Source organism: Salvelinus fontinalis, chromosome 32, assembly GCF_029448725.1.
Source record: "Salvelinus fontinalis isolate EN_2023a chromosome 32, ASM2944872v1, whole genome shotgun sequence".
NCBI lineage: Eukaryota > Metazoa > Chordata > Actinopteri > Salmoniformes > Salmonidae > Salvelinus > Salvelinus fontinalis.
The window spans coordinates 37,704,198-37,776,286 of NC_074696.1; the positions used below are offsets into that span (position 1 = coordinate 37,704,198).

At 44.0% G+C, this 72,089-nt stretch overlaps 1 protein-coding gene across 2 annotated transcripts; it reads left to right on the forward strand.

Annotated features, from left to right (window-relative positions):
* Positions 1 to 5,268: 5,268 nt before the first annotated feature.
* On the forward strand, positions 5,269 to 56,402 carry LOC129831254 (POU domain, class 2, transcription factor 2-like). Of its 2 annotated transcripts, none has more exons than XM_055894459.1 (15): positions 5,269 to 6,467; positions 38,919 to 38,984; positions 40,298 to 40,332; positions 41,392 to 41,448; positions 44,080 to 44,193; positions 44,800 to 45,024; positions 45,334 to 45,460; positions 45,660 to 45,757; positions 45,985 to 46,179; positions 46,467 to 46,757; positions 47,029 to 47,220; positions 47,639 to 47,687; positions 48,045 to 48,174; positions 49,563 to 49,636; positions 50,213 to 56,402. In XM_055894459.1, exons 1-15 carry the CDS (start codon positions 6,368 to 6,370, stop codon positions 50,509 to 50,511), a joined length of 2,052 nt encoding a protein of 683 aa, XP_055750434.1. In that variant the 5' UTR covers positions 5,269 to 6,367; the 3' UTR covers positions 50,512 to 56,402. The 2 variants fall into 2 exon arrangements, with proteins under 2 accessions (XP_055750434.1, XP_055750435.1); XM_055894460.1 differs by having other exon boundaries at positions 45,334 to 45,442.
* Positions 56,403 to 72,089: the final 15,687 nt, after the last annotated feature.

Sequence of the window (72,089 nt, forward strand, 5' to 3'; positions counted from 1 at the left end):
GTATAGAGTTTCTTTGTTTTCGTATTCGTTTGAAAGCCGAACAACTGCCATATATTGTGAAATATTTAGAGTAAATTCCATAAAAGACGTCTCTTTTATTGACAGTTTCCTCGTTTCTCTCACATGGATCCTTCTCTTGTTCTCTGCATCACTCTATTCCCCCCTCCTTCATTCCTCGCTCAACACGTCCTTCCTCTCTCCTTTCACTCTCACCGATTCCCCACAGTACTCTCCTCTTATCTCTCCCCCTCCGTCTCTCTCTCTTTGTCTTTCCCCCTCTCTCTCTCTCCCTCCGTCGTGTAAGCAAGAGAGGTTGTTAAACATTTTTCTTCTCTCTTAATTGTTTTGACTTGTGCCATTGGCATCCTGATTAGGGCGCATTGATTTCCCCGTGCTAAGTGCATTGATTCCTACATTTCTTATTGATCCCGGTTCTAAATCTACCCACACACACAGTCTCAGTGCACGTGGCCACAGCCCAGAGTGAATGAGAGATGGAGGGGGAACGAGAGGGGGAAAGAGGGCAGAACAGAGGGAGTACAAGGGATAGAGGAGAAAGGTTAGAGAGTAGTTGATCCTATTAGTACAGTGGAATAAAAAATAACGTGTCCGTGTTTAAAGTAAATGAATGTTACCAAATATAGAATCTGAACGAGGCAAGAGTGGATATTAGAGAACGATTTCAGGGGGAAATAACTTGACACGGCTTGGTTTGAGTCGGTCATGCTATGGGGGTTTCTGGTCATGTTAAGTTGGATGTTTTTTTGTTATGATATGGTCAGTGGTATCGAGAATGTGTGTAGTAGAGAGCCACTGTGCTGCTGGTGAACTAGTGCAAACACACACACACACACACACACACACACACACACACACACACACACACACACACACACACACACACACACACACACACACACACACACACTTTCACCCATAGCCACGGTCTCCCACCAGATTGGGCAGTAGTGGCTCTTATCCCCTGAGCGTAGCTAAGGCTCACATACCCCCGCCCACCAAGGCTGTGATGGAGGGAGGGGGGATCTACTCCCTGTGCAGGCCAGCCTGCATGGGTCGGATAGCCGGATAGCCTCCTCCATGTCATTGCATTAAATGGAGCCTTGATGCTGCGTTAGCACTAAGCTAAGCTATTTGGAAACCCAGCTCACAGGGCTAGACATAGGCTCAGCATAAAGACTCCACCCGATGTGGCAATGGAAAGTCCCTTTTACATGTCTTCAATCCATTACACCCCAGTACAAGGATGAAATAGGATGCAGAATATGTGTGAAATGTAGACAGTGGAAAGAAAACAGGCTCAATTGGAATAAGGATGTGTGCGTGTGACTGTGAAATACGGATGTGTTCAGATAATGTATGAAATGTACAGTACCTGGAGGATAAGAAGAGTAGGAGGCTATGTGTGAAATGAATTCCCGAGTCAAAGCCCACATTTGGCACATGTTCTTACTATGACTTTGCCATGTTTTCCATGGGATCAGCTGAGCTTGTAAACTGTAATTATTGATGCTGATGTGCTCATGGCGTTGCTGCGGCAATGATCATCTTATTTGTGCCGTATTGACTGCTAATGTTTTGCGACCATCTTTATCTGTCTTCCGCGGATGTAAGTATAATAATGGACATGTAGGGTGACTATTGGCAGGGGCTGGATGGGCTATTGACAATGTGTCAGCATTGATCATTTAGTCAAGCTGCAAGGAGAGAGAGAGAGAGAGAGAGAAAGAGGGAGAGAGAGAGAGAGAAAGAGAGAGACAACGAGAGAGAGAGATAGAGAGAGAGAGAGAGACAGAAAGAGAGAGACATTATGGTAGATCAAATGTCAAAAGGACAGATAATAAGGAAATTACAAGAGCTTGAGAGAGTGATAATTGAATTGTATTAAATAGAAAGTGTGTGTGTGTGTGTGTGTGTGTGTGTGTGTGTGTGTGTGTGTGTGTGTGTGTGTGTGTGTGTGTGTGTGTGTGTGCGTGCGTGTGCGTGTGCGTGTGTGTGTGTGTCAGGGACACTAGAGCTCTGTTTCTCTGTATTAGGGGCTTGTTAGAGCGGCGAACGAGGTGGTGATATAATTGTAAGCTGGTATTGATTGGGGGCGCCTTGTTATTGACGAGAGAGAATTTAATTCAACCAACTCGTTTGTCAACATGACATTGCCATTTAACAATGAACTTTATCTCGCTCGCACACAAGCACACACACACACACACGCACACACACACATTGTCATTACATTCTCACAAGACTAACAAAGCTATACAAATGCAAAATGTATATAAAATCGCTGCAAAAAGACCAGCATGTTTTGCTATGCCAAAATATGAATTCACTGATTTTTAGGATAAACATAGGTTCATCATAATTTCAATAATAATGCTTATCATTGCATATTGGGATTCAGTGTCATAATGTCATCTTGATTTGATTTCAAAGAAATACATTATGGAGAAGAAGAGTCAAATGATGATGGGCTACACATGCCTAGATGTTCACTTTACAATAACTTTTTACAATAACATGGAATGTCTGTATTTACCAAGCTCTTTCTTTAGTGGTGTGAAAATGATCCACCGCAAAATCAGCCGATTTCCCTGCATGCCGTGCAGCAACCAGCGTTAGTGAACGTGCGCCAGCTAGCCAGCTCTGGGATTGTGTGAAAGAGCGCTGAAGACTGAAGGCAGGCAATGTAGTCTTCTACACTAAAGTAGCCTGTGTATGTCTGCCCGTCACTGGTTCAACCTACTTTTGTTCGTATGATGTTGACTCTGTTGACGTGATATGCACGTATGCCAGTATTACCGGAACTCAATGGAACCACTTTCAGGCCAACGTGGTCTCAGAGCATATCGTATTATCCTGTAAGTACATCTGAGGCACTTAATTTGGTATGATATGTTATGTTTCGTATGGTAAGTATTAACCCATCATATGATATGTTACAAATGACTTTGGATTTTGTCTAAAGTAACCTAAAGTAGGCCATATCAAACATAACATATCATACTACACTGAACAAAAATCTAAATGCAACATGCAACAATTTCAAAGATTTGATAAATTCATTACGCCCTAATCTATGGATTTCACATGACTGAGAATACAGATTTGCATCTGTTGGTCACAGATACCTTTAAAAAAGGTAGGGGCGTATATCAGAAAACCAGTCAGTATCTGGTGTGACCACCATTTGCGTCATGCAGCGAGACATATTTCCTTTGCATAGAGTTGATCAGGCTGTTGATTGTGGCCTGTGGAATGTTGTCCCACTCCTCTTCAATGGCTGTGCGAAGTTGCTGGATATTTGCGGGAACTGGAACCTGTTGTCGTACACGTCGATCCAGAGCATACCAAACATGCTCAACGGGTGACATGTCAGGTGAGTATGGAGGCCATGGAAGAACTGGGCCATTTTCAGCTTCCAGGAATTGTGTACAGATCCTTGTGACATGGGGCCGTGCATTATCATGCTGAAACATGAGGTGATGGAGACGGATGAATGGCACGACATTGGGCCTCACGATCTCGTCACTGTATCTCTGTGCATTCAAATTGCCATCGATAGAATGCAATAGTGTTCGTTGTCCGTAGTTTATGCCTGCCCATACCATAACCTCACCAGCCACCATGGGGCACTCTGTTCACAACGCTTAATTTGAGTGTCTCGGATTTATGTTTACTATGTTAAGTGTAGTCTATGAGACCAGTCTGTTCAGGCCTGTGTGTGTGGGATGTTCTCTATTATGTGCGCCAATGTTTGTTTGCCTTGCTCTTTGTGTGAGTGTGTGTACGCGCGTGCGTGCGTGCGTAATTGTGTGCGGGTAATGTTTGTGTAGCCTATGTTTGCCCATTTTTTCATTGTGTGCTCATGTGTGATCATGGTCAGGAGATCAACATGGTGGCAAACCGCATGCTTGTTATAAAATGGTTATAAAATGAAAGGAAGCCCGTGATGATGGGTCTACCACTATCGTCCTCTCCTTCTAATCCACACACCTTCCTTCCTCAGTCGCGCAAAACACACTATATTCTACAATAAATAATTGCTTTTGTCTGGAAGGAGTTTGGGGGGGGGGGGGGGGGGGGGGGGGGGTCTCAGCGCGTGCCCTCTCCTGCGAGGGGGGTTCCTGAAGGACAACTAGTCGCTTCTCTTTTTTTCTGTCCCTCTCTCTCGTTCGTTGGACATGCGGATGTCATCTGTCAAATGGAGTGGGGCGTAAGCGGGGGGAGAGGGAGAGAACGGGGACAATAAACCTCATCGCACCATTGTGGTGTCTATGCGAAGCTGAAATCAAATTCACGTCCAGAACAGATCCCCGTCTCCATTGTTAGAATAGGCTTGGTAACCGATATGTTGAACAATATTAATGATGTTTATCCACAACTGAGGTTATATTTATTTTGTGACTTTTTTCACCCTCCAGTTTGGTTATTGGCATTGTCAATGCCTCTGGCTTTTTATGACATAGGCCCATAATTTATCGATAACTCATTAACAACACCACAGAAGCAGTGAGAGGAAGAGGTATAGAGAGAGAGAGATCAGGCTCAGCGCTTTCGATTTTCCCATATTGACTGCGATGTTTAGCGTATAGATTTTTCTATTTAAAAAATCTATGTCGGCAATAATCTTGAGTGTAAGTGCGCGGCACAGATTGTGGCTTTATAACTGACAGCACAAAACGTATCGGCGGAGGGATGGGAGGGGGCGTGGGTGTAGGTGTAGGAATGGATGACTATCCTAAAATGTGCACATGCTAGGCTACAGCTGTAGAAGCTCACAAACTGACCAAAACACCTGCAGTTAAGGGATCTTTACGCACACAACACAATGATGTCCAAATGCCCCCAATTCACCAATTTAGTATCTCTATAACTAGCTCAATTACTCATACCATAAGACTACTGTATTACTATGCTGGCAATGCTTCCTATGACCTTGCAATGCGTAGATTTAGCCAAGGTAAATGTAGGGGGAGCGATGCGAAAAATCACCTGAACAAAAATACACCAAACACAAACTCTGAATACGTGTCTATTGTGTAAACCAATCGATTAGGAGACCATCACGATTATTGGCATCATTGTGAATTAAGTTGAATCAAGAGATCAATGCAGAGTACAGGTCATTTTATATGGGATTAGTAAGAAAAAGGGAGAGAGCAGGGGTAGAAGGAAGCGGGGGGAGGAAAAGGAAAGAGGGGGAGAAAGGGGGTGGGGGACTGTAGGCTGTACGGCGGGTGCTCTCTCGCCTCAATGTTGCGAGCAGCGTTGTCAGAGCGCTTTCAGACTGGAGGGAGTCGGACCGAACGAACTGGGGTTCCCAAATAACGGGAACATAGAGACAGACACACAGACGGATGGCGGGACAGAGCCAAAGAAAAGATACCGCATAACGGGTACCGTGTTTATGTTTTTCGTTTAGCTTTTCGTAAAAAAAAAAATCTGGTTTATTTATTTATCTTTTATTTATCGATTGATTGCGTTTTAATTACCGGCCTGTGACAGAGAGGGGGAGGAGCGAAAACCGGAGGCGTCCCTGTGTAGCCTTACTTATTATTGGATTATTTAAATGTTTCAAATAATGTAATTGTATATTTTATCATAATGCTTCTTGTGTGCATGTATTCGTGAGCTGACCATAGCCATTTCTGCTTAGAACCAAATATAGAGAACCACAAATAACAACACCACACAAACAGCTGTTAACCTTGTCTGTTCCGACCATACACCTGCTACAACGGACAGCGAGAAAGAACAGTTTTTCATCAAAGTAAAACTGGAGAGATATTTATTTACAAGTGTAAACCAAAGCAAAACCGATCGAGGTAAAAGAGGCCACTGTGACGGGAAAAGTCGCACACCTGTCGTGATAAGCAAAACATATGGAAATACCTTCAAGAATATAAAAAAGAATACTCCACACAATTCATATCTAGGCTATTTTGTAGCTACATACAGGCCTAACTTTTACCAATGAGAGAATACCAGCGTTAGAGAGTTACTCAATGTCTATTAATTCTGTTAATGACTAATATCAACAGAAGCCTATTTTACATAGCTGGCGCTGTGTATCCGGTATCCCGACTATTCGTCTGTGTGTTAGTCTCAAGTGAGCACCGTTCACTGAACTGCTAAGGGACCATATATCCACATCGATATGACATAGATAGAGGCACAAAACCAAAAATGTGAACGTAGCATAGGCTAGACACAAACACAACCAAATATTCTTACTACCAAACATATTTTGAAACGTCTACCTGGAAAGCATACGAAGAAAAGCAACAAAGAAGAGAAGAAGCGCAATTCGAAGAAAACTGCAAATAAAAACCAAGAACGACAGCGGATCATGTTTGTTCCCTTGCCGGTGCCGTTCGTCTTTCAGAGAACTGCTTCCGACTTCAGCGCCTGGCGTCTCAAGTCCCCGCTGGCTCTACGCTCCAGCTCCGGTAAGACTGTTACTTATCCCACTATAGCTGTTTCATTGGCCATGCTCCTCTACATTTCACATACATGAAAAACAACTTTGTCGGTCAGCTAATAACTGTCCACTGCACTGGCAAGTCCTTAGACCACCTCTTGATTCTTCAAAAAGGATGAGAACATTTAGCTTGAATTGTTTATAGACATAGGTTACATTTCTGTCCGAGTCGAATTTTCCCCCAAAAGACATTAGAATATTTGTATAAAAATCCAAAGTGTAAAAAAACATCTTATCCCCAAAATGTTGTCAAGAAAATGTGGTTCATTATTTACATCCTTTAAACATTTGCCTATGTGCTGTATCCCATGCTGTTCCCAGACCGTTTTCTCTCCTCACTTCCATCCCCATCTGTCTTCTCCGCTCCGTCTGCCTCTGTCTATGCACCCGTCTCTCCCGCTTTCGTCTCACGGACGGTTAAGGGAATATTCATGGTAATTTATCGACCCAGCGGAGATCGATCCCGGGGCCGCGGAAAAAAAGAGGGATAGAGAGTGAGAAACCTTGCGACAAGGCTGGGAGTGGGGAGTGGAAAAGATTGAACGAATTACAGGCCATTCTACTTTAATTATCATATTCTCAGTCAAAGTGTTGATGCGTAAAGTTGATAGGCCTAGTCAGGTTAGGTAATTATCAATGAATGAAATGAGAAATGATGAGTGACTGTAGTGTTGCAACAACCTGTGGAGTATATGAACTATCTTGTCTTTTACGATCTTTGTCACTTTTTGGTGGAGGTGGTTTTATCTAACAACGAGGAGATAGGGAAGGGGGCGGGAAGATGATGCTGTCCCTGTCTCCATCCAAGTGGAAAATTCAAATGACAGATGGGGCCGATAATATGCTTCTCTCCAGGGCTGTGATGATAATGCAGGCTATCTACTTAACTACATGTCACCAGGAGAAGAACGGTTGGAGTTTTTAATGAGCACTGGTTGTGGTAGCCATGCAGGAGGACGGCTTGACAGGGCACGTATGTCCTTTGCTTTTGTTGTGACAGAGAGGGGTGGGAAGAGGGGACAACCGTTATAGGTAGGTCACTGAATGAAATGAAGGTAAAGTATAGGTTACGAGTGAATAATAATTAACACATTTTGGAGAATGTTTAAAATGGGATTAACAAAGTATAACATTTGTGATGTAGTTGAGGGTTAACTAAAGTAAACTCAGTTTACACCTTTTTTATTTTGTGAAAAGGGGTTATCCACTTATAATGCTAGATAATAATTTATTTGCATATGGGTTTACCCACCTATTTACCCCTAATGTTCAAGGTTGACCCAGCTACATCCCTGGGTAACACACCTACATCCCTGGGTAACACACCTACATCCCTTGGTAACACACCTACATCGCTGGGTAACACACCTACTAGCTTATGCCAGTATAGAGGTGTGAGTGAGTAGCCTATAAAGTGAACATACTCCCGAATGCAGGCTTGAATAGAAGGGTATACGTCAATACTGGTAGAAAACATCAGTGGTAGAAAAGTGAATATACCCCCTTCTTTTCTTCTCTCTACTTTCATTCCTCCATGTCCCATGAGGAATTGGGTAACAACATAAAGACACAGATGGTCGCTCAGCCAATAAAGAGCATCTAACATAGAAGTATCTCTCGCTCACTCTCTCTCTCTCTCTCTCTCTCTCTCTCTCTCTCTCTCTCTCTCTCTCTCTCTCTCTCTCTCTCTCTCTCTCTCTCTCTCTCTCTCTCTCGCTCTGTCTTTCTCTCGCTCGCTCTCTCGTTCGGTCTGTCTTTCCTGTGTTCCCTTTGGGCCCGGGTGGGCTTTCAATTGGATTTTCCTGGTGTTTTGGTCTTGCCCATAAGCCTGTTTAGCTAAGTCTGTTACCCACACTTCCCCTTCTGATCTAAGGTCCAGATGATGGGCAGAGAGAGAGGGGGCTGCTGGGGGTTCAATCCCAGCATGCTTAGAGGGAGAGAGAGATAGAGGCTAAAGTGGGGGTGTTAAGGAGGGAAAGAACGAGAGAAGGAGGGAGAGAAAGAGAGAGGGTACAAACAGCATACGTTAGCAAAGATGGGCTATTGGGCTACCGAGTGGATCTAAGCTAAGAGCTTATGTGTTAGGTTGACCATGGTGGTGTGGCAAACCCACTAACCCCATGAAGGGGTTTTTCCGGCCACCATTTTGATGGCGGTTTGTCAAATTATCTTGGAGTTTTTGTCTGGATGTGCATGGCCAGTCAGCAAGCACAGCATTAGGCTAAATGGGATTGGCTCAAGGGTTCAGACATGGTTTGAGATGCATTTGGAAATGGTTTCAGGGTCCGTTTCCAAGTTTAGAAAGAAGGTGAAGTATAGTATTAGAGGTATATCTGCAGTATTAAAAGTAGAAGCAAGTAGTACCATATTAATAGTAATAACATATGTTGTTATCGCCATAGAAAGGTGAGGGAAAGGTTACTGAAGTCCCGTTGAAATGGATGGTTTTGTCAGAAATAAGTGTGCAAAACGTTTCTTTTCTCAGGTACTTGAGTGTATTGGGACCTGCCATTACCCCATTAGCGCCTTAGGCTTTGACATTGGTCGCAGCCAGAACAAATCATTTAAAAAAATACGTTTTATTTGGCTTTATAATCTCCAGAGTTCTTTTTGCACATAAAAAGCTATCAAATCCAGTGTCGGCACTCGGTCTGGTGAGGGACTGAGCATGTTTTGTAGCTGTGTTGATACTTGCGGTCATGCTATCAAATATACTGCATGTTTTGACTATCCAGGCAAAACTTCGAGTTTTTAATTCATCAGATTCAGATTCATCATTGTATTTTAACACAACCAAAGGTTGGCATTGACTTTCGTTACAGCACGGTAAGATAACTCTGATAAAGTGCTCAACAATGACATACTGGACAAAAATCTATGGACTACCCACTGGGCACTGACATCATTTCAACGTCTATTCCACGTTAGTTCAACGTTTAGTTGGAGAGTTCACAATTGCAGCGGTATAGTATCTAACAGGCAGTTTTCTGGTCCAGCTCCCTAACCACTCCACCACCACACACTGTTGCCTCCATGCTGCTTGATAACTGCCTCCAGCCCACACCCCAACTCCTCACCTCTCTCTGCCCAGGATGAGGCTGTGTACCTGGGCTTGGCGAGGGGAGTGAGGTGGGGGGTGGATGGGTGAAGGCTTGGAGGCCTGGATTAATTGGCTAGCATTTATGTGTGCGTGTGTGTGTGTGTGTGTGTGTGCGTGCGTGCGTGCGTGACAGCTCAGGTCTGCGAGAGAGGGCGGACAGGTTGTATACTCGATAATTGCATATTGAGGTCAATTATAGATCTGTGTATGTATCTTATCTGAACCAGTATGAATTCACAGGTACACACTGTCAGAGTGGTTTTAACCTCGCTCTGATATTGATCAGGTTTCATTGACTACTCTCCGCCTGTGTGTCTAGTGTGTGTGTATGTGTGTGCAGCATGTACGTAGCGTGTGTTTGTGAGGGAATGTGGGTCGTGTGTGTGTGTGTGTGTGTGTATAGATCGGATTTAAGGGGGAGCGTTAGCGAGTCCCAGTGCTAACATGATTGCGAATGACAATATGTCCACCAAGGTTTGTTAGGGACATAATGAGGAATCAATAGACACAACAGAGGTGTCAATACAACATGCTTTATTGCATTAAGCCACCTCTCCCATCCCTGCCCCTAACACCGACCCACTCTATCTGCCTCTCTCTGCCTCTCTCGCTCCCTTCTCTTGCTCCCTTCTCTCTTGGACACTTAAACACAGCCGCTTCTTTTTTTGGTCCGCCGATAATGAACTCATTGCAGACCACTGATGTAGCCGAGCTGTAGCGATGAGAACTATAAACGGTCCTCTCGATAGAACTAAATATGGAGGGCAGATTTCGGCTCGGCCTCACCGCCCGCCTGCTCCCTAGCTCGCCACCTACTGCCCATGTTACCATGGAGACATCCATAGGCCATTAGACACATATTGTTATAAAGGTAAACACTTTCTCTCTTCTCTCGCTCTGTCCTCTGCTCAGCTTACCTTCGGAGCCTTGATGGTCACAAAGACCATTAGGAGCCAAATTGGCCGTATTCAGGACACAATGCTATATTTGACTGGCCTGAGTGAGTGTGTGTATTGGTGTGTGTGTGTGTGTGTGTGTGTGTGTGTGTGTGTGTGTGTGTGTGTGTGTGTGTGTGTGTGTGTGTGTGTGTGTGTGTGTGTGTGTGTGTGTGTCCTTGTACATCTTTGTGTGTCTCTGTATGTGTCTGTGCGTGTGTCTTTGTACATCTTTGCGCGTGCGCGCGTGTGTGTGTGTGTGGAATCTTTGTGAGTGTGTGAGTGTGCATGTGCCAGTGTCCATCGCACATCACCCAAATGATGACTCCAAGCACAGCGGGGCCTCCTTTTCCAATGCACAAACCTCTCAGTGCTCAATGGGCAGTGTCTGCACGCCCGTGGAATGGAACTCATTCTCAACCCCTAATCGAATGCACTTAGCCACGGGCCCCTTTTCTCAAATGAACAAACAAATAGCGTACAAACAGGCACGTCGTAGGGGGAGCAAGCAATGTCTATACATACAGCTCATACTACATTCCCCTCTCCCTCCCACAATACATTACCTTGGCCCTGCAATAGCACATGGAGATGAATAGCCTAGCGAACTAGCCCCGCCGACTACGCCATAGTGGAAAACCTGCAGGCTTTTCTGCTGATGAGCTGCTGATCTGGGGTCAAGGTTAGCCACCTCTTAATTAAGCAGAATAATTCGATTTCACACTGTACAGCAACATAACACGGTGAGCAAGGGAGGAAAGGAGCGGCGGCGCTTTGGCCCTTTGTGACACACGCTAGGCTGTTATCCCATCCCCTCTTTTGTGTGCTTCTCAATGAGGCCTGGTATGAAACGAGGGAAAAGAAGGGAAAAGCACCCTGGAGAAAAAAGGACCCGCTCTTTTGATTTCGGGGGGGCTTATCATAACGAGGAAGAATGTGTGACTTTTTTCTATTTTAGTAAGATAGTAGCACCGGGCTAAAGCCCCTTGCTGTTGAATGTAACTTTAGTCGGGGTGAGATTAAAGGGAAAGAGAACGATGTGTGTGTGTGTGTGTGTGTGTGTGTGTGTATGTGTGTGTGTGTGTGTGTGTGTGTGTGTGTGTGTGTGTGTGCGTGTGTGTGTGTGTGTGTGTGTGCAATGTAATCCCACTCCCCTACACACATAGAGATGTGTTGGCAACAACAAGCCATGTAGTTGGATTAACTGGACACCAGAAACGTGTCCTTTGTGTGGCCATTTCACATGTTTGTGTGTGCCTTGGCAGGCATAATGTTGTGGCTGTTGATACATTTAAGCAATAAAGGGGAATAATACAACTTGGTTCTGTTTGATTGAATTTTGCCCCCCTCACCCATTCCACTCCACTGGTTGTAGGCTAGTGCAGTTTTGGGAGAGATTTAGGCCCCCCCAATTTAATTTAGAGGATGGGAGTTATGATAATGAAAGGATGAGATGGGAGGTGTGGAGGGGGGGGGGGGGTTCCCTTATATACCTCAGGGACACACTGTCCTTCCTCCCTCCTCCTTCCTCCCTCCCTCCTTCCTCCTCCCTTCCTCCCTCCTTCCTCCTTCCTCCCTCTTGCCTTTGTGAGTGCAAGGGGTGACTGCCAGGGGTTTGAGTGAAAAATGTAATATCATGCACCCACAAATGTGTGCGTGCAGCAGACAGAAGTAACGTGACAACAATGGAGCGGCTCGGGGGCCAGCGGATGCTCGGGGTCCGGCTTTTAATATATCTGAGTGCTCGGGCGCTTCAACCCCCACCTGCCCCCTATCCACCCCCCCCCCATTCTCAAATACATACATGCACTTTACACACACTCACACATTTGCATTCACACATTCAGTATGTATGTATGTACGTACACAGGGATTTATTAACATTGGGTTGAACCAAAGTGGCTGCAGGCTATAGACAAGAGTACAGACACACAGATGGTACAGATTCACCAAACCCAAGTGTATGAATAATCAAATACCAGTACACATCACCATGGACCACTGAGGAGTTTTAGACCTCACTGTGTGTGCTCACAATAGACGCACATTACAAAGGTGCACTCCCTTTGACGCAGACACACATTACAAGGGTACACTCCCTTTAACACAGACACACATTACAAGGGTACACTCCCTTTAACACAGACACACATTACAAGGGTATCCCCCCTTTAACAGAGGCACACATTAGCCTATCAGAGGGGGAAAATATATTTTTATTTACCATGCTCACCTCCTTATCACCGTCTCCCTCTGTTCTTTTTCATCCTCTCGTTTTGCTCCAGGAGAGGAGTGCCCCGTCCTAAAATGAAATTAATCTGTTGTAGTACACCCCCCCCCCCCATCCTCCTCTCCCCCTCTCTCCCCCTACCCCCAGCTCAATCTCATTCTCTCTTTGCACTATGGGGAGAATTGAAGTCGTCACTTTAACCTCTCCATATTGGATGTGAATCTGTTAGCCAGCCTCACTCTCGCAGCAACACTCCCCTGCCCTAATCCACACACACACGTACACATACACGTTCACACAGACACACACACACCCAGGTCGACACACACACTTGACACACCGACAAACCGTCCTCTGTCGCTTTCTCTGGGGGCTTCAATCAAACACATTATTGTGAATCTGTGTGCCTCACCAATGCAGCAGCAACACTTTTTAAAGGCTGCGTCGTGTTGAAGGCCCCTAGTATGGAGATATTTAGAGGCCCTTTTTCCTCCACACTTCTTTTTGTTGTTGCCTATTTGGGCTGTGGCCTTTGTTGAACCTAGCCCTTATTAAGAGGAGTGTATTGAATGACGAGGAGCCTGCATTACATAAAGACGCGGGAGAGAGCTACTTCTCCCTTCTCCCTAATGGCACCCCTCAGGGATTTAGTAGTGCAAGTCTGCACACATAGTGCTGAGGTAGGACAGGTGAAGCCGAATCCTCCCCCACCACTCACCCACGGTATGAATATGGTAAGTCTCCAGTCCGCTCGGTGGCATAATTCTCTATAGAAAATGGGTCCTAGTATACCGGTATTCCTAAGGGGGATTTCTTAAGGAGATTCTGATATTTAGGCTAGCTCTCCCTTCTCCTTTTTTTTCTGGGGGCTTTTAAAAGCCTAGCTAGCTCCCTCCGATCCAGCTATCTATCTATCACGGCGTTGCACACAGAATAGAACACAGCAAAGCTAAGGCTGATGTTGGATGGCCCAGTGTTCACTTACTACCCCGAAGTGCTATCTTCTTCAGTCCATGCATGGCTTTTTGTCAGCCGTCGTTCCCCCTCCCTACCCCTCTGTGTAGATAGCTAGCTGTAGCAAGGTGCGTTTAGCCGCTGGACCTAAGGCAGTAAATTATCTGTGATGAACCATGTGTGGTTGTGTAGCTCCCAGGTTTTTACGACCCATTCCTTGTAAAGGCCAAAGACTGCGGTCAGGCTTGATTTTAAAGAGATCATTTGCATTCGCAACATATCTGCTGGAATTAGATTTGAGTATCAAATTATTGACCACTCACACTTTACATTTTATAGGTGGGTGAATCTGTGATAGATTAAATGGGTCTATTTGAAAATGTCTCCCTATAATATATAATGAGTCTATATATATATATATGATATATCTGAATTCATATTTGATTGTGCTAAACATGCTAAATATTTCATGGAGAAATCAATTGTCCATATAGATGTCCCCTAAATATGCTTCAATACTCACCCACTTCCCCATGTTAAATACGCCCAAATGTTAGCATTTAAATGTAGCCATGCTAAAATATTAATGCTACTATGCTCAAATGTTATGTGCCTAATTTATCTGAGCTGAGGTGTGAGTATGTGTTTGGATGAAATGGGCTAAGTGTGTGTGTGCTTTTACCAGCCCCCCTCTTGGAGCACAGCCCGTGGCCCTTACCCCTCTGCTCTCCTTTGTCTCGCCGTGAGGTGTGCAAGGGGGGTTGACCCCTGACCTTTATCCTTCCTCACTGCCCTCCCTCTGTTGTTCCCCCTTCTGCTAATTCATATGCAGCCGGCCCATCAACCCCATTCTATTCTTCTCTTTCATCTGTCCACGGCCTGGCCTATCTGTTGTGTCACGTCTCAAGTTCAAGGCCCGGAGCTCTGGAGTAGCTGGGCCAGACTGACCATGACATTAAGTTAATTACCTGGCTACTCTGTATATTAAAGACACCAACAAAGATATTTAGACAGTGGGGTTAACAGCTGTGATCTTTGTGTAAGGGGAATTCCATTTCTCTTATTTATATTTTAGTAGACACTCGTATCCAGAGCGACTTGCAGGAGCAATTTGGTGTTAAGTACCTTGCTCGAGGGCACATCGTCAGATTTGTTTCACCTCGTCTCCTCGGGGATTCGAACCAGCGACCTTTCACTTAATGGCCTTTCACTTAATGGCTTAACCTCTAGGCTACCTGCCTCCCCTAAAATTAAATAAAAATGTACTAGATGTTGAAAATGCTTTCTGAACAGATGGAACAGATATGATCCAGATCGGTTGGATACCCACTCAGGCTATTTTGTCTGTCTTGGGATACAATTCTCAGTCAAATAGTTAGTTTGGTCATTTCTTTATTAGATTTGACAATGTTTTACATGCAAGCTCAAACAAGCTCATACAAGCTCATACAAACTCATACAAGCTCATACAAACTCATACAAGCTCATACAAACTCATACAAGCTCATACAAACTCATACAAGCGCTTGTGCACGCACACTCGCACACACACAAACACACACGCATCACACCCACTCCATTGCCAACGCAAGTGCTTCTATGAAAGGTAGCTCTCATTGTCATTGAACATAACGTAAGGCCCAAACATAAAACCAATCTGAGGAAACGCCTCTATTGTGGAACCATACCGTTATACCCACACAGGTAGAATAAGTCCAAGAAAATGGCCATTGGTTAAAAGCTTTACATTGTGTAAAACCACATTGTGCATTCTTTGCAGAAATTGCAGCTGCACAACTCCCAAGGATGCCCCTCTGAATGCATTGCGGGAAGCAATTTGTGGCCCCTCCGAGCGTTAGCGAATGACTGTGTTCATGGCATTCCTGGTCATAATGGAGCGCCGAGCGCCATTTTCTTTTAGAAGCGACATAATTGAATGATTATTAAGGTAACCTCGAGGTTGTGCTTCTGCTGTATGACTGTAGTTGGTCCGTGTTCAAGAGCTTCCATTCGTGGTGGAAGTATTGCACCGTATCCTACAAATCCCACAAAGCCTGGTGTCCGCAACGTCTCGGGCCGACAATACGACTGTATTTTATATATATATATTTTTTTACACATCTTTTGGATGCTTTATTGTGAATTACTAAAAGGGGGTGATAGACTACAGTAGAGAGAGAAGGTGTAAGCGAGGATCAAACTCCCACCACTGGGTTGAATGAAGTGACTAGAAAGACTGTGTGCTGAAATGACTAGTGACAGGGTACCGAATCAAATCAAATCACATTTATTCATCTAGCCCTTCTTACATCAGCTGATATATCAAAGTGCTGTACAGGGTGCTGAAATTACTCGAGAGACAGGGTGCTGATATGACTAGAGAGACAGGGTGCTGAAATGACTAGAGAGACAGGGTGCTGAAATGACTAGAGAGACAGGGTGCTGAAATGACTAGAGAGACAGGGTGCTGATATGACTAGAGAGACAGGGTGCTGAAATGACTAGATAGACAGGGTGCTGAAATGACTAGATAGACAGGGTGCTGAAATGACTAGAGAGACAGGATGCTGAAATGACCAGAGAGACAGGGTGCTGATATGACTAGAGAGACAGGGTGCTGATATGACTAGAGAGACAGGGTGCTGATATGACTAGAGAGACAGGGTGCTGATATGACTAGAGAGACAGGGTGCTGAAATGACTAGAGAGACAGGGTGCTGAAATGACTAGAGAGACAGGGTGCTGATATGACTAGAGAGACAGGGTGCTGATATGACTAGAGAGACAGGGTGCTGAAATGACTAGAGAGACAGGGTGCTGAAATGACCAGAGAGACAGGGTGCTGAAATGACTAGAGAGACATGTTTCTGAAATGACTAGAGAGACAGGGTGCTGAAATGACTAGAGAGACAGGGTGCTGATATGACTAGAGAGACAGGGTGCTGATATGACTAGAGAGACAGGGTGCTGATATGACTAGAGAGACAGGGTGCTGAAATGACTAGAGAGACAGGGTGCTGATATGACTAGAGAGACAGGGTGCTGATATGACTAGAGAGACAGGGTGCTGATATGACTAGATAGACAGGGTGCTGAAATGACTAGATAGACATGTTTCTGATATGACTAGATAGACAGGGTGCTGAAATGACTAGAGAGACAGGGTGCTGAAATGACTAGAGAGACAGGGTGCTGAAATGACTAGAGAGACAGGGTGCTGAAATGACTAGAGAGACAGGGTGCTGAAATGACTAGATAGACAGGGTGCTGAAATGACTAGAGAGACAGGGTGCTGATATGACTAGAGAGACAGGGTGCTGAAATGACTAGAGAGACATGTTTCTGAAATGACTAGAGAGACAGGGTGCTGAAATGACTAGAGAGACAGGGTGCTGAAATGACCAGAGAGACAGGGTGCTGAAATGACTAGAGAGACAGGGTGCTGAAATGACCAGAGAGACAGGGTGCTGAAATGACTAGATAGACAGGGTGCTGAAATGACTAGAGAGACAGGGTGCTGATATGACTAGAGAGACAGGGTGCTGATATGACTAGAGAGACAGGGTGCTGATATGACTAGAGAGACAGGGTGCTGATATGACTAGATAGACAGGGTGCTGAAATGACTAGATAGACATGTTTCTGAAATGACTAGAGAGACAGGGTGCTGAAATGACTAGAGAGACAGGGTGCTGAAATGACTAGAGAGACAGGGTGCTGAAATGACTAGAGAGACAGGATGCTGATATGACTAGAGAGACAGGGTGCTGAAATGACTAGAGAGACAGGGTGCTGAAATGACTAGAGAGACAGGGTGCTGAAATGACTAGAGAGACAGGGTGCTGAAATGACTAGAGAGACATGTTTCTGAAATGACTAGAGAGACAGGGTGCTGATATGACTAGAGAGACAGGGTGCTGATATGACTAGATAGACAGGGTGCTGAAATGACTAGATAGACAGGGTGCTGAAATGACTAGAGAGACATGTTTCTGAAATGACTAGAGAGACAGGGTGCTGAAATGACTAGAGAGACAGGGTGCTGAAATGACTAGATAGACAGGGTGCTGAAATGACTAGAGAGACAGGGTGCTGAAATGACTAGAGAGACAGGGTGCTGAAATGACTAGAGAGACAGGGTGCTGAAATGACTAGAGAGACAGGGTGCTGAAATGACTAGATAGACAGGGTGCTGAAATGACTAGAGAGACAGGGTGCTGAAAGGACTAGATAGACAGGATGCTGAAATGACCAGAGAGACAGGGTGCTGAAAGGACTAGAGAGACAGGGTGCTGAAATGACTAGAGAGACAGGGTGCTGAAATGACTAGATAGACAGGGTGCTGAAATGACTAGAGAGACAGGGTGCTGAAATGACTAGAGAGACAGGGTGCTGAAATGACTAGAGAGACAGGGTGCTGAAATGACTAGAGAGACAGGGTGCTGAAATGACTAGATAGACAGGGTGCTGAAATGACTAGAGAGACAGGGTGCTGAAAGGACTAGATAGACAGGATGCTGAAATGACTAGAGAGACAGGGTGCTGAAAGGACTAGAGAGACAGGATGCTGAAATGACTAGATAGACATGTTTCTGAAATGACCAGAGAGACAGGGTGCTGAAATGACTAGATAGACATGGTGCTGAAATGACTAGATAGACAGGGTGCTGAAATGACTAGAGAGACAGGGTGCTGAAATGACTAGAGAGACAGGGTGCTGAAATGACTAGAGAGACAGGGTGCTGAAATGACTAGATAGACAGGGTGCTGAAATGACTAGAGAGACAGGGTGCTGAAATGACTAGAGAGACATGGTGCTGAAATGACTAGAGAGACAGGGTGCTGAAAGGACTAGATAGACAGGGTGCTGAAATGACTGTAATAGACTAATAGTCTTTCACTAAGACTAATAGTATGCATTTTTCTCTATATGTTTATTGACTACGGTGAATTAGGTTTTTCACATGCATGTACACAATTATTATCATACATTTTCTCTAGACAAATTGTACATACTGTATGTTTTAATTGATTTCTACTGTAAGTCAACAAATGATTGGTCAAATAATGATTGTGGCATCAAATGTCAAAGGGAGTAATACATTCATAAAGTGTTGTGTGATATGTTTATATTTGGATACACCACTTTGCTCCTTACAAGAAAAATTACTAATGAACCCAATTTTTTAAAGTAGATTTATTTAATCGAATTTTGGTTCAGCATCCAATAAACTCAATCAAACGAGAGCGTTTTTATTTGACACGTCCTGTCTCTCATTTCTCTTGCACACACTGTAGTTAACAGGGGGTGTAGGTAGGAGACCAGGCTAGGAAATGAGAAATGACCCAACCTCATACCCCTAACACCCCCCCCCCCCCCAACACCCCCCTCTCCAACACTCCTCTCCTTTATCCTTCCCCCAGGAAAGAAAGAGAGAAAGAGAGGGGAGAGAAGAAAGAGGTGGAGGGATGGGTCGGATGAGGGGGGGCAGACAGAAGGCATTAAAATTCATAGCCTTTTTTATTTTCTGTGCTGAAAATCAATACTGTCTACTATGGATGAGGTGAACAGTGGACAACAGTGGTTGCGGGCCAGGGAGGGAGGGAGAGAGGAGAGGAGAGGGGGGGGGGGGTCATCAATATTACCAGTGACACAGCCACTGCAGGCCAAGGTAAAAATAGGGCTGGACAATGGTGGGGGAGGGAGACTAAGGGTTCATTAAGTCTGACCAACAGTGTTGGATGCACAGCGGGCCCTATTGTCCGAGCATCAGGGGACCCACACACACACCAAAACAGCACCCACACACACTGGAAAAAAATCCAGCCACTCTCCATTGGAACCCCAACCCTGACAGAGGAGCGTATATATGCATGTAAGTCAGGTGGGCTTTGAAGCAACATTCCTTACTGTACTGTAGTGGTGGTAGTGGTGAGCTAGAGGGAAGATCTCCGCTCCGTGTATATATATATATATATATATATATATATATATATATATATAGGATGAGGACCGGTGGTTACTATGGCGATAGGTGTGAGCTAGGGCCGGTGGTTTTGAGGCGTAAACCGTCATAAATAATGGAGGGAGCCGATCCACATTGAAATGCAACGGGTGCACCTCTGGCATGTTGGGTAATATTGGCTTTTTTGAAAATGTATTTTTCATAAGGATCATCTCTGCACACACACGTGTGTTTTGCATTTGCATACGTTTGCATTCGAAATTTCCTCAACAAGTCAACTAGAGTAGATAAGGGTTTATTACGTTCAGTCACTCATGAATTGGGTCCCAAAGCAATATCAAAGTGACTAGTAACTGGAAGGGCATATGCATAATATTTTGAAAATGTAAAATATTTGCCCGCAGTTAGAACATTTCCTACAAAAGCTGGAAAACATATATATTTTTGATATCTTTCTTTTTTTCTTTAATGATTAACTTACAGTAACATTATTTATACATTTTGAATCAATAATTGATCGTTATTTACATCTTTTTGCCCATGTGGTGGTGTGTTCTGGATTGGGTTCATGTATAGCCTCTCTCTCTTCACACTCAGGTGCCAACATCAACTGAAGAAATGAACCGGATATTCAGTCAGAATATGGATGAGCCAGCTAGCTCAATATGACCGTGTGTGTTGTGTGTGTGTGTGTGTGTGTGTGTGTGTGTGTGTGTGAGAGAGAGAGTTGTTGTGCGTACACTTTTTGAACATCGTAAGATGGGAATATTTGAGTGAAGGTTGGACATATGAATTTCTAGGGCTCTTGGGAGTTGGAGCGAGGGTAATGTCATATAGTATGTATGTGGTGTGACTGCAAGTGTGCATGTGGTGCGCAGCTGTGTGTTCACCACATTGGGAGGACGGTTTCCACAGCTAGATGATGTCAACAGCAGTGGCTAATACTCTGTGTAACAGAGTATTGTCCACTTACGTCCCTGAGAATGCAGAGTGCACTGAGCCAGTAAGTAGACGTCCAGTCCACGCAGGTGCAGGATGCATGTCGGTGAATGGGGGGAACCATTTGAAGTGGAAATGTGTCTGGTTGGCAGCGGGCCAAGGCATCAGTAAAGCCAACTGAAGTTTGAGAGCCAGTGAGAGCCATTTAAGGTCCATTTCTCTCAGGCCCTACAGCACTTCCCTGGACCCGCTGTGACACACCGCCCAATTAGAACCATAGAGGTGGTACAGCACGGCCTGTCTTAACACTATACTGCAGGGGATGGTTCTGTGTGTGTGTGTGTGTGTGTGTGTGTGTGGGTGTGAATGCAAGTCATGAATTGCATGGATAGAACTGTCTCGTTATGCAAAATAATATATACGTACTGTGTGTTAATCTGTAGTTTACGGGTACACACAAGCACATCACACACCCCACACACTCATGAAGTTTCTATGTGTCTTTTCATTTCCTCCTCGATAACACCCCCACAAGCCCCCCCACACACACACACACACTCTTACAACTTGTTCTTAGGCACATCTGTTCCCTTAGTGACTGCCAGAGGAGGGGGCTTGTGATTTCAGGCATGCATAACTATACACCTGTAGTTACTACCACTATACACCTGTAGTCACTACCACTATACACCTGTAGTCACTACCACTGTACACCTGTAGTCACTACCACTGTACACCTGTAGTTACTACCACTATACACCTGTAGTCACTACCACTGTACACCTGTAGTTACTACCACTATACACCTGTAGTCACTACCACTATACACCTGTAGTCACTACCACTGTACACCTGTAGTCACTACCACTGTACACCTGTAGTTACTACCACTATACACCTGTAGTCACTACCACTATACACCTGTAGTTACTACCACTATACACCTGTAGTCACTACCACTATACACCTGTAGTTACTACCACTATACACCTGTAGTCACTACCACTGTACACCTGTAGTTACTACCACTATACACCTGTAGTCACTACCACTATACACCTGTAGTTACTACCACTATACACCTGTAGTCACTACCACTATACACCTGTAGTCACTACCACTGTACACCTGTAGTTACTACCACTATACACCTGTAGTTACTACCACTATACACCTGTAGTCACTACCACTATACACCTGTAGTTACTACCACTATACACCTGTAGTCACTACCACTATACACCTGTAGTTACTACCACTATACACCTGTAGTCACTACCACTATACACCTGTAGTTACTACCACTATACACCTGTAGTCACTACCACTATACACCTGTAGTCACTACCACTGTACACCTGTAGTTACTACCACTATACACCTGTAGTTACTACCACTATACACCTGTAGTCACTACCACTATACACCTGTAGTTACTACCACTATACACCTGTAGTTACTACCACTATACACCTGTAGTCACTACCACTATTCACCTGTAGTTACTACCACTTCATCCCTCCCAGGCTGTATCCCTCTGCTTCGGTGCTCAGCCTCCTTTCCGGCTTACAGCAGTCCGTCTCATAACCACATAACCACCGAACATCAACTCAGCTCAAAATAAATATTTTCTGAGTGCTAAATATTTTTAGGTGTAAAGAGGATTCATTTCGGTCACGTACTCCATTATCAATGTGTTTATTCCTATTTGTTTTACTACGATAGTGGAGACTTGTGTTTTGCACTTCATTTCCAGGGTCCTCAGTAGGCATTGACTGCATATTGGTAGAAAGATCCCACTTCTGAGCAGACAGGACTCCATTATGTGAGCTTCATCTTTACTACGATAACACAGGATATGTTGTCAGAGCATTATGGGTACTGTAGTACATCAGCTTGACCCCTCACCATGGGCCGTTGCCATGTTCTTTTTCTCTTACTCTCTTACTACCCGAAAAAATAACTCAATGTGTTAAGTTCACTGCTTTCTGATTCGCTGTGTTGGGATGGGTCTTGTAGTCTGAGATATTTACCATCAACAGGGGTGGAGTCGAGGGGTGGAAATAGGACAACATTATCCGTGTTGGATCAGTTTTTACAAACTCTGACAATTTGTTTCCCCCGTGCCCTCCCCTCTTTTGCTCCCATTTCAACTTTTTCTCCCTCTGCCGCCGCAACTGTTGCGCCTCAAACTCTCAACCTTCCCTGTTTCCGACTCCCCTGCCCTGTCTCTCTCTCTCTCCTCTCCCTCCCTCCCCCTCTCTCTCTCTCTCTCCTCTCTCCCTCCCTCCCCCTCTCTCTCTCCTCTCTCTCTCTCTCCCTCCCTCCCCCTCTCTCTCTCCTCTCTCTCTCCCTCCCTCCCTCCCCCTCTCTCTCTCTCCTCTCTCCCTCCCCACCTCTCTCTCTCCTCTCTCCCTCCCTCCCTCCCTCCCCCTCTCTCTCTCTCTCTCCTCTCTCCCTCCCCACCTCTCTCTCTCCTCTCTCCCTCCCTCCCTCCCCCTCTCTCCCTCTCTCTCCTCTCTCCCTCCCTCCCCCTCTCTCTCTCCTCTCTCCCTCCCTCCCTCCCCCTCTCTCTCTCTCCTCTCTCCCTCCCTCCCCCTCTCTCTCTCCTCTCTCCCTCCCTCCCCCTCTCTCTCTCTCCTCTCTCCCTCCCCACCTCTCTCTCTCCTCTCTCCCTCCCTCCCCCTCTCTCTCTCTCCTCTCTCCCTCCCTCCCCCCCTCTCTCTCCTCTCTCCCTCCCTCCCCCTCTCTCTCTCTCCTCTCTCTCCTCTCTCCCTCCCTCCCCCTCTCTCTCTCTCCTCTCTCCCTCCCTCCCCCCTCTCTCTCCTCTCTCCCTCCCTCCCCCTCTCTCTCTCTCCTCTCTACCTCCCCACCTCTCTCTATTGATCCAGTCAGAGTTTTCCGTCTTCACTGTGCTGGCTGGCTGGCTTTAATCAATACAGATAATTGTCTGCTTTCTCCCGATGCCAAACAGTCTGTGTTTTTTCTCAATGAATCCAGGTCTTTCCCCTCCGCACCCCTCCCTCCCCCTCCCTTCGCCCGGGAATCCCTCCATTAATGACAGGAGATAACCTGCTTTCCTTACCGATTTTCTCTCCCCCCCCCCCCCCCCCCGGCTCCCTCGTTCATTGATCGGCGTGAGATATTGCCCTGTGTGCCCCTTCTACGAATGTAAACACAACGAACACGTGGCGTTTGTGAGTACAAACGCACACGTGGATACACACGCACTCATGACGCGGCCCCGTTACTCTGCACTCATTTCCCTGTCAGTCACACACATATTCACTGAACAAGCTGTATTACAATTCAATAATATCTTCTTTTTTTAAGTCCTAAAAAAAATGATCGAATTGATGTACTCTTTGCTCACATTGACAAACGCAAAACCCGTGTTGTGTTGTAAGTCCAACTAAATGCGCATAATACATCGACTAGCGTGGGCCCAATCATGCACTAGAAGGATTACCTAGCTGGCTTTATACAGTAGGGGCAAGGCCACACTGTAATTTCATTGTTTATACACCAAACGCCTCAAATCATGTCAAAAGAGCTAGACTCCACACTGGGCAGTGATGTGATCCAGCACACCAGTACAAAACCCTGAAACCAATAGCATGCAACGGGCGTATGTACAGAAGGTGAAAGGCTATGGACATTCCAAACATACATTAGGTATGGCATGCAAGGCCAAAATATACAGAGCAAGAGCACATATGAACGCACAAAGTGGAAAATGTTACAAATGGACGTGCCAACCTATTAGCATATTTAGTTTGAATAGGCCTATAGAAATGTCATATGGAACTACAACTAAGCAACTATATCCACAAAATGCATGAATGGAAAAGAACTACCGCAGGGAACATTATAGAGTGGAATCTATTTACGTACTGTAGATATGTCTGTACATGCATTTGTACACGTTGTACTTCCTGTACACAATTTCAAATCTAAAGCTTATCCTGTTCTCTCTCCGCCAGCTGTTATGATCTGTGCTTCTTCTCACTCCGTTCAACAACTTGAGTGCGACAGAGAAACCGAGAGACCCGATGGAGAGCCATTGCGGCCATTTTGTTTCTCTTGTTTTGCCGCCTGCGATGTGAACGAACCCTGATCCAATTTATACTGGTCAGTGGTGTGAAATGGTGGTCAGGAGGGGACGCGAAGGGCTCTCCAGCCACTCGGGCCTCATTGCAGCTGTGTTTAAATGGTCCTAGATGAACATGACACTGTGCTGGTCCAGCATGCCTAGAGCCGCGGCACATGGGCAGGACACACACACAAAACACACACAGATCTTTCAATCCTCTATCCTCCTGTATTGTATATGGTCCCCCTTTCCCTGTTGTTTTATAAAAAGTGCAAACCTCTGTCTTATATACGAAGTCGTTTTTTTTCTTTTTCCCCATCAACGTTATCACCGTTATAGTCTCCCCTGCGGTTTCAACTAGTACAAAAGACGAACACACACACAATTGCTGCAGCATTACACAGACTACCGGTATATAAGGAAACCTTTTTTGAGCAGGACAATCGGTAATTGTACGATTGTATGATTGCTCAAGTGGGCAGTTGGTGCATTCTTCCACAATTATGTTCCACTTTGACAGTTTCTCTTCCTGACAAAATGGATTTCCAGGGATGTGAATTGAAGAGATGAAAATACATGCATCGATATGTTTGAAAAACCATGGTAACACTTTACTTACCTTACTTAGCCTGCAGGTATACTGTTTATATCTCGTAACTGTTGAAGCCTTTATAATAATGCTTCAGAAATATTTGTGTTGTTGTTTCAAGCTATAACTAGAAATTGTTTACATCATCTGAGAATTTAGCTAGATTATTCCTACGTCCTCTCCTATTGCATTAGTCATTACAGATGTAGCATGTTCATTTGAGCCAGTTTGCTACAGCAGACAAATAATCCTGCTGCAACAGGAAATGGGAATTATTATGTGGATTGTAGTCAATGGGCATTTTTGTAGGAGTTGATACAGCCTTTGAAACGGAAAATCAACTCTGAAATTTCTAAGCGGAAATTACAAACTTCAGAAGCCTTTTTAAACCTCAAATACACTGCAAGTTTAACATTTCCTGAATTGCAGGAAGGTTCTCCTGCCACCGAGTGATCCAACTAAGATCCTACATCTGTAACTATATAATCATGCTTATTAGGTGGCTCTGTAAGAGCCTGAATCTACAGAAATAATTTTATCAATTATGTTTGATAATTCAAACAGATTTTTTTGTTGTCTGATACATTTGCATTTGACCTCGTAAGTATTAATATGGTCAAAACTTAAGAAGTACACAAGCCTGCTCTCTAAACAATTTGCCAGTCTGAGGATTTTACCAAATGGAACAAAGCAGTGTATTTTCCATAGGATCTCGAATCCGAGCCGACACACACTCACGCACACTCAGACGCATTGTTTTTTGTCCTTGGCTAAAATTGCCGTGCTTGACGACCATACAGCCCCGACATGGCAACACGACATTCAACATCCGAGGGGAGAAGGGCCTTTTTGCGTGTGTCATTTGGTGAGTGAACATAAGTGGCAACGAGACGGTCAGAGGGTCCGCTGATGGAGGCAAGGTAAAAATAGAGAGATAAGAGCCATATTTGACTGGGGGGGGCTGTGGCCAGCAACTGTCACAGCCACAAATGGAAGTATGGCCCTCGGAATCAGCCATCCCGCCAACCCCCACCCTCGCCTTCCACAAAATGGAGTTTGTTAACTGAACGACGAGACAGTGTAGTCTGCGTAACTCGGGCTAGAGTCTGCCTCAGGGAACTGTGGGTCCAAATCCCAGGCCCAAGGGCACACGGCGACATCGCAACAGGCCCAATCGTCCAAACGCACTCCCCGGGGAATTTGTTGGACCGCCGATTGAATCCCCTCTTATCCCCAAATTCAGAATCTGCTCCTCTTATCCCTTGTCCAACCGTGAGCGGTCACGCTTCAAGCTCAGGGATTTCTGCTGAATTTCTAGTCAGGATGCCAGTTGTGTGTTGTGTTGTTGCGACTGGTCGAATCTAGCATCTTTCATCAGAAATATATGTATCTGTTTACACACGTGTAAAAAAATGTTTTTTAATGTATTTAGTGTTAGAACTGACTTTTCTAATTTCTATATATTTCTGGTGCTTTTGTTGGGGGTCTTTTTTACTGGCACTTGGTAGACTATCAAAAATCTGACTGGAGGGAATGACAAAGGAGGAACGGAACAGAGAGAATATGGGAGACCAGTGGGGGGAATATCTGGAGACTTACACTCGTGTTTTCATTCACATTTATATTCTCTGGCCTCTGAGGTTCATGTGTGTGACTCGGGCGAAGTGTTTGGAGTGCGGTTAGGTAAATAAAAAGCTGGGCGCCCTGCCTCTTAACCTCTGAAAATAGGGAGACGCGAATTTGAATCCCCCAGCGAGCCGAGCCAGAGAGAGAGGAGAGGAGAGAGGGGTGAGGGGAAGAAAGGGGGGAGGGGGGGAAGAGGAGGGGAGTGCAGAGCGGAGGCATCGGCCATTGCGAAAGTGCCTCTGGAGCGTGTGGGTCGGTGCAACCCCTGTGAGGGGCCCCGATCGATACAAACTCAGAGCAATAAAGCTTTCTCCCTGTCATCTCCACAGAATACAAAGCAGAATGGGGAAGGAAGGGAGGGAGAGGGGGGGGGGGGGGAGAGGGGTGAAAAGCTGTTCCGCTAGCCAGACCAATTTCCTAACCCCCCCATCCCTCCCCTCTCCCCTTCAACCCCAACCACAAACCACCACCTTCTTCTCTCTCACTCTCTCTCTTTCTTTCAGACCCTTCTTTCCCCTCCGTTTTTTTCCACGGCTCTTCACGTGCACCTACATCCCGTATTATATAATTAATGGCGTTTGAATAAATAGACTCAATAACTCATCATTGTTATTTTAAAGAGATTGATCAAGCGGAAGAAGGAGAGGAACTGAGAAAGTGTGGGCCCAAAGGAAAGGTGAAACGCAGAGAGAAAATAGGACGGAGGGAAGGAGAGAGAGCGAAGAGAGACGAGAGGTTTAAAAGGGGGGTGTATGAAGAAAGAAGAGATGGGGATAGAGTGATGGTCGTAGAGGAAGGGGGAAGGGAGGAAATTGGTATTACACTGATAGAGATGGATGTGCCGATGGATGGAGGGAGGAACGAGGGCGGAAAGGGGGAATATTTAACAGGACAGGAAGAGAGGAAGACGGGAGGGATAAAGAGGTCAAATAACCGTTATCTTTAATTGAGAGCCATTTTAAGTCTAGGCTAATCGATAGACCTGTAAACCGAGCAATCTCACGCCGGCCATAACGCATACTGTAGATCACACTGTTTGGTTAGTGAGGAGGCGCTGTCATGTCGAATGACTGTCTGTCCGCGCTTTCATTCACACTTTTCATTCAGATGGATATTCACAGCAGTTTAGCCCAGTTTATGTCCATAGAAATGGAATCAATTCTATTAATTCGGGTCCTTCTATGTCTAAGTTTATGTTCCGTGTTGTTCAAGTTCACTCGACATTCTTGTACCTAAAGGCTTTAGGCTTTCTTTTTGGCCACATCCAGATCTCTTTTTCTCCTTCCCTCTCTCTCTCTCTCTGGACTGTATGTCCGTCGGTTTGTCTGTCTTGTCATTTTATTCTCTTGAGTCCTATCTGTTCCCTCTCTATTCGGAAGAGGCACTGTGTCTTTGTTACTCTCATTGTCACTCCCTCTTCCTTTTGTCATTCCACCTTTTATTGGAAAGCCCAATGCACTACTTCCACTACTGTCCTTTCCATCTCTTCCTCTCCTCCATTTTCCATAGACCCCTCCATCCTTGTGAATTTGTCCCTTTATCCCCCTTTATCCCACGTCCCCTGCACTCTCTCTCTTTCTCTTTATTTGTCTCTCTCTTTCTCTCTCGCTCTCTCTTTGTCTCTCTCTCTCTTTTTTTCTCTCTCTCTCTTTCTCTAATAATCTGGTCATCCCTCATTCCATTCGGTCCCCGCCACTGCCCCAACACCAGCCTTCCTTCCTCGCTCTATCTTCCTCTTCCTCAATCTTTTTTTGCATCCACCCCAACGGAGGACGGGATAAAGAGAGGAAAGTAACACGCAGTGGCTATTTCCCCTTCTCCTCTCCCTCTATTTCTTTGTTTATCTGCATCCCTCCATCTCACTCCCTGGGGAGATCAGTAATAACGGTGGAGACAGAGTGAGGGAGGGAGCTGCGATTATTGTCTTGTCGGGAGTCAGAGGGATCGATCGGCCCAGACATATGTGGTGCGAGAAAGAGGTACTGTATCGGATATAATAAACACTCCGGAGAAGCATTCGCACACACACACTCGTACACGCACGCACACACACACACACACTTAGACACACGTACAAACATACATCTGCACAAATAATTGCCTATCTGCACACACTCAATCTGGAGGGCCACTGAAAAACTCTGAAAGACATTCAACTTTGCTGTGAGAGACAAACAAAAGAAGGGCGCAGTTATTTAACTGTAGATAAAACTGTATTGGTCCTTAAGGACGTGTTCAATGCCATTCAAGTATGTGCAGACACCTTACAAAGATTTCAGAAAGTCTAAACAACATTACGCCTTTCAGCACTATGTTCTCTTCCTATTCAAGCCTTTCAATGAGTTGGGCTACAGGGTGGAAAAACATACTTATACTTAATGATTAACACACGCACACACACGCACACACACGCACACACACACACACACACACACACACACACACACACACACACACACACACACACACACACACACACACACACACACACACACACACACACACACACACACAGTGATCTTTCACTGCTGTTGCCTGGCAACGGGCCCATGTGTCCTATTGGACCGCCGCTGCTGACCAGTGATGTCATGACCACCGCTGCTGACCAGTGATGCCATGACCACCGCTGCTGACCAGTGATGTCATGACCACCGCTGCTGATCAGTGATGTCATGACCGCCGCTGCTGACCAGTGATGCCATGACCACCGCTGCTGACCAGTGATGCTGCACCCTCTAGTTCTGTGTACCGGGGATGAATAGGAGAGAAGGAAAGAGGTATGGGGAGAGATAGAGGGATAGAGAGATATTAAAAGAGAGAACGTAGCAGAGGAGAGCAGTGATAGGTGCAGATTGAGAGGGGAGAAAGTGAAAGATGAGCAGCTGTCAATGTTGCTTTACAATCCAAGCTGATTGGATTAACCTTATCAAGTCTGCAACAAAGTGGCCTTAATGCAGCATCAATCTTTGTCCAGTAGTATATCCTCAGAAATTCATATATTTTTTTCCAGAGATTCATCTATTTACAGAAATTCATCATGTGTACAGAAATGAATATAAAACATCCGCAATTGCTTACAGCTGAAGGTGTGAAAAGCAGTAGTAGAAATTGTTGAATGTGTGCGTGTGTGGCCATCAACTACCAACAACTCCTCTTCACAAACCCGATCGCTTACGGTCAACTCCCCCCTTCATGTCCGTGTGGTTGACCGTATGTCTTGAGAAGAGACTACGGTCTCATTTTAAACCTTTAGCGCCCCATTGTAAAACCAGCCATTGTTCCATTCCATTGTCTGTAAACCAGGTCAACATATAACCAGGTAGTGGTCCGACTCCTTGAGGGACTTTGAAAAGAAAAGCACGTACTGAGTTACGTTGGCCATTTGTGTGTCGGTGTGAGGCAGCTTGGCAGTACAGCAGTAACGGTATAGTTTCTTGTCAGTGGATAACGCAACGGTCACGTCTTTTCCTCCATCTCCTCATTGGGCCTGCTCAGATGCAACTCAGTAAGCCTCTACACTGATTTACCGATCTCTCTGACTGTTGAAATTCTTAGAGCACACTATAGTTTTCTATACGTCCCCAGGACAGTGATAGTGCATACATGGGGAATAGCAGTTAGCAGTAACATTTGGTCCTGTGGGGGAAGGGCACAAGTGAGCGTGGTCTCTAGAGCCCCATAGACCACAGGGCCCCCCAGAGGGTCCCCAGATGAGTCCTGTGTGTGTGTGTGTGTGTGTGTGTGTGTATGTGTGTGTGCGTGCGTGCGTGCGTGAGCGAGAGAGGGAGAGAGAGAGAGAGAGAGAGAGAGAGAGAGAGGTGGGGGGTTGGGGCCAGGGCCGAGCGAGGCAGGAGGCGCGGGTGGTATAGGGTGTTTGCTGTTGGTCGGGGCCATGTGGCTGACCTCTTGACATCCACACGCCTGCCTGGCTCCTCCTCTCCCCAAAAAGGCCCCCCTGTTGCCCCTGAACCTCCTCACACTGGCCCCCTCCACCCCCAAACACACAACCCACGCGCCGTCTGTCCCCGTCCCCTGACAGGCGTGAGCGAGATGGAGCAAGACCCCCTGCAGCCACCCTCCCTCCTATCCCCTCCCCCTCTCCTCCTAATTCCCTGACAGTGACCCTGAGCATCCCTCTCCTCCCCTGCCTCGGCCCCTGTCAGAGCCCCACGCTGCCCAAAGACAGATACATCATCTGCCGAGAGGCCCCCCACTCCCATTAGCACTGATAGACTGGGGACCCTCACAGCCTGCTGGCCGAGGTATAGAGAGATGGGCTGGGAGGGGGGGGGGGGGGGGGGGACTAGTACCCCTGGCAAGAGGAGTGATGATGGGGTATGACTGTTAAAAACACTGTTTACGTGGACTCTATTCATGTATTATGTGGATGAGGTGTGAATGCGGATGGTGAGTGTGCATGAAAGCAGTTTTATATCTGTCATCTTCCAGTATTTCCATCTCCTCTTTTTATATAAATCTTGTGGAGATGCAATGAACTTGAACCATATGCTTGGCATCATAGACTTTGAACAGTGAGCAGTGTTTTGCTGTGTTTGAGAGATTCAGAGTTACAGACTGTCCGGGACTTACCATGCTAGAAGCAGGCAATATTGAGTATATGTAGTAAAACTTAATCTAAGGTAGTTGAAATGTGAGAGCTTATGCGCTGCTGTTATGAGAAAATATAGTGTGACGATGATGAGTGAAGCACCACAGCAGGTCTCATCCTGCTGGTTGTCCTACAGCAGTCACTCAGCCCCTCCTCAGAATCAGCAGGTTAGGGCTGCCACCATGTGGCGGTCTTTAGCTACTGCAATTTCCCCAAACCCTGTTAATCTAATCCAACCGATTCTCAAACGAAACTGAATTTCTGGTCCAAATTTCAATCACACACAGTATGTAATGATAAGAACATATCTGCCTACATAGGCGACTGTGAAGAGTAAGAAAGTAAGAGTAAGAAATTGGAGAGTAAGAGAGTAAGAAAGAGAGTGAGAGTAAGAAATTGGAAAATTAGAGAGAAAGAGCGCATGGTGAGTGAAGGCGGGCGGCAGGCTCTTTCTCATTGTATGACTAGTAGTTTCCAGCAGACACCCAAGCACTTTCCAACTGCGACACTTTCACCCGTTCTTTCCTTTTCCTCTTTCGGCTTGTGGTTCTCTCTTCTTCTGCCCAGCCTCTCAATTTCTTTCTCCCACTCTGTACGTTCTGAAACCACCTCTCTCTCCTTCCTCCTTCGGAGACCTTGAACTTGATACTGACCCTAATACAGTTTGTGGTACATTTTCACAACTCTAAGCACAAAAATCTACACAGATCATCAAAATGGCTCATGTTTCAAAACTAAGCAGTTTCAATTGACTGAGTACAACAAACTCATTCACAAAGGCAACTGCCCACTGCACCAAATCACTCTTTTAATTTGTATACATATTCATTCAACAGTGCCTGCGTAAAGTATTCAGACCTGTTGACCTTTTCCACATTTTGGTACTCTACAGCCTTATTCTAAAATGGATTCAATTGTTTTTTTCCTCATCAATCTACACACAATACCCCATAGTGACAAAGCAAAAACAGATTTTAAGATTTTTTTTTTGCTAATATATTAAAAATAAACATTGACTTGCCTAGTTAAATAAAGGTTCAATAAAAAACAATAACAAATTATAAAACAACTGAAATATCACATTTACATAAGTATTCAGACCCTTCACTTAGTACTTTGTTGAAGCACCTTTGGCAGCGATTACAGCCTTGAGTCTTCTTGGGTATGACGCTACAAGCTTGGCACACCTGTATTTGGGGAGTTTCTCCCATTCTTCACTGCAGATCCTCTCAAGCTCTGTCAGGTTGGATGGAGAGCGTCGCTATTTTCAGGTCTCTCAAGAGATCTTCGATCAGGATCAAGTCCGGGCTCTGGCTGGGTCATTCAAGGACATTCAGAGACTTGTCCCGAAGCCACTCCTGCATTGTCTTGGCTGTGTGCTTAGGATCGTTGTCCTGTTGGAAGGTGAACCTTCGTCCCCAGTCTGAGGTCCTGAGCGCTCTGGAGCAGGTTTTCATCAAGGATCTCTCTGTACTTTGCGCCGTTCGTTCTTCTTTCCCTCGATCCTGACTAGTCTCCCAGTCCCTGCCACTGAAATACATCCCCACAGCATGATGATGCCCCCACCATGCTTCATCGTAGGGATGGTGTGAGGTTTCCTACAGACGTGATGCTTGGCATTCAGGCCTAAGAGTTCAATCTTGGTTTCATCAGACCAGAGAATCTTGTTTCTCATGGTCTGAGAGTCCTTTAGGTGCCGTTTGGCAAACTCCAAGCGGGCTGTGATGTGCCTTTTACTGAGGAGTGTCTTCCGTCTGGCCACTCTACCATAAAGGCCTGATTGGTGGAGTGCTGCACCATTTAGGAATGATGGAGGCCACTGTGTTCTTGGGGACCTTCAATGCTGCAGAGTTTTTTTGTATCCTTCCCCAGATCTGTCCCAGCTAGCAATGAGGATTTGGCGCAGAAGCGTTCCTTTTTCAGGGGGGGCGGAACTGATTGAATCGTCTACCGGAATTCAGCCGACTTTGCCAGCATCTTACCAGAATCCCCCAGAAGCGGCCCGATGCAAATTTAAGTAAATGTATACAAAATTACCCGATTTAGTAATTTTAAATATTACTATTATACATTTTATGCATACAAATTATACCCATTCACAAAAAAAACTTTTGTGTCGGAGGAAACACCGTGTATGTGCCTGGCCTGCCACAGGAGTCGCTACAGTGCGATGGGACAAGGACATCCCGGCCGGCCAAACCCTCCCCTAATTCGGACGATGCTGGGCCAATTGTCCGTCGCCTCATGGGTCTCCCGGTCGCGGCCGGCACGTGTCTCGAACCAGCATCTGTAGCAGCACAGTTTGCACTGCGATGGAATATCTTAGACCGCTGTGCCACTCGGGAGGCTCCATCCACAAAGTTTTTAATGCTTATCAATTGCCTCGCACAAAGTATCAAAATACTAAAATACTACACAGGACTCTTAAAGAATTTCATTTAAATGTTAATTGCATTTTTTAAATCACAGAAACAATGAGAAAATCTGGAGAAAAAAATTATGAAATGTTAATTATATAAAGCAGACCCAATCGGCCCAAGCCCCAAGTAATACATTTGGGCCAGATAACTCACACCGGAATCGGCCCGAGCTCAATCCCCGCATCCTAACCATAAGTAATACTGCCGAAGGCAGCCCAGACTCGGGTCACATGATGTCGGCCGAGTCTGACTCTCAGCCGGAATCGTCCCAGATCCAAACAAACTAAATGTGGAAAAAGGGAAGGGGTCTGTATACTTTCTGGATGAAGTGACCTCATACGAAAAAAGATTGCAGTCAGAGTTCAGTTTAACTTCAGTACACTAAAGTCTAACTGTAGTTACAATACAGTAGAACTGCAATAGGCTGCAAATACTACGTCCAAAATAACATTTCTTCCCCCTGCAGTAATATTGCAGTATAATTGCAGTTAAAGTGCAGTTATTCTGTACACTGCAGTTATTCTGCAATCACTGCGTCGAAAATACCACAGTCGATACCACAGTTACAGTTTCAAAATGGCAATCTTTCTTTTGTTGGAGCGTCTGCTTTAAATTTGTTATAGGATTTTCTTGACATTTCTTTACAATAGAATGAACTATCACTTAATCAAACTGCTCAAAAAGGATAACCACTGAATAGAAATGACGTAGTGCCTCGTTAACGTGTGTAGTTTGAAAACCAAACGTGTGTAGTTTGAAAACCAAATGTGTGTAGTTTGTAAAACCAAATCATATATGGATGTGGCTGTAAATACTACATCCTCATTATCCATCAGCCAGTGTGCTTCAATAGTACAGAGTGGAAAGAGTCACACTCTATGTGCTACCATTTGGAATTGTAGTGTAGTGTAAAATGCACTGCAGACATACCTGGGTTGTGTATAACAATACTTTCCGCTCATTATCTGAATGTCATTGATACACTGTAAGCTGATGAATTTCAAGCAGAGAGACAGGCGATACTGTATCACAAATCACGTAGAAAAGATGATCTTGTAAAATGTTGCATGGGGCAGAAATGGCATACAACGCCGTGATACGTTTTTACACTAGCTTTGACAATACCCCTATTTCTGATTATTTGCCCGACGTATGTACCGTATAAGGATAATGAAACTACTAGACTGACAGATTTGTAAACATGCTTACAACCTGCCCTTGGACAGAAATGATTTCAAAAATGTCAAGTTATAGTCAAGAACTGTATGGAAAGTTATATTCACCCTCTAATACTCTTTCTATTTTACTTCGAAAATAACCATTTTGAAATGTGTATCTTGTGTTTTTTGCTCTTGGATTAAATGGTCAATTCAAAAGGCACTCGCACATCTGAGCTATCTTTGTTGCAGGTGCATGGTAACAGTTGAATAAGATGAGAAACAAGAAGAAACCCGTACGCTGCTCTTGATAGTACCACTGCTCTTTAATAAGCTTTACAAGTGCTTGGGTGTCGTCAGACCTTAATAAAGAGCAGAGATACTAGCAAGAACGGTGTGCGGGTTTCTTCTCATTAAATGGTAGTTAAAATGACTAAATGGTGAGCCTGTGTGCTCATGCTAATTCACAAAAAACAGATTTTGCATGAATGACTCAAGGGTGAAAGATGTGTGAAACCTCAGTGAATGCACAATCAAAGGTTCTGGACATAAGATAGGGGGCATTACAAGTTTTATCAGTTTAGAGTTTTGTCATTAGAGTTCTGGCAATATACCACTTACATCTGAAAAATGTGCCCTCCTCCTCCTCCCCTTCCGCTCCCCCCTCAAAACACAACCTGCATTGTCATATTTGTTCCAATATCCCCCTCTTTCTAGTGTTCTTTCCTTCGCTCATGCACTACATATGTTAAAGGATGTGGGGGGAGGAGGAAGGTGGTGTAAGAGGGGGATGGTGAAAGGGTGGAGGCAGTCCTAGTGGGAGGAGGGAGGATTAAGAGTGATAAGGTACTGCTCATCATCACCATCTTTTTAAACTCACACATTAGCATGTAGAATAGAGCTCAAACCTGACTCCCAAGAGACCTAATATTCACATGTAGGATTTATTTGTTTTCTCATTTGACTATTCAGGCTCAGCTATAGCTATATTAATATCCATAGATTGAAATGCTCAATTTGCAAGATTTGTGTAGCTACATCTTAGCGTGAAAGAGTGAATGTGGAAAAAAGACAAAAAAGCAGGGAGGTCAGCACAGAAGAATCCTCTTCGTGCTGTAAGATGGTGGCTATGGTGAACAATAATGTCTGATTCCCAGGTAAGTACTATGCTCTTCGTCTTGTACCAATTACTGGTTAATGGTCTCTCCTGGGGTGGAGGCTTTGGGAGTTAATTAGCGTTGCCGTCAGTAACAAGCACAGCTAATTAGTGAACATCACAACGAGCTCTGCCGGTCATAGTTGCAGGGAAATGTCAGTTCGTCTCTCCTGAGGAAGACCGAAGTGTGTGTGTGTGTGTGTGTGTGTGTGTGTGTGTGTGTGTGTGTGTGTGTGTGTGTGTGTGTGTGTGTGTGTGTGTGTGTGTGTGTGTGTGTGTGTGTGTGTGTGTGTGTGTGCGCACGTAAAGCATAGACTCATGTATGTACAGGCTACCAGGGTAACATTTCACAGCTACTTCTAGATGTGTATAACCATTGTTAGGCGTTGTGTACTTGGCAGTGTGTATTTGCATGTCTTTTTGATATTCTGTAACACCCCCTCTCTTTCTGGGGATGGAGGCAATACAATATGAAGACAAGCGATGGAAAGGCAAATGTGTCAAGTTGTAGGATATGTCATAACAATGAATCACAGCAGGTCAGAGGCAGGGCTTGACATTATGGTCATAAAAGCAGAAATCAGGACTATGCTTTGGTCACATTCTCAAAAATGTAAATGAGCTATTAACATGCAGCCATATACAGTAGTATGCCTATTGTCTGCCTTTCACCTACAGATAGGGGAGGAATCAGAAAGATAAGTAGGTCTACTGATTTTTATTTTATTTTGGTTGTTATCAGTAAAAAAAAATCTCAGAGTAGGCTCAATTTGCCCAACTGCCATAATTGCCATAAATTGTTTCCACTTAAACATGGGGAGGAATCAGAGAGACCAATTTCAGGCTAGGCTACTGAAATTCTTTTGCAGTTTGATTGGTTTTACTCAGAGCAGCACACTCAACTTTTGCTTCATAGAATTATAGGTATATTATAATTGTAATTAGAGCCATTGGAATTGTAACAATGCTAAACCTGTGACTCACCGTGGTGTTAGTGTTGAGAGTGGAAGAATGTAGGCATCCAAAAAAAGCTCCTAGAAATGGTAGGCCTACAGAGAATGAACGGGTGGGTGGATGGTACTCAAAGTTTCGCTTATATGCATAGAAGCTTAATACTGTAGACAATCTATTTGACCTCCTCTTTAAGTAGGCTTTTTTTGGTCCCGAAAATGTAATGAAACAGTGCGTTCACTTTAGTCGTGTGAAAACTATTTAGGCTCCTTGTTTGGCCCAATAAATGGCAAGAAATGAATTAACGGGCTTGAGGACATCTGCAGGTATGCAAAATAAGCCGCGCAAATATACATGTTAGGAAGGACATTACCATACCAAAGCTTCCGATAAATACTTGGATTTTCTCATGAATGTCGATAACCCAGTTAACTCGTCAATTGTATCATTGTTGTTAAAAGTTTTTATGCTTTCGTAACAACTAGGCTAAACGTTTGTCTATTCAAATGTAGATATTTAGATTAGAGGTAAAAACATCAAATGGAAAATGTCGGAGTTGTTTTCCATGACACTACCTAGGTTCATTTCAGGTTCAATAGGCCTAAAATAAATGATTATTTGAAACATAATTACTGCAGCTGTTATAACATAGGTAGGCCTATTCTGCAATTAAAACAAGTGTAGATAGACTATTACTAAATCTTAGAAGACATGCATGCAAAAAGCATAGCCTATTAGCTTGTTAAATTGCATGCGTTCCATCATACATAATTATTCAAATATTCATGAAAACGTGATGTGTCATTCATTGTAGGTCAAACTTAACCTTTGTTTTTTCATCTATTCAAGACAAATTTTGAAGAATAGTTTTGATTAAAACAAATTAAAATCTATTTAAAGGTTTAAGGCTAATTTTGGAGCATACTACATTTCTGTTAAAAGCGTGTATGTCGAAATAAATTAACTTAAATTTGAGCATCTTATCTGTTCTACAAAAATGACCTGTTGTAATCATTTGCCTAGACATACAATTAAATGATCGAGTTTTTTGACAAACATTCCCACATATGTAGACCTATTCTATATGAAATTAGTTCAAGTTTTCCTATCTCCAATTATGTGAAACAAGTATTATTATAATTTATATTGTGCATTCATTATGTGTAATGTATTTGGAAATCTTTCCACTTTCACATTTATGTTTGACATGAAATCGTTTGTTTGTCCGGTTCTGTAAAAACATATGACTGTTATTCATGCTGCAATTTACCTTCCAGAAAATCACATTCCGTTACCAACGCTGATTTTATTACAAACAGATTAGTTGGATTTATGGTGGGGAGATTTGAATAGACTTGTCTGTGCCACCTAGCTTCGTGCCAGGTCTCCTAACCATTTCATTTGTGTTCATTAATCCAGTCGGATGGAAATGTTGTTTTTGGCCTCTCTCTCGCTCTCGAGTCTTGGGTGCATAGCATGTTACTGCGTAAGACTGAACATGGCCCTGTGACACTCATGAGTCGGGAAGCCACTGTGTGAGCCAAGGAGAAGAGGAGATGGAGGGAGGGGAAGGGGGTGAGGGAGACTTTCTCCCAGTGAATCTCTCATCTTCATCCCTCCATATACGCTGGGCTGGGGATGTTTGTCAGTTGGAAACATGTTATATTTAACCTGCCTCGCTCTCTCCCCTGCAGATATCAGGATGTCAAAACTAGCAGAGGATGAGAAGCCTGGGGCAGACTTTCCAGAGGAGAGCACAGGTAACCATTTTGAGACTGCATTATATTTTGCTTTGATATCATTTATCACCATTTTGTATGAATGTTTGAATCAAGGTATGTTGTTTGTACTTACATCTGTCTGTGTTCTCGTATTGATTGCTAAGAGTGGGCTAATCTGGTGTATTGTTTTTGGATGTGTTTATATTGAAGTAATTTAGCAGATGCTCTTATCCAGAGCGACTTAGAGCAGCAAGTAAGGTGCCTTGCTCAACGGCACGTCAACAGATTTTTCACCTAGTCAGCTCGGAGATTCGAACCAGCGACCTTTCGGTTACTGGCCTAATGCTCTTAACCGCTATAGGGTACCTGCCGCCCTATGACAGAAAACACCCACAATAACAATCTTCTACTTTGATCACATTTCTCACATTTTCCGAACAGAAAATGTGAATGTTGTAGTCAGCCTGTTTGTATGACTTATGCACGTGACACTATACCTCCATATAGGTCACTGCTCAGAGTCATATCGTGGCACACCTATGTTTCTAAGTAGATTTAGCTGACAGCTAGGATGCGGAATGCTAGTAATTGACATTTGAAGTAACCTATTTCAAACTACAGCCTGAGGCATTTGCAGTAGATCATTACGGGGTTATTAGAATTCAATCTTGCACTTTTCATGTTCTCTTCTCTCTCTTTTCTCACCCCTGTCTCTCTGTCTCTCTCTTTTCTCACCCCTGTCTCTCTGTCTCTCTTTTCTCACCCCTGTCTCTCTGTCTCTCTCTTTTCTCACCCCTGTCTCTCTCTCTCTCTTTTCTCACCCCTGTCTCTCTGTCTCTCTCTTTTCTCACCCCTGTCTCTCTGTCTCTCTCTTTTCTCACCCCTGTCTCTCTTCTCTCTCTTTTCTCACCCCTGTCTCTTTTCTCTCTCTCTCTCTCTCTTTTCTCACCCCTGTCTCTCTCTCTCTCTTTTCTCACCCCTGTCTCTCTTCTCTCTCTTTTCTCACCCCTGTCTCTCTGTCTCTCTCTTTTCTCACCCCTGTCTCTCTGTCTCTCTCTTTTCTCACCCCTGTCTCTCTGTCTCTCTCTTTTCTCACCCCTGTCTCTCTGTCTCTCTCTTTTCTCACCCCTGTCTCTCTCTCTCTTTTCTCACCCCTGTCTCTCTTCTCTCTTTTCTCACCCCTGTCTCTCTTCTCTCTCTTTTCTCACCCCTGTCTCTCTCTCTCTCTCTCTTTTCTCACCCCTGTCTCTCTCTCTCTTTTCTCACCCCTGTCTCTCTCTCTCTTTTCTCACCCCTGTCTCTCTCTCTCTTTTCTCACCCCTGTCTCTCTGTCTCTCTTTTTATCTTACCAGACTCCGAGAGGAACAGTCCCGATGCAAATGATCAGGTTTGTCATCTCAATTTAATTTCATTGAACGTAAAAGGATGTTTGTTGTTGTTTATTTACTGTTATTTGTTTTTGATGTATTCTTGTTGTTTGCTCTAAGGTTGTAATACGATTATTTGAATAAGTGTATACAGTAGAACCTAAAAGATACAAAGGTCAGAGTTCGGCACCAACCGGTCATCGAAAGGGCAATATTAAATCCGGGACATGTAGGCCTATTGAATGCAAAAAAAACTCTGTAGCCTACAGAGAAACATAAGTGCTGCTTAGACTGGCTAAAAACATATCCGATATTTACAGTATCTGGCAAAATGATTTATGAAAGGTTTGATGCTGTGAATTTGGAAGTGTTACAGATATTTCAGTGTTCAGGACCACCTCAATTCCCCAATGTAACGGCGGTCCTCCTCCTCTTCGACCGAAAAGGAAGAGTATTGAGGGAACCAAGGCGCAGCGAAGTTTGAACACATATTTATTTAACAAAGACACGAACTTGTATAAACTAACAAAACAACAAAACGGTGAAGACAGACCTATACGACGAACTTACATAAAACAAGAAGAACGCACGAATAGGACAATTAGACTACACAAACCGAACAAACCGTAACAGTCCCGTATGGTGCAAACAATTACACAGACATGGAAGACAATCACCCACAACGAACACTGTGACAACGCCTACCTAAATATGACTCTTAATTAGAGGAACGCCAAACACCTGCCTCTAATTAAGAGCCATACCAGGCAACCCAAAACCAACACAGAAACAGAAAACATAGAATGCCCACCCAACCTCACGTCCTGACCAACTAACACACATAACAAACTAACATAAATAGGTCAGGAACGTGACACCCAAGTTGTCCTATCTCTAAGGTCCTACCATGGTACTTTTTTTGGATAGGTTTAAAAAAATGAAAATTATTAGGAGACACGTGGATTAAATTGATGAGTTCTATCAACCTGGAATGGCAACTGTGTTAATGGCTTTGCACATGAGTAGATTTAAAGATCTGTGTCTGTTTAGAGATTTTGTTGCCGTTCGTCTCCTCGCAGGTTCAGCCAATGAAAACGAGTCCCTTCAGTCTTTCTCCTTCCTTGAGCAACACCAAGGTGAGGGAATTAGTGCACTCCCGTGTGAGAGAGAGAGAGCGAGAGACAGTGTGTGTGCTTGTGTGTGTGAGTGGCTTATCTATTTAGACCCCACAGACATACCTCAGATGCCGCATAGACATAGGCCAATATGCAAATGAGGATGTTTGGATGTTACGAATGCTGACATGCCCATCAACTCCTGAGAACGAGAGCGTAAGAACGAGCACAACTCACTTTATAAAGACATGCTGCAGAAGAGAGACTGTAGACATTAATATATCGAAATGAAGGGAGATGGAGAAAAAAGAGAGTTATGGGTAGATGGATGGATGGATAAGAGCTTCCTCAGGTCAGTAATCATCAGCCAACTTGGAATATTCTGAAATTATTTACACAACAGAGCTCAACATGTTATGCATGGTAATATATTTCTTACTATATGTTGTGGGGCCCCATTAGGGCCTAAAATGGAGATCACATTCATTTATCTACAGTTAAACGGGTTAAGACTCGTTTACTGACAAGAGCAGGAGACTTGAAAAAAAAAAATCTTTTATTTATTGCAGATTACATTTTTGACTTTAACTTCTTCATTCAAAAGTACTCTTGATTCAGTTGTATAGTATTGTGTGACTGGTGACACAGTATGCATAGAAAATCAGTTATGTACAGTTGAAGTCGGAAGTTTACATACACCTCAGCCAAATACATTTAAACTCAGTTTTTCACAATTCCTGACATTTAATACCTGGAAAAGATTCCCTTGTCTTAGGTCAGTTAGGATCACCACTTTATTTTAAGAATGTGAAATGTCAGAATAATAGTAGAGAGAATGATTTATTCAGCTTTTATTTATTTTGTCACATTCCCTGTGGGTCAGAAGTTTATATACACTCAATTAGTATTTGGTAGCATTGCCTTTAAATTGTTTAACTTGGGTCAAATGTTTCAGGTAGCCTTCCACAAGCTTCCCACAATAAGTTGGGTGAATTTTGTCCCATTCCTCCTGACAGAGCTGATGTAACTGAGTCAGGTTTGTAGGCCTCCTTGCTCACACACGCTTTTTCAGTTCTGCCCACATATTTTCTATAGGATTGAGGTCAGGGCTTTGTGATGGCCACTCCAATACCTTGACTTTGTTGTCCTTAAGCCATTGTGCCACAACTTTGGAAGTCTGCTTGTGGTCATTGTCCATTTGGAAGACCCATTTGCGACCAAGCTTTAACTTCCTGACTGATGTCTTGAGATGTTGCTTCAATATATCCACATCAGTTTCCCCCCTCATGATGCCATCTATTTTGTGAAGTGCACCAGTCCCTCCTGCAGCAAAGCACCCCCACAACATGATGCTGCCACCCCCGTGCTTCACGATTGGGATGGTGTTCTTCGGCTTGCAAGCATCCCCCTTTTTCCTTCAAACATAATGATGGTCATTATGGCCAAACAGTTCTAGTTTTGTTTCATCAGACTAGAGAACATTTCTCCAAAAAGTATGATCTTTGACCCCATGTGCAGCAAACCGAAGTCTGGCTTTTTTATGGCGGTTTTGGAGCAGTGGCTTCTTCCTTGCTGAGCGGCCTTTCAGGTTATGTCGATATTGGACTCGTTTTACTGTGGATATAGATACTTTTGTACCTGTTTCCTCCAGCATCTTCACAAGGTCCTTTGCTGTTGTTCTGGGATTGATTTGCACTTTTCGCACCAAAGTACGTTCATCTCTAGGAGACAGAACGCGTCTCCTTCCCGAGTGGTATGATGGCTGCGTGGTCCCATGGTGTTTATACTTGCGTACTATTGTTTGTACAGATGAACGTGGTACCTTCAGGCGTTTGGAAATTGCTCCCAAGGATGAACCAGACTTGTGTAGGTCTACAATTTTTTTTCTGAGGTCTTGGCTGATTTCTTTTGATTTTCCCATGATGTCAAGCAGAGTGGCACCGAGTTTGAAGGTAGGCCTTGAAATACATCTACAGGTACACCTCCAATTGACTCAAATTATGTCAATTAGCCTATCAGAAGCTTCTAAAGCCATGACATCATTTTCTGTAATTTTCCAAGTTGTTTAAAGGCACAGTCAACTTAGTGTATGTAAACTTCTGACCCACTGGAATTGTGATACAGTGAATTATAAATTAAATAATCTGTCTGTAAACAATTTTTGAAAAAATTACTTGTGTCATGCACAAAGTGCATAACCAACTTGCCAAAACTATAGTTTGTTAACAAGACATTTTTTGGAGTGGTTGAAAAAGGAGTTTTAATGACTCCAACCTAAGTGTATGTAAACTTCCGACTTCAACTGTATGTAATTCAGTAAAAAATTGTGGAAGTTGCTAATTGTTTTTGTCACATTTTTTCTTGAATGTTGGCTGTATGGTTCATACAGTAAATAGATGATCCTCTGATACTAATACACGTTTTATCTCATGAAACCACCCAAATCCTTAGTTTTAGGCAAAAAATATGATTTTGCTCTAATCAGGTCATTTGCACCATATTTCTGTCCATTTAAGGGACCCATTTTGGCAACTAGACTGAGGCCTGTGTACCAGATGCCAAAAAAACATATCTTCACAATTATTATTTTTGCATGTATTTGCCTATAGAGTTTTCACCCTATTCAATGTTTTGATATTATTCCCCCTGCAGAGTAAAAGTGAGGCTGGCCCTGAGATGACCTCCACCCATGTGCCGCCTCCCTCCCAGCAGCAGACACCTCACCCTCACACACAACTCATGTTGGCAGGGAGTCAGCTGGCAGGGGTAAGCATTGGCACAGACACACTAACTGAATGTATACACTTAGATTTTTTTTTCCAAAAGGTTTTTCGGCTATCCCCATAGGAGAACCCTTTTTGGTTCCAGGCAGAACCCTTTTTGGTTCCATGTAGAACCCTTTTTGGTTCCAGGCAGAACCCTTTTTGGTTCCATGTAGAACCCTTTTTGGTTCCATGTAGAACCCACTGTAGAAAGGCTTCTACATGGAACCCAAAAGGGTTCTACATGGAACCAAAAAGGGTTCTTCCAAGGGTTCTCCTATGGGGACAGGTGAACCATTTAAGGTTCTAGATAGCACCTTTTTTTCTAAGAGTGTAGTGTGTAGGCGGTTAGGGTAGGCTTCTTCTGCTTTGCTCTTGCTTGCGTCTTACCAAGGTTGGGGCGAATTCCATTTCAACTCAATTCTGTCGATTCAGATTTTCCTCATTCCTGAATTGACTGAATTAAAATGGAATTGATCCCACCTCTGCCTCTTACTGCTTGCTCAAACGCTGAGTGACACTATTCTCTACCTCTTTTGCTTTTCCCCCCTCCTCTCTTTGGGCAAACCCTACCCTTTCCTCCCCTCCTCCTCTTCCCCCTGTTCCTCAGCTGGCTGCCCTCTTGCCTGCGCAGCAGCAGCTGTTGCTTCAGCAGGCCCAGGCTCAGCTCCTGGCCGCTGCCGTGCAGCAGTCCAACGCGGCTCACGCTGCTCATGCCGCCCACGCAGCAGCCCAAGCCAATCAGCAGCAGCAACAACAGCAGCAGCAGCTGACCAAACAAGAGCATGCCCAGCCCCAGCTCACGCTCTCTCAGCCTATCCAGCTCACCGCCCAGGTAGGAGCGGCCAGTCACGGATCAGATATGACCAGCTTTAAGCCAATTTAACACACTAACCAACACTCGTCTATGTCAGAAGTGTTTCTCCATATACTCTTGGGTGATGTTACTTTAAAGGCTGGGGCTTTGCTCATTTCTTTGCATTATATTTCCTCCAAGTGTGTGTGTGTATGTTGCTCTTTTCAGAAATCATACATGACTTGTTGATTCTCTCTCTCTCTCTCTCTCTCTCTCTCTCTCTCTCTCTCTCTCTCTCTCTCTCTCTTGCTCTCTCTCTTGCTCTCCGTCCCTCCCTCCCTCCTGTAGGATATCCAGCAACTGTTGCAGCTGCAGCAGTTAGTCCTGATGCCCGGCCATCACCTGCAGTCTCCTCAGTTCCTCCTGCCTCAGGCCCAGGGACAACAGGGGCAGCAGGGTAAGTGGGACCTACTAAGTAAGTGGGAACCACCATCATCAACACTGTGACTTACTCTTCGCACAAAACATAATGTATAGCTTGGCACTATGATCTAACTGCTTAGTTCTAAAATGAGTTAGAATAAAGTGTTAGAATACAGTTAAAATGCAACAAAATTGTGTTCATATAATTACAATACTAATAGTGTTAACTGCTTGTCCGTTGTGTTCCTCAGGTTTGCTCTCGACACCAAATTTAATTTCGCTACCTCAGCATCAGCAAAGCCAAGGGAGTCTTCTAACTACTCCACCCAGGCTGGGACTGCAAGCACAGGTATAGTATTATTGAAAACCACCTCGAATGTGTGTGTGTGTGTGTTGAGACTACACTTTATAACATACTGTACTACATACTTGTAAGTAAATAGATTAAGACAAGAAAATGAATCTTCACAACCTCGCCATAGATCTTTCATCAGCCTTCAATAGCTAACGCCGGTGTGCCAGCCACCCTTCGCCATTCCACAGCAATGATATAGGTTTATGTCTCACGCACTGTAGCGTCGTCACGGTGACGGCCTCACGTCGTTACAGAGGGACAAGAGCGGGGACGGCGGCGTGACCTCCGGGGCCTCGGCCGCCCCAATGACCTCGGTGACCTCTGGCCCGCACGGCGAGGAGCCAAGTGACCTGGAGGAGCTGGAGCAGTTCGCCCGCACCTTCAAACAGAGACGCATCAAACTGGGCTTCACACAGGTACACGTGTGTGTGTGTGTGTGTGTGTGTGTGTGTGTGTGTGTGTGTGTGTGTGTGTGTGTGTGTGTGTGTGTGTGTGTGTGTGTGTGTGTGTGTGTGTGTGTGTGTGTGTGTGTGTGTGTGCGTGCGTGTGTGAAATGTGATAGAGGTCAAGAGGAGCGTGAGCAATTTGATCAAGCTAGGCTTCACATGGGTCGGAGTGTGTGTGTTTGCAGTGACGGGGGTCAGGAGGCGCTAGACGCCTGAATGAAGATGAATGTTTAACACAAATGATCTCTCCCCCCCAGGGTGACGTTGGCATGGCAATGGGGAAACTGTATGGGAATGACTTCAGCCAGACCACCATCTCTCGCTTCGAGGCCCTCAACCTGAGCTTCAAGAACATGTGCAAGCTCAAGCCTCTGCTTGAGAAGTGGCTAAACGACGCGGAGACCATGGCGATAGACAACATGCTTCCCAGCCCCAGCTCTCTCTCCTCCCCCATGATGGGGTTTGAGGGCATGACGGGGCGCCGCAGGAAGAAACGCACCAGCATTGAGACCAACGTCCGCGTGGCCTTAGAGCGCAACTTCATCTCGGTGAGAAAGAGAGAGGTCCCACACCAGACCACTGGGGAACACACTCAAATCACATTAACTCTCGACACTGCACTCGCAGTAGAGTACATAAACCAACGATTCTGTCCACAACAGTTTGATGAAGTTTCTTTCCTTTTTTTTAATGAACATTTCATTATCTAAATACCACTATTGAAAGTAACATTGACAACATGTCCGATTTATGCGTTATAAAATGTTTGTGGCCTGTGACAACATGTTTGATCAGGATTTCTGACCGTGTTCCCTTCAGAACCAGAAGCCTAACTCAGAGGAGATCCTCCTGATGGGAAAGCAGCTCAACATGGAGAAGGAGGTGATCCGGGTCTGGTTCTGCAACCGGCGCCAGAAAGAGAAACGCATCAACCCCTGCAGTGCCACCCCTCCCCTGCCCAGCCAGTCCCCCCTTGTGACGCACAAACCCCCCTGCTACAGCCCACACATGGTATGACCCCGCACTCACCCCCCCCCCCCCCCCCCCCCCCCCACCAACCCTCACCATGCCTGTCATTGGCAGGCCTTTGCTCCTTTGCCTCCCTGTTCCTTAGTTTGGAAACAAACTCTGTCTAAATACAAGTCCGTCATCATGAGAGGAACAGATCTCTGACTCTCTGTATCTATGGACATGCCCCCTCCCTCTGCATGACCCCACGTATGACCCTGTGGCCTAACCCATCCAGCACTGCTCCACTCTCAGCGCCGTGCAAATTACTACAGTGTTGTACGAGGTGTGATACGTTACACACCAACCCACACGTCACCACAGTTACACCACGAGAGAGTGTTTCTGTCTCTCTCCTGCTCACAACCTATCCCCCTCTCTCTCTCTTTCTCTGTCTTTCTTTCTCTCTCTCTCTCTCCAGATGTCTAGTCAGGGGCTGCACCAGGCTGCCACCAGCCTCAGCACAACAGGTGAGGAAATAGATTTTTGGATACATTTGTGTTTTTGTGAAGCTAGGCCACAAGTGCCAGAGGGTTTAACTTCCCTTTCGTGGACTAAGACAGAGACGAGTTCAGATGGTTCTCAAACCCAGTACCATGGGCATTGGGACAACCTATCAATGTCACAGTGGGCTGCTGAGGGAAGAACAGCTCATAATAATGGAAATCATGTGTTTGATGTATTTGATACCATTCCACTGATTCCGCTCCAGTCATTACCACAAGACCGTTCTCCCCAATTAAGCTGCCACCAACCTCCTGTAAACAATGTAACCAAATGTACTGTATACCATTCATATTACTGATGGTTCTCTCTCTCTTTCTCAGTGACCAGTCCATCGCCCTCGGCAACCTGCCCTCTGACCCCCAGTGGCTCTGCAACTATGAGCTCCGCAACTGTGACTCCGCCTCAACACAGCACAGCCAGCAACGCCAGTGCCCACAGCCTGAACGCTGGGTGAGTCTCTCTCTCTCTCTCTCTCCCCTACTACTCTACACTTACTCAATCTAACACTGAACAATCCCTCATACTAAAAAAATACACTTTGATAGTAGATGCTGGGTTAGTGTCCCCTGATTATATAACTCAAACTGTGATCTCCTCTATTCTCTCTCTGCCCCTTGCACAGTCAACGACCACTGCACATGTGCTCAATCTAACACTGACTCCGAACACTGAATGCTCAACACACTTTTCTGTGTTTCACCACTTTGCCAGGTTGTCATTTCAAATTAGAATGATTTCCCAATGGACCTACCTAGTTAGATTCAGGTTGAGGAGATGGATGAAATAAATAGCAGAATGCTCGCAATGACAAGCTACAGTACCTAGCGTAACTGACATTCTGAGACTTACAAGCATTTCGCTGCATCTGCTATAACATCTGCTATAACATCTGCTATAACATCTGCTATAACATCTGCTAAACTGTGAACACGAACAATGAACTGGAATTGGTGATATTTACTGACTTGCTGGGAATTCATGGTATGGGACTACATGTGGTATGTCAAGCTACCCCACCTGTTTTGCAGCAAATCTGCAAGTTCTCGCACATATGAAGAAACATGCACCTACACCACCGTTCAAAAGTTTGGGGTCACTTAGAAATGTCTTTGTTTTTCAAAGAAAATCAAAAAAAAATGTCAATTAGAATAACATCAAATTGATCAGAAATACAGTAGCTGGAAACGGCAGATTTTTTATGGAATATCTACCTAGGCGTACAGAGGCCCATTATCAGCAACCATCACTCCTGTGTTCCAATGGCACGTTGTGTTAGCTAATCCAAGTTTATCATTTTAAAAGGCTAATTTATCATTAGAAAACCCTTTTACAATTATGTTAGCAGAGCTGAAAACGGTTGTTCTGATTAAAGAAGCAATAAAACTGGCCTTCTTTAGACTAGTTGAGTATCTGTGGCATCAGCACATTGTTACAGGCTCAAAATGGCCAGAAACTTTCTTCTGAAACTCGTCAGTCTATTCTTGTTCTGAGAAATGAAGGCTATTCCATGCGAGAAATTGCCAAGAAACTGAAGATCTTGTACAATTTCTAATTGACCCCAAACTTTTGAACGGTAGTGTTTGTCCGCAGGCATAGACGTGCTAGTCAACCCAAACTCAGAACCAAGCCAATGCATTCAATCAAAACATGTTGTGCTTCCATATCAGACATAAATGAGGGCGTTTGATTAATGAGCTTTCACTTAACCCTCTTGGTGCTTTCTCGATTAACCCTCTTGGTCCTTTCTCTATCTCTGCATGTGTGTGTGTTTGAATGTGTGTGTATTTTAATGTGTGTGTATGCGCACATGGATGAATATGGATCCATGCATATTCCAGGAACACAATGATGGGAGTAAGCACAGGGATGAACCAGGCTCTCGTCGGCAGCAATCCCCTGGCCACAATGCAAGGTGTGTTAGTCTGACAAAATCAGTGTCTATCCAGATGATGGATTAGTATTCTGATTTGTAATAAGCGCGCGCAACTCTGACTCTCACATACATCATGCTCTGATGACAAGAGGAGAAAATGTGGAGTTAACCGTGCAGATCTCAAGGCAGAAAGGAAGATGTGCCTCAGTTTGCTATCATTTCAACATGGGATTTCAAATCAATTGAAATTGCATGTCTTCACTCCATCCCATCCATATCGCCGCCAAGTAGATAATGTGAGTGTCGTGTGTGTCTGTGCCTGTGCCAAGCATGAGTTAGCTTTCCTGCAAGCTCTGACTGACTAAGCTCTCCCTGCTTTAGTCACACTACTTTCTCTCATCTGTTGCAATATCTCACCTTCGTCATCGCCATCCTTCATCTCACCATCTCATCAGTTACAGTGTCACCCAAATCGATGCCCATGTACCAAATCGATGCCCACGTATCTCTGGTAGGTGTATTAACTTATATTCTTTCTCCTCTACCTTTCTTTTCCCTTCCAATCCTTCCACCTGCCTCTCTCACCCCGTCCCCTGTAACTCTATCATGCTTCAGCTCTGGCTGCCAGTGGTGGGCAGCTGCCCGTTTCCAGTCTTGAGGCCGGAGGTCAGATGATCCTGGGCGGGGCTGGGGTTCGCCCCTCCTTATTCCTCAACCGCCACACCCTCCTGCCTATGGCGTCCCACCAAGCCTGCGTGGGATTGGTCGGCGGTCCCAGGGGCGACTCTCCGCCCCCCCGCGCCAGCGGCATGGACGTCGACTCCTGCTCCGCCTCTCCCTGCTCCAGCCCTGCCTCCTTCTGCTCGTTCAGCGAAGCCTCACCGCCGCCGCTTGGCGGGGCCATGGCCGAGTGACGACGACACAACCCAAAGGATCCTATCAGGAGGAAGAGGAGGAGGAGGAGGAGGAGGAGGAGGAGTTTTAGTGGAGCTTTACAGAAACACCTCGCCTTTCAACCAAAGCCATCTCTCTCTCCCTCCATTTGTCGCCTTCGCTCTCTCTCCCGGAGTCTTTCGAAGCCAAAAAATACACAGATTGAAAGAGGAAGAAGAGAGCGAGGAAGAATGGAGAGGAGGAGAGAACAGGAGAACGGGGAGATTTAAACCAAAAAAATGATCTATCTATACAGTTGGAGAGGTGGCATTGTGGAACGTTTTGTCGGCAGTGAATGCTAATGTACATTTACTCCTTTCTCTGAAAAGAACAAACGAGCTGAAAAAAAACGTCTGAAAAAGAGGGCAGGGATGACAACTGAACTAAGACTTTGTGTGAGAGATGGGTGGCAAGGACAGGAAAGGAAGGAAAGACTTTCAACAAGCTTCAGCGGAAGGATGGAAAGAAAACCAAATGTAAAAAAACCTAGAAGGGAAAAAACACACAAAGATAAAAATGACAAACATGCCAAAATCTCCAAAACCGAAATACCAAAAACTGAAACCAAAAAAAACGGAGAGAAAAGCTTTACTTAAAAGACTTATGATTCTGATCTGTCCAGGATCAGCACATCACCCACACTCAACAACGCCAAAAACATGTATGAGTTCATCGTAATATGTTTGTTTTTGTAAGTTTTCAACACTTATTTTTGTATTTTATATGATTTGAGCATTGGGTTATGTCATACCAAATGAGCATGATTTGATATAGATATGTTAGTGGTGTCAGTCCTCCCACATATCTTTGCCTACCTCTCTAGTGGCTGTACAGTTTCAACCTATTTATAGTACAAAGCCTTGTTGGGGATTTAGCAGTCACCTCGAATTAGTAACGTTACAACTTATTTTGTGGTTTATTTTCCTAATCAATTTCCTTTGTTGATTTCCCATTTTGCTCATTGAATCCTTATTGTCATGATCATCATAATTAGCACCCTTGTCGTTAGGGTTATTAACGTCAACATTTGTTTAATATGATGAGATATGGTTGCCTCCTTTGTTTCATAACATCTTATGTACAATTCTCTAGCACCCTCCCCTTGCGAAGATAAGGGCACTGGGCCTTTTTCTGAAATGTTTTATGAGGTTGGAGAACACATTGGGAGGGACGTTAGACCATACCTCCATGCAGAATATTTCCAGATCCTTTGTCTGCTCTTATGGACTTCCCGCTTCAATTTAAAACGACAATGGGGTTCAAGTCTGGAGAATGAGAAGGCCGTTGCAAAATGTTGATTTTTGTGGCCAATGAAACTTTTCTTTGTGGATTTCGATTAGTGCTTGGGAGTTATTGTCTTGCTGGAAGATCCACTTGTGGCAAAATAGCCCCATAATGTCAAAGATCCACCACCCTATTTTACCGCATGAGGTACATTTCTGCATATTCTTCTGTATTTCAACGCCAAACCCGCCACTGGTGTGCGTGACCAAAGAGATCTCTTTTCATGTCATCTGATCATAGCACCGCCTGGAGTTTTATAAACAGTATTGGCACTTGGATTGGAACCGGGTGCTTTGATCAGATGACATGGAAATAGAGCTCTTTGGCCACATACACCAGTGGTGGGTTTGGTTTTGAAAAACAGAAGAAAATGTATAAAAGTACCTCATGCCAATGTTAAAATATGGTGGTGGATCTTTGATATTATGGGGCTATTTTGCTTCCACTGATCCTGGGGCCCTTTTTAAGGTCAACGACGGCATCATGAACTTTACCAAGTACCAACCCGCCATTTTAAACAAAAACCTGGTTGCCTCTGCCAGGAGGCTGACAGTTGGCCAAAAGTGGATCTTCCAGCAAGACAATAACCCCAAACACAAATCAAAATCCACAAAGAAATGGTTAATTGACCACGAAATCTCAATTTTGCAACGGCTACCTGTTGTTTGAAGGCTCAATGTAGTTATCCTTGCAAGGGGAGGGTGCTAGAGTATTAAAAAGGTGTGAATCATTTTGATCCTTATCTTTTCTTCATTTTTCTTCTATGAGCAATTGTATTAGTATAAAATAATATAATTTCCCCACTTTTTTTGCAAACAAAAACAATTTGTATAATTTATTTTATACTGTATTTTTTGCTAATCTTTATCAATGTATATATGAACACCAAAATGTACTCTAATGGCTGTTGCTTCAAGCACACACACACACACACACACACACACACACACACACACACACACACACACACACACACTACACTACACTACACTACACTAGAATGTATCGAGATGTTGAAGCTAAATAATCTTTAATGCCTTTCATTATATTTGTTAGCCTGTTTTTCTCTCAATATAATTCATTTTCCTATCATTCCACCGACTTCATTTCAGTCACTTCTAGTCAGTCACTCTTGGATACCAAAGCATTGTTTCTCCCGGCCGGAAGAGCCGGGAAAACAAGTGTTCAGACAGAGACCTCAGCCGTGTCAAAAACCAAACACCCCATAACAGAGGACGACTCCACACCAACAACAAAAAAAGGACAGCATCCCTCCGAGCCCCCAACCCCCTGCCCTCCACCCCTTCTGCCCCTCTCCTTTGCCTCGAAAGATGGGGTCAAAGAGCCAAAAAAAAGAAGATGAGAAGAGAACAAAAAGACTGCCCAGAGGAGTCAAAGGCAGAAAGAGGATCTGTTGGAAACTGCAGGGGAAAACGGAGGAGAAAGCTGGAACGAAGGACCAAAACCAAAAAATAACCTTACCAAAACCTACGCATGAGCGACTTAACTGAACAGATGAGAAACCAAAAACCAAATACAATACGTTGTGGACAAAGAAGTGGAGGAGGAAGATAAGGAAGAGGAGGAGGCTTTAGTCTGTCACAGCCGGAGAGGCTCCCTCTCTCACTCTCTCCTCCCTCCTCCATTTGTGACCTCACTTTGTTCACCCTTTTCCTGGATGGAGGAACAGCTAATGACCTCACGGAACTGAATTTAAGAATATCTATTTTTCGTTTTTTTGCTTTTCGCGGTCGGTCTGTCGATTGCTGTATGACTTTGTCTCATTGCTTTCTACTTGTAATGGAGATGATGGGGTGATTTATTGCCTATTTTCATATCTGGTCTGGGCTATTATTGGTGTGCTCTGGCTTTTTTTCATTAGGTGGTTGGAAATAATACTGTGAAAATGTAGCTTCCACATTTTTTCTTTGATCAAGAATGTTCTGAAAAAGCCAAAACTGAATACCAAAAGCAAAACTGTTTGACACACAGACATACCAAATAACAACCAAATCAATGCACAATTGTCGGAGAGGAACAGTTGGATAACTGTGTTTGTGCTAGGGTTTTCTGGACAGATATGTAGAGAGACTGGTTGAGAGAGAAAGGTGTGTGTGTGTGTGTGTGTGTGTGTGTGTGTGTGTGTGTGTGTGTGTGTGTGTGTGTGTGTGTGTGTGTGTGTGTGCGTGTGTGTGTGCATTCAGGCATGCTTCCATACATGATTGCACACATACCTGTGTGTGACAGGAGAGCAAAAGAGAGACCGAATGAGTGTGCAGAAAGAGCCATTCTCTCGCATATTAACCAAACCATAAAGATTCAGTACACACTCTTCTGTCTAGTGTGCCACAGAATACTGTTTGATAAACACATGGATCTTCACACGTGAAATGGGGCATACTTGGGCACATATAGGCAGATATTAAAGGCAACCAATGATAATATTGTGGGGAGGGGCGGGCGGAAAATCAACTGAAAACCAGTTGAGCTACCCTTTATAAGGAATGTATCGTTAGTGCTTCAATAGATTTTGTAGGACAAAAAGCTATATCTTCTACTGCTAATGTATAAAAGGCTGTGAAATGATCCTTGATAAAAATGTGGATGATAACGATGACTTGATTTTAGACCAAAAGCTTTAAACTATCTCTCTTGGGATCTTTGTTTTGAAGGTGTATATCTATTCATGTGAGGTGGAAGATGAGTTTCTCTGCAAAAGATTTGTATGTTACGAACTCTCACTTGTCTGTTTATTGATTTATTCAATGATGTAATTCTTTTTTTCTATTTCTGGATTCGGACCTTTGTAACAGTTGGGGATTGTGAGGTTGTATTTTGAAGAGAGGTGTTCTTGAGATTAAGACAAGAAGACAAAATGCTTTAAAACACAAAGACAAAAGGCCAAGCTTTAAAACAAAAACTGAAACCAAATGTAAAGACTGTTCTTGTAATGGGTGTCATCTCAGAGCCCGTCTCAACTGATAAAAGCCCTAACCTGACAGAGAGAGAGAGAGGGAGAGAGAGAGAGAGAGAGAGAGAGAGAATCAAACTGTTCCATGAAATGGGTCCATTTTAGAGTAATAGTGGCCCCTGAAATTTCTCCTTTCGCTTTTCTACTTACACCTACCTGTGTGTGCCAATAGGAGTTCAAACACGTCTAGATGCCTCTAGATGTTCATACTATCTCCAGCTCTCTCTCTCTTGCTCTCTGATCCAGTCTTTTATTTCAAGAGAGCGACGTCATATATACCTCATGTACTTTGATGAAAAACCAAATAAACAGAAGCTTTAATAAGACATGTGACCATGGTCGTCTTGGCTCAGCCGAGGGATACAATAACTGGCCTGGCTATCGAGTTTGACGATCAAGACTTTCCAAAACGTTTCAAAAGAACAGTTTGTAAGCAGTTTCCTCGGTTTTATAGGTAACATGTGCTATGACCTCCCTCCTCAGAAGTAGATGCACCACTCGTCTCTCCTTCAGTGGGTCTTTGATTTCTGTTGACAATGCTGTGAGGGTACTGGAGGTGTTTATGGCAATGTCTCTTCTGAGAAGGTGTGTGTGGGATATTAGCGTGATGATGATGCTGTACAGTATGTGTGCCTGTGAAGGGCTCTCCTGTGATGGACGGAGAATGATACCAAAGTTAAACCACCACAGTGAGACCCGACACACACAACACACACACACACACACGGAGAACACACACACACACACACACAGTTAATCCATGTGTATATAAACATTCAGGAGTCTTCATGAAGACTAAATGCTACATAATGGTATTTATTTACCCTTCATTGATATCAAAAGACATACTACTGTCTTCAAGAGCACTTAATGCTATGAAGCTATGCGCCTTGAATTGTGACCATTTTATACAGTAGTTATAAGTGGCTATGAATGTTTGTTTTATGTGCTTATTAAGAATGTCCTCAACTTATAGGTCTCCATGAACTAAGATATTTCTTTGGCCTTGAGAACACAAATATGTCTGAACATCACATCAAATCAAAGAGGATATAGTAAAAGAGAGAACAAACATACTCAATTTGCCCAAATCAAAGTGGATATAGTAAAAGAGAGAACAAACATAGTCAATTTGACCCATATGCTTTGTTTATTTTTTAAACATATTTTTTTCTACAATACAGCTTAAATCCAAAGGTCATTTAATGAGGATGGCAAAGAAACATTTTACTAATGAAAACCTCAATAGTGAAAACCAAAGAGCTCCACCACACCTTCTTTCTTTTACAAGTAAAAACTTTGCATTTTTCTTTTCGATGATAAAAACGGCAAACGTTCTCTTTAATACAATGATGTTTGATGATGATGATAACTATGATGCTGATGATAACAAAAACACTGCTCTGTAACTTTGTATCTGTTACGACCCATTTCCTTTCTGTTTGTGAGTAACCTGCTTTTACCTCAAGGCTCTCTCTGAGTTAGTAACCCGTTTTTTGATTTTGTTCCCAACTGTTAAACTGCCCCTTACTCATCGCTATCGGTGTGCCTGTTGTTTGGGGGGAGGGGGACAAATGAAACAGTAAGTGTTAGGAATAAAGTGCAAATTTAGACCAATCTCTCTATGTCTTCTATTTATTCGTCCTCTTTGTGTTTTCAAATAGGTATTCATTCCATCAAAACCAATTATTGCATATCTAGCATTTGACTAAAGAGATACTTTTACAGTGCCAGTATGTAGATTTAAAGCAGTATTTTGATCTACGTTTTAAGCTGAGTTCAATCATAATTTACGGTTAACATTGTTTTATTGACCAAAAAGGATCCAAATGGGTATTTCTGCATCAAGGGAAGAATATAGTACAGTGCATTCGGAAAGTATTCAGACTCTTTGGCTTTTTCCACATTTTGTTACGTTACAGCCTTATTCTAAAACGGATTCAATTGTTTTGTTCCTCGTCAATATACACACAATATACGATAATGACAAAGCAAAAACAGGTTTAGACATTTTTGCAAATGTATTAAAAATTAAAAACTGAAATATCACATTTACATAAGTATTCAGGCCCTTTACTCAGTACTTTGTTCATGCAACTTTGGCAGCGATTACAGCCTTGACTGTTCCTGGGTATCACGTTGCAAGCTTGGCACACCAGTATTTGGGAAGTTTCTCCCATTCTTCTCTGCAGATCCTCCTTGAATGGGGAACACTGCTGCACAGCCATTTTCAGGTCTCTCCAGAGATGTACGATCGGGTTCAAGTCCGGGCTCTGGCTGGGCCACTCAAGGACATTCAGAGACTTGTCCCGAAGCCCCTTGGCATTGTCTTGGCTGTGTGCTTAGGGTCGTTGTCCTGTTGTAAGATGAACCTTCGCCCCAGTCTGAGGTCCTGAGCGCTCTGGAGCATGTTTTCATCAAGGATATCTCTGTACTTTGCTCCGTTCATCTTTCCCTCAATCCTGACAAGTCTCCCAGTTCCTGCCGCTGAAAAACATCCTCACAGCATGATGCTGCCACCACCATGCTTCACCGTAGGGATGGTGCCAGGTTTCCTCCAGACGTGAAGCTTGGCATTCAGGCAAAATAATTCAATCTTGGTTTCATCAGACCAGAGAATCTTGTTTCTCATGGTCTGAGAGTCCTTTAGGTGCCTTTTGGCAAACTCCAAGTCGCTGCCATATGCCTTTTACTGAGGCGTGGCTTACATCTGGCCACTCTACCATAAAGGCCTGATTAGTGGAGTGCTGCAGAGATGGTTGTCCTTCTGGAAGGTTCTCCCCCCGATTGCTCAGTTTGGCCAGGCTGCCAGCTCTAGGAACAGTATTGGTGGTTCCAAACTTCTTCCATTTAAGAATGATGGAGGCCAATGTGTTCTTGGGGACCTTCAATGCTGCAGACATTTTTTGGTACCCTTCCCCAGATCTGTGCCTTGATACAATCCTGTCTCGGAGCTCCACGGACAATTCCTTCAACCTCATGGCTTGGTTTTTGTTCTGACATGCACTGTCAACAGTGGGACCTTATATAGTCAGGTGTGTGCCTTTCCAAATCATGTAAATAAGGTATTTCTGTTTTTTTTTGTTTTTTTATACATTTGATACATATCTAAAAAACAGTTTTTGCTTTGTCATTATGGGGGATTGTGTGTAGATTAATGAGGGGGAAAAACAACTGAATCCATTTTAGAATAAGGCTGTAACATAACAAAATGTGGAAAAAGTGAAAGGGGTCTGAATACTTTCTGAATGCATTGTATATTGTCTTACCAATGCATGAATGTCTTATCCCTGAAACCCTATTACCGGTTTTGATCAAGAGAGTCCTAAATTGGTAAACTCAAGAATAACTGTCTATATGCAAAATAGAGACCTTGATAAGAGGGATCTGCACAGTAGGTATACAAAGAAAAGTAGGTTAGAGGTCCTTTGTCTCTAGACACTTTCAACTGCTTTCCACTGTTCACTCATAAACGCTACTGTTACTTTAATGGGTGTAAGATATTATAGTATCATTTTATAATATCGTCATGATGAACCCAAACTCAGCTATAGTATGCTATAACCACACTGTGGTTTGGAGTTTGGTCAGACTTTGTGCAGACTTTCTAGTAAATTAGTTGGTAGCAAATGCGGGGCACATAGTGTTTTTAAAATGTAATCAAGGATATTCCATGGATCCTTCTCTTGAAATGATTTACAATACTCATCCTACATGATTACTACATTCATTCATTGAGATTAGACTTGCTGCTTTCCAGACGCATGGAAGAAGCCTCACGGTGAAACATCTCCTGTCAAAACGTATTTAGTACGTCAGCCACACACTCAACAAATGGAAACATCATCACAAATGGAAATGGGGTCAGTGTCAAAGACGTGCATGTTTAGTGTCTCTGATAAGCAAACAGTTCATATGAGAAAGTCGTAAACAGAGGTAGCCTCCCTTATGACGTGAATTAGAAAATATCATCCTCTTCGGTACATTAAAATAATAGGACTAGAGCCCACTCTGGGAGATTGTGTGTGTGTGTGTTTTGGTTACTTGGATACCAAGTACTCAAAACCAAACGGACACTCGCGTCATCTTAATCGAGTGACAGTGCTCATCTTAAATCATCCTTTCACAAGACTGCGTAGTGTCTGTCTGAGCGTTACTGCGGGTATCAAACTGCTGATGCTTTTGGTCTGGTGTGGTAGATCTGGGTGGCCCAGTAGGAGGAAGGGAGGAGTGGGGGGGGCGCGACGAGGGATCTTTCCAGTCAGTCCCAGCCCAGTCCTTCCTCCTCTCTTCTGGGAACTCTTGTTTATCCTACATGTGTTAACCGAGGAATCCATCAAGGCCTAGTAATGAGTGGAGAGCCTGCTGGGCTGTTTCACAGAGTGTCTGTGTGTGTCGGCCATTAACACACGTTCCACTGCCTGATGTGGTGAGAAAAATACCCCCACGCCCCTCCCTCCCTCCCTCCCCCCCCCCCCCCCCCCCCCCCACACACACACACACACACACACACACACACACACACACACACACACACACACACACACACAATGTAACACATTCACAGTGTCACACACCACACACATTCACAGTGTCACACACACACACACATTCACAGTGTCACACACACACACACACACACACACACACACACACACACACACACACACACACACACACACACACACACACACACACATTCACAGTGTCACACACCACACACACGCGCACCCTAACTTCCTCCTCATGTTCAGTGACCATGAATAACACTCTCTGTTCACGCTTTAACATATTCTGCCACACAGAGCTGAATACAAGAAGGGGCGTAATATAATGGAAACAACATTTTGATATTACAAGGACAACAAATTTTGTGGCAAATTTGAGTGGCTCATAGTTTAATACAGTGCTGAGGCTATCTCTCTCCTAATGTTTATTGCCGGTATGTATAAAATTCACAACCAGACACCACACAGACTTGTGCGGGCTTAGTGAAAGGCCACATCCATGCCCACACTGGCCTATTTATAATGTAGTGTGGCATGGCCCAACACATTCTATGTTGTCATTGGCCAATGCCTTGGCATCTGATACATTGGTGCTGCTAACCACAGCCACCACTAGATGGACACATACACTAGAATGCAAAAACATAATTTGAGAAAGCCTGGCTGGCCTGTGTGTAGGCTACATTTTAGAATTGGCAGACAGCCAATCATGTCTCCCCTGTACTGCCGTTTGAACATGGAAGTGTTTTTCATGTATAATTTTGGAAGGGGACCTAATTCAAAGACAACCTTACTGAGTATTTTATTCAGACCAATATAGAACTGAGTACAAAACAATAATTCTTGAGAATGACAAAGAAAACTAATGTACTGGAAGTTGAGTACCTTGCATTCCTGACTTGAGAATGACTGGCAGGGTGCTACGCTATTCCCAAAAATACTGTTAAACTGTCCTGGTAGCATCAGAACCGGTACAGACGCGGTCATGCCGGTTTAACTTATTTTGAATACATATTTGAATTTGAGGTAAACACAAGTAGTTGTGCAGGTAACACCATGTACTGAGGAGGAACAATTGGAGAGTTTTTTTTGTTTGTTTTTAGATGTTACGCCCGAAACATGTGCAAATTTGTACTGTTTGATTTAGATTCGGACCGGAATAAGAAAGGGACCCTTTACTTTTCACTGATAAATGCCATAGAAACCGGTAAGTGTATTCCGATGTGAACGAACAGAGGATTTCCATTGTGCTAATGAATGAATCACAAGTTTATGTGTGGGAAGTTTCATTGTGAAAATGAATGAATCACATGCAGACGTGGACATGTCTTAACCTGTAGCCCACTTCATTTCCACCTGTCACATTGTCACAGAAAATGCACTGTACGTATTTACACAGTTGAGTCGGTTAGGGAGTCTCTCTGTAACTAACATGACCTGGCCAGGACCCGAGTATAAAATATGGTTATAACTATCTTCCTAAGTTTTGTCTAGACGTAACATAGGAAATGTAAAACCCAAGACATGTCAAATGATATGTTACGTTTGGCATGTAGAAGGTTACTTTAAGGCAAAAAGTTTGCGTGTTCGAATCTCATCACAGACAATTTAAGAATTTTAGCTAAATAGCAACTTTGCAACTACAGTTGAAGTCGGAAGTTTACATACACTTTGGTTGGAGTCCTTAAAACTCGTTTTTCAACCACTCCACAAAATTTCTTGTTAACAAACTATAGTTTTGGCAAATCGGTAAGGACATCTACTTTGTGCATGACACAAGTATTTTTTACAACATTTGTTTACAGAGAGGTTATTTCACTTATAATTCCCTGTATGACAATTCCAGTGGGTCAGAAGTTTACATTCACTAAGTTGACTGTGCCTTTAAACAGCTTGGAAAACTCCAGAAAATGATGTCATGGCTTTAGAAGCTTCTGATAGGCTAATTGACATCATTTGAGTCAATTAGAGGTGTACCTGTGGATGTATTTCAAACTCAGTGCCTCTTTGCTTGACATCATGGGAAAATCAAAAGAAATCAGCCAAGACCTCCACAAGTCTGGTTCATCCTTGGGAGCAATTTCTAAGGGCCTGAAGGTACCATGTTCATCTGTACAAACAATAGTACGCAAGTATAAACACCATGGGACCACACAGCCATCATACCAATAGTACGCAAGTATCTCTCGGAGGACCTGAGCCCTAGGACCATACGTCAGGACTACCAGACAAGATGACTCCTTGCTGTCCCCTGTCCACCTGGCCTTGCTGCTATTCCAGTTTCAACTGTTCTGCCTGCGGTTAGGGAACCCCTACCTGTCCCAGACCTGCTGTTTTCAACTCTTAATGATCGGCTATGAAAAGCCAACTGACATTTATTCCTGATTATTATTTGACCATGCTTGTCACTTATGAATATTTTGAACATCTTGGCCATGTTCTGTTATAATCTCCACCCGGCACAGCCATTAGAGGACTGGCCACCCCTCATAGCCTGGTTCCTCTCTAGGTTTCTTCCTAGGTTTTGGCCTTTCGAGGGAGTTTTTCCTAGCCACCGTGCTTCTACACCTGCATTGCTTGCTGTTTGGGGTTTTAGGCTGGGTTTCTGTACAGCACTTAGAGATATAGCTGATGTACGAAGGGCTATATAAAATAAACTTGATTTGATTTGATACCGCTCAGGAAGGAGGTGCGTTCTGTCTCCTAGAGATGAACGTACTTTGGTGCGAAAAGTGCAACTCAATCCCAGAACAACAGCAAAGGACCTTGTGAAGATGCTGGAGGAAACAGGTACAAAGTATCTATATCCACAGTAAAACGAGTCCTATATTGACATAACCTGAAAGGCCACTCAGCAAGGAAGAAACCACTGCTCCAAAACCACCATAAAAAAAGCCAAACTACGGTTTGCTGCACATAGGGTCAAAGATCATACCTTTTGGAGAAATGTCCTCTGGTCTGATGAAACAAAAACAGAACTGTTTGGCCATAATGACCATCGTTATGTTTGGAGGAAAAAGGGGGATGCTTGCAAGCCGAAGAACATCACCCCAACCATGAAGCACGTGGGTGGCAGCATCATGTTGTGGGGGTGCTTTGCTGCAGGAGGGACTGGTGCACTTCACAAAATAGATGGCATCATGAGGAAGGGAGATTATGTGGATATATTGAAGCAACATCTCAAGACATCAGTCAGGAAGTTAAAGCTTGGTCGCAAATGGGTCTTCCGAATGGACAATGACCCCAAGCATACTTCCAAAGTTGTGGCACAATGGCCTAAGGACAACAAAGTCAAGGTATTGGAGAGGCCATCACAAAGCCCTGACCTCAATCCTATTGAAAATGTGTGGGCAGAACTAAAAAAGCATGTGCGAGCAAGGAGGCCTACAATGCTGACTCAGTTACACCAGCTCTGTTAGGAGGAATGGGCCAAAATTCAGCCAACTTATTGTGGGAAGCTTGTGGAAGGCTACCCAAAACGTTTTACCCAAGTTAAACAATTGAAAGGCAATGCTACCAAATACTAATTGAGTGTATGTAAACTTCTGACCCATTGGGAATGTGATGAAAGAAATAAAAGCTGAATAAATCATTCTCTCTTATTCTGCCATTTCACATTTTTTAAATAAAGTGGTGATCCTAACTGACCTAAGACAGGACATTTTTACTAGGATTAAATGTCAGGAATTGTGAAAAACTGAGTTTAAATGTATTTGGCTGAGGTGTATGTAAACTTCCGACTTCAACTGTACTTACTACTGTTTAGCTACTTTGCAACTACTTAGCATTTTAGCTAACCCTAACCTTAAGCAGTTTAGCTAACCCTTCCCTTAACCCTTTAATCTAACTTAACCCTAACCCCTAACACCTAGAGCTAACGTTAGCCAGCTAGCTAACATTAGCGTTAGCCACCTAGCTAACATTAGCCACAATAAATTGGAATTTGTAACATATAATAGGTTTCGCAAATTTGGAACATATTGTACGTTTTGCAAATTAGAAATATAATATACGAATTGCAATTGGTAACATATCATACGAATTGAAATTTGTAGCATATACTAAATTCAGTGTCCCGGATTTACATACAGAATAATACAAAATGTTCTGAGACCACGTTGCTTTTGACAACAGGCACCCTCTCAATGTGTCAGCTCTTGCAGACGCGTAGTCCTGGTGACGCAAATGCCTGTCTGCTCAGTGTTCGGCCTCACGTGGTTGAAGTTGGCGCTCGCCTCTGGACCGCCCGGCTGGCAACCTGTGCCCACCGCCATGATCCTTTTCCTTATGTGCCCAAAGGGAGCCGAGCCAAAGAGTGACAAAAATTCCCAGAGTTGTAATTTAAGGTCGAGGCAGGAGTTTCTGTTACCCAGTCCAAGTTTTTAAGTAGTGGGTGTGTTGATTTCATACATAGTTTGCAGAAAGGAAGGGCATAGAGAGAGAGCGAGAGAGAGAGAGAGAGTATTGGGAAGTGGAGTGCATAGTGCCAATAGGAATAGGAAGGGAAAGTTGCTTGCTGAGACACAGGAGACCCTGTCCTCACATACATACTGTACTCAATATAGACTGACATCGTTCCACACATACCTCAGACTGCTGCCTCTCTCTCTCTCCCTCCCCCTTTCTCCAACCCTCTCACACACTTTCCCATCACTTCTTTCCCCTCATTAATCCCGTAAACTTTCCCTCTCCAACCTGGTCTCAGAGCATTTCTTATTATTCTGTACGTAAACCAAAATACTCCATTTATACTGAACAAAAATATAAACACAAGGTGCAACAATTTCAAAGATTTTACTGAGTTACAGTTCATATAAGGAAATCAGTTCATTTAAATAAATAAATGATGCCCTAATCTATGGATTTCACCTGACTGGGAATACAGATATGCATCTGTTGGTCACAGATACCTTAAAAAAAAAGGTATGGACAAAACTCCTCCCACATCTTTACAAGTATTCCCTGTTTCTTTGGAATGGCAATTTCATCATGACCACCTCTCCCATCATCTGCTGATCACCAGTTCTATTAGCTACAGATTGTTACACCAGATAATGTGATTTAACAAAAGATTTTTGGTATCCATTACTGGGAGTTACAGGATATGTACAGTTTGGTGTAGCACAGAGAATTTTCGACGAACCTTAGCGATGCATTCTTCGCCCTTGTTTCGGGGAAACAGGAGTCTCATAAAAAGCCTGTGTCCAGTTGCAGCGCGTCCGTTTGAATGGAGAAAATGCTCCGTTATTAAAAGAAGTACTTATTTTGCTCCATAAAATAATCCAACAATATGTGGGCTGCTATCGTGTCTATTTCAAGTCTTCTCGCTCATTGATCAAGACAGGTATCTGTCATCATGACATGCAGCACCTTGGGGTGGACATCCACCTGTCTCAATCAATGAGGGAAGACTTGAAATAGAAAAGATGTCAGCAAAAATCACCTCATCTGGTGTAACAACCTGTAGCTACAGTTCTCTGCACTTGTGTCATGGTTCCACCTGTCTAAAGAGGGCGGCAGAGACCCCCCTAGAGACATTAACGACACTCAGGTGTGTACTATTTACTCGCTATGATTTCCCTGTTAATAGAGGTGTGTTTTCTATTGTCCTTTGCTCAAGCTGGAATTGTGTGAGTTTGTCTCCTGAGTGAGTTGGTGAGACTTAGTGTTTGTTGTTTTCCCAGTGTTACTGTGATCCTTCCGTTACCGGTCTCAGTGAAGTATTATGTTTATCCTTAACTGCTGATTCCTGAGCTGGTCTCTTCTCTGCACCTGGGTCCAACCTTACAACTTGTGTGTCTCTACACCTGAGACACATTGAACTGTATTACACTGTTCATAACAAAATGTATATTACTTTTAGTATGTAACATTCTTGTTGAATACCCAGCTCTCTTGAGTTAGCATTAAATAGTGGACACTCCCCTGTATTTTAGAATTTGACAAAAACATTATTTTGATATCTGAATGTCTAGCGTCTGCTTGATGCTAAAGAGCCCTGTACAGCTAATATACATATCTTAGGTGAATCCATAAGAGCAGTCAAATGTCAAAGATTGATAGAAAATATCACTATATATATTTTATATATATATATATATATATATATATATATATATTTTATGGTGGAGAGCTACCCTCCTAGGTAGGTTTTTGCTCCAACCCTAATCTAGCACACCTGATTCTAGGTAGGTTTTTGCTCCAACCCAAATCTAGCACACCTGATTCTAATAACTAGCTGGTTGATAACCTGAAACAGGTTAGTTACAACTGTGGTTGGAGCTAAAACCTACAGAAGGGAACAGGGTTGGAGACCCCTGTTCAACATGGTTTTATGTTGAGCCACACTGCCTGTATTTACACAGGCAGCCCAGATCTGATATTTATTTCCACTAACTGGTCTTAATCACATCAGATCTTTTTCAGAACTGATCTGATTGGTTAAAAGACCAATTAGTGAAAAAAAGATCAGAATTGGGCTGCCTGTGTAAACGCAGCCATAATCCTTTATCCGGCTTCGGTACACTGGCAATTGTATTCAGCATGGTGGGCTGGGGAAGCGGAGACTCTTTGTGCTTATGGCAATGGGCTTGTCCTGTCTGCGGTGAACAGCTAGCTGGATAAGGCTCTGCCAAAAGTGGTGTAGGGATTCTTAACCACCAACTGTCTAGGGTCCTTTTGGAGAAGATTTGCTGGTACTGCACTTCTCCTGGAATGACATGGTTGTGGCGTTAGCATTTTACACTTTTTGTGGAAGGGACGTAGGGTAACACGCCTTTGTTGGTAAAGGTATCAACCGAATGGGACCGGCTAACGTATTGTTTAGGGACAATGAGGGGACATTGGGAGCTGCGTTTGAGAGGAAAGATCAGTCAACAACGTGAATTGGCTGGGAGGGAGGGGGGGGGGGGGCTAAAGATGTGAAAAGTCTTACGAAGGCAGATCTTACACAGTATGAATTGTTGTGTATGGGAGATTGAGGAGAAATGGCACCTCAATCGCTCATACACAACAATACATTTACTGTCTAAGCACAACCAAAACCCCCTTCCTCATCTCAAAGTATTGTCAGTAAACCTCCCCCAGCCCATTAACGTTGACAGGTCATTCTTGTCAGTAGTAGCCCTTTGCAGGGGAGTTTAGTAGACATGTCTTTGTATTGTGTTTTGAGAATCTGCAGAGAGAAGAATGAGGTAGTTGTGTCATTACTGTTGTAGTCTTGATTTGACACTTTTCAGTGTCCATTGCTGGTTTCTGTCCCACAATCTTGTTGTGCTCCATAACCGCAAGGTGTGTCTGCTCCCACATGCTTGTGTACCCAACATGCCCCCACTGTGGGATATTTTCAGCAGGGCACTGTGGAATGACTCTAGATAACCTGCGTTTTACAAAAAGGGAAGGGGGGTGGACTAAATTGATTACATGGTCTGGAAGGTACTTTGTGGTCCTCAGGCTACGTCTAACCACCTGCAACCCCAAAACACAAACCATACCGAATTCATGCTGACTGTAAATTCAGTTATCTTTGCCATCAGTTTGTAATTTTTTTTGCCAACTTACCTTACCTACAGGGAGGAAATGAGGGCCCTGGCGGAGTGCTGCCAGGAAAATAACCTCTCCCTCAACGTCAACAACACTAAGGAGCTGATTGTGGACGTCAGGAGACAGTAGAGGAAGTACGCCCCCATCCATATCAGCTGAGGCTGCAGTGGAGAAGGTGAAAAGCTTCAAGTTCCTTGGTGTACACATCACTGACAATCTGAAATTGCAACAGCACAAGTTCAACCTCAAGAGGCTGAAGAAATTCAGCTTGGCCCCTAAGACCCTCAATTTTTTTTTACAGATGCACCATTGAGAACATCCTGTTGGGCTGTATCACTGCCTGGTATGGCAACTGCACCGTTCGCAACCACAGGGCTCTCCAGAGGGTGTTGCGGTTTTCCCAATGCATCACCGAGGGCACACTGCATACCCTCCAGGACATCTACAGAACCCGGTGTCACAGGAAGGCCAAGAAGATTATCAAGCACCTCAGCCACCAAGCCACAGCCTTTTCACCCCGCTATCGTCCAGAAGGCGAGGACAGTACAGGTGCATCAAAGCAGGACAGAGACTGAAAAACAGCTTCTATATCAAGGCCATCAGACTGTTAAATAGCCATCACTAGCTGGTCTTCAAGTTCCCTGCCCTGAACATAGTTACTGTCACTAGCCGGCTACCACCCAGTTACTCAACCCTGCACCTTAGAGGATCTGCCCTATGTACATAGACATGGAACACTGGTCACTTTAATAATGTTTACAGTGCATTCGTAAATATTCAGACCCCTTGATTTTTCCGCATTTTGTTATGTTACAGCCTTATCCTAAAGTGGATTAAATAAATTGTTTTCCTCATCAATTTACACACAATACCCAATAATGACAAAGCAAAACATTATTATTATTTTCTGCTAATTTATTCAAAGTAAAAAACAGAAATACCTTATTTACAGTGCCTTGCAAAATATTCTAAACTTTGAACATCCCACAGAGCACCATTAAGTCCATTATTAAAAAATGGAAAGAATATGGCTCCACAACAAACCTGCCAAGAGAGGGCCGCCCACCAAAACTCACGGACCAGGCAAGGAGGGCATTAATCAGAGAGGAAACAAAGAGACCAAAGATAACCCTGAAGGAGCTGCAAAGCTCCACAGCAGAGATTGAAGTATCTGTCCATAGGACCACTTAAGCCGTACACTCCACAGAGCTGGGCTTTATGGAAGAGTGGCCAGAAAAAAAGCCATTGCTTAAAGAAACAAATAAGCAAACACGCTTGGTGTTCGCCAAAATGCATGTGGGAGACTCCCCAAACATATGGAAGAAGGTACTCTGGTTAGATGAGACTAAAATGTAGCTTTTTGGCCATCAAGGAAAACGCTATGTCTGGTGCAAACCCAACACCTCTCATTACCCCGAGAACACCATCCCCACAGGGAAGCATGGTGGTGGCAGCATCATGCTGTGTGTATGTTTTTCATCGGCAGGGACTGAGAAACTGGTCAGAATTGAAGGAATGATGGATGGCGCTAAATACAGGGAAATTCTTGAGGGAAACCAGTTTCAGTCTTCAAGAGATTTGAGACTGGGACGGAGTTTCACCTTCCAGCAGGACAATGACCCTGAGCATACTGCTAAAGCAACACTTGAGTGATTTAAGGGGAAACATTTAAATGTCTTGGAATGGCCTAGTCAAAGCCCAGACCTAAATCCAGTTGAGAATCTGTGGTATGACTTAAAGATTGCTGTACACCAGTGGAACCCATCCAACTTGAAGGAGCTGGAGCAGTTTTGCCTTGAAGAATGGACAAAAAACCCAGTGGCTAGATGTGCCAAGCTTATAGACATACCCCAAGACACTTGCAGCTGTAATTGCTGCAAAAGATCTCTCTACAAAGTATTGACTTTGGGGTGGTGAATAGTTATCCACGCTCAAGTTTTCTGTTTTTTTGTCTTATTTCTTGTTTGTTTCACAATAAAAAATATTTCGCATCTTGAAAGAGGTAGGCATGTTGTGTAAATCAAATGATACAACCCCCCCCAAAAAATATATTTTAACTCCAGGTTGTAAGGCAACAAAATAGGAAAAATACCAAGGGGGTGAATACTTTCGCAAGCCACTGTACATAAGTATTCAGACCCTTTGCTATGAGACTCAAAATTGAGCCCAAGTTTGGACACATCTACTCGTTCAAGGGTTTTTCTTCATTTTTTTGGGTGTGCAAAGCTATCATCAAGGCAAAGGGTGGCTACTTTAAAGAATCTCAAATATAAAATATATTTTGGTTACTACATGATTCCATATGTGTTATTTCATAGTTTTGTCTTCACTATTATTTTACAAAGTAGAAAATAGTACAAATGAAGAAAGAAAATTGAATGACTAGGTGTGTCCAAACTTTTGACTGGCCCTGTTTGTGTATATATATATATATATATATATATATATATATATATATATATATATATATATATATATATATATATATATATATACACACAATGCAAGTAGTCTGGGTAGCCATTTGATTAGCTGTTCAGGAGTCTTATGGCTTGGGGATAGAAGCTGCCTTTTGGACCTTGACTTGGCGCTCTGTTACCGCTTGCCGTGCGGTAGCAAAGAAAACAGTCTATGCCTAAGGTGGCTGGAGTCTGTGGCAATTTTTAGGGCCTTCCTCTAACACTGCCTGGTATAGAGGTCCTGGTTGGCAGGAAGCTTGGCCCCAGTGATGTACTGGACCGTACGCACTACCCTCTGTAATGCCTTGCGGTCGGAGGTCGAGCAGTTGCCATACCAGGCAGTGATGCAACCAGTCAGGATACCCTCGACAGTGCAGCTGTCTAACGTTTTGAGGATCTGAGGACCCATGCCAAATCTTTTCAATCTCCTGAGGGGGAATAGGCTCTTCACAACTGTCTTGGTGTGTTTGGACCATGATAGTTTGTTGGTGATGTGGACACCAAGGAACTTGAAGCTCTCAACCTGCTCCACTACAGCCCCGTCGATGAGAATGGGGGCATGCTCGGCTATCCTTTTCATGTAGTCCACAATCATCTCCTTTGTCTTGATCACGTTGCAGGAGAGGTTATCCTGGCAACACACTGCCAGGTCTCTGACCTCCTCCCTATAGGCTGCATCATCAGTGATCAGGCCTACCACTGTTGTGTTTTCGTCAAACTTAATGGTGTTGGAGTCATGCTTGGCCATGCAGTCATGGGTGAACAGGGAGTACAGGAAGGGACTGAGCACGCACCCCTGAGGGGCCTCCGTGTTAAGGATCAGCGTGGCAGATGTTTTATTACCTACCCTTACCACCTGGGGGTGGCCCATCAGGAAGTCCAGGATCTAGTTGCAGAGGGAGGTGTATAATCCCAGTGTACTTAGCTTAGTGATGAGTTTTCAAGGCACTATGGTATGGTGTTGAACGCTGAGCTGTAATCAATGAATAGCATTCTCACGTAGGTGTTCCTTTTGTCCAGGTGGGAAAGGGCAGTGTGGAGTGCAATAGAGAGAGCGTCATCTGTGGATCTGTTGTGGAGGTATGCAAATTGGAGTGGGTCTAGGGTTTCTGGGAAAATGGAGTTGATGTACATACGGTCACTATGGTGACGACGTCATTATTGCACTTATTGATGAAGCCAGTGACTGATGTGGTGTACTCCTCAATGCCATCGGAAGAATCCCGGAACATATTCCAGTCTGTGCTAGCAAAACAGTCCTGTAGCATAGCATCTGCGTCATCTGACCACTTCCGTATTGAGTGAGTCACTGGTACTTCCTGCTTTAGGTTTTGCTTGTAAGCAGAAATCAGGAGGATAGAGTTATGGTCAGATTTGCTAAATGGAGGGCGAGGGAGAGCTTTGTACACATCTCTGTGTGTGGGGTAAAGGTGGTCTAGAGTTATTTTTCCTCTGGTTGCACATGTAACATGCTGGTAGAAATGAGGTAAAACGTATTTACATTTCCTTGCATTAAATTCCCCGGCCTCTAGGCGCGCCGCCTCTGGATGAGCATTTTCTTGTTTGCTTATGGCCTTATATAGCTCGTTGAGTGCGGTCTTAGTGCCAGCATCGGTTTGTGGTGGTAAATAGACAGTTACGACATTTTTTTAATGCAAACTGTCTTGATAAATAGTGTGGTCTACAGCTTATCATGAGATACTCTACCTCAGGTGAGCAAAACCTTGAGACGTCCTTAATATTAGATTTCATGCACCAGCTGTTATTTACAAATAGACACAGACCGTCACCCCTTGTCTTACCAGAGGCAGCTGTTCTATCTTGCAGATGCACAGTAAACCCAGCCAGCTGTATGTTATCCATGTCGTCGTTCAGCCACAACCCGGTGAAACATAACCTATGACAGTTTTTAATGTCCCGTTGGTAGGTTAGTCTTGATCGGAGATCATCCATTTTGTCATCCAATGCTTGCACGTTGGCCAATAGGACTGATGGTAGAAGCTGATTACCCACTCCCCGATGAATCCTCACAAGGCACTCCAATCTCCGCCCCTTGTACCTTCGTCTTTTCCTCAACCATCCCCTTTATAACCTCCCCATCCTCCTCCTCCCCCGGCTCTTATCTTCCATGGCCTCATCATCCCCTCTTCTTCCCTCCATTTCAGCCCCCTTTCCCCAATGCAAGAGCGTAGTAATCCCATTACACACGTGTGAATACCAGCTGGGAGAGGGAAGGAGTGGGGAGAGAGGAGAAAATGAACCGTGTGTGTCTATATAGTATACGTCTCCACTTTCCTCAGTCTAAAGTATGTAATCTAATGTTGGAAGTATTTCAGTGCTGGTGAGAGGCGAAAGGGCACAGGCAGGCACTGTAGAGGTTAGCTCGGGGAGGGTTTGTAAGGTGAGGACGCTAGACAGCAGAGACAGACCCAATGTGTTTCCTGAAGAGTTCAAGCACCAAGAAAATAAACAAGCCTTTTGATCACAAAGGCCCCATTCACTCCGTCTCCCTCTCTCTCTGCGCCTCCCCCTCCCCCCTTCGTTCTGAGCCTTCCACTTACCCTTGCTACTCTGGCCATTAAATCTCCACTCTCCCTCTGACCCTTCTCTTTATTAATCCCCTTTCCTCCTTTAAAATCCCTTCCTCCCTCTCTTCCCTCCATTTCACTTCTCTTTTCCTCAGGGGCTGTGCCTCAACTGTGTGTCTGTCACTTGTATGATTTGAGGGCCTCAGTTGATATTGTCTTTGGGCTTTTAAAAGGCCTTGAAGATATGGGGCCCCCCTATCATCTTGT

Excerpts from the sequence above, each read along its gene's own strand:
- LOC129831254 (XM_055894459.1), top strand. The coding sequence starts at position 6,368 with ATGTTTGTTCCCTTGCCGGTGCCGTTCGTCTTTCAGAGAACTGCTTCC. Across the intron at positions 40,333-41,391 it reads GTCCCGATGCAAATGATCAG|GTTCAGCCAATGAAAACGAG; the intron begins GTTTGTCATCTC and ends GTCTCCTCGCAG. Across the intron at positions 41,449-44,079 it reads CTTCCTTGAGCAACACCAAG|AGTAAAAGTGAGGCTGGCCC; the intron begins GTGAGGGAATTA and ends TTCCCCCTGCAG.